Genomic DNA, 57,965 nt, shown 5'->3' with positions numbered 1-57,965 from the left:
CTTCACCTCAGGAAAGGAATAGTGGACTTCTGTTCATCTCCTTCACTTCATGATTTGTTAAGGGATTTAAAGGGGATGGGTGAGACCGTAACATATTCAGGTTGGCTGGAAGTGTGACACAAGGATGAGGCCCATCTCAATTCAGTTCACTCACCATAATAAATCACTATTTCTAAATCAGCGAATTGCCTATGGTATTGTGACATGTACAGTACACTTCGTATGTGTAGAAGGGTGGCTGTCTCAAACTCAAATAATATTAAGTCACACCTAGTGCTCAGAACAAACACTAAGTACCGATACATGTATGTTTACATTTGTCAGCAAGTACTTTGAGAGGGAAACAAAGAGGGTCAAAGACAAACAATATGTGTTTGTGGATCAGTCTCTGGAGAACATAATGGACAAACAGGAATGCTGCAGGGCCAGGTGCTGTTTCCTCCTTCAGGTTTCATCCCATCACAACCTTTAGGTAATGTCGTCCATCAATACAGTGCCTTGCACAGTTGTAACATTTTGCTGCCTTAAAATGAAATCCTAAAAGGGATTACATTAGATTTCTTTTTTATTAATATAAAATTAAAAAACGAAGGTGATTGCTTATGTCTTCACACCCCACATCTGATTAAATGACAGCAATTTCAAATGTAAATGTTTTACATGCAGATGTCATATTACTGTAATGAAATCAAATTTTATTTGTCACATGTGCCAAATACAACAGGTGTAGACCTTACAGTGAAATGCTTACAAGCCCTTAGCCAACAATGCAGTTTTAAGAAAAATACCTAAAAAACAAGAAATGAAAGTAACAAATAATTAAAGAGTAGCAGTAAAACAACAATAGCGAGGCTATATAGAGTGGGTCAATGTGCGGGGGCACCGGTTAGTTGAGATAATATGTACACATAGGTAGTTATTAAAGTGACTATGCATAGATAATAACAGAGAGTAGCAGCAGTGTGGGGGGGGTTGAAGGGTTGACGGGCATAAAAAGGGATGGGTGAGAACACAACATATTCAGGTTGGCTGGATTTGTGACACAAGGATGAGGCCCATCTCAAATCAGTTCACTCACCATATTAAATCACTATTCCGAAATCAGTGAATTGCCTATTATTTCCAATGATAATATTGTCAATTCGTCAATTGAATTTCCAATTAATTCCCTGAATAAAACATCCCCAATGCTGGTATTGTGACATGTACAGTACACTTCATATGTGTAGAATGGTGGCTGTCTCAAACTCAAATAATACCAACACGCCTAGTTCTCGGAACAAAAGCTAGTTCTACTGGTAGGGGAATCTTTAAATACATTTGTCAGCAAGTAATTTGAGAAGGAAACAAAGAGGGTCAAATAAAAACAATGTGTTTATATGGCTCAGTCACAAGACAGACAGGAATGCTGCAGGGCCAGGTGCTTTTTCCTCCTTCAGGTTTCATCCTATCACAAGTCTTCTGTCAATAGAGTGCTTTGCACAGCTGTCACATTTTGCTGCTGTCACAGTGGTCATAGGAAGGAGCGGACCAAAGTGCAGCGTGTGTGTCATTCCACATTTTATTTTCACTGTGAAACTATGCAATACATACACATAAACTAAAGAACAAAAAACAACAAACCGTGACGCAGAGGTGAAACATACACTAACTCAAAAACAATCTCCCACAAACCCAGGTGGGAAAAACACCTACTTAAGTATGATCTCCAATTAGAGACAACAATGACCAACTGCCTCTAATTGGAGATCATCCCAAACAAAACCCAACATAGAAATACAAAACTAGAACATGACAACATAGAAAAACTAAACTAGAAAACACCCCTGTCACACCCTGACCTACTCTACCATAGGAAATAACAGCTTTCTATGGTCAGGACGTGACAGCTGCTTTAAAATTAAATCTAAAAAGGGATGACATTAGCTTTTTTTCCTAACAGATCTACACAGCCTGCTCCACATTTTTAAAGTGAAAGAAAAAGTTGAAATGTTGTAAAAACAAAGATAATTGCATATGTCTTCACATCCCAGAGTTGTATACTTGGTGGAAGCACCTTTGGCAGAAATTACAACTGAAATTATTTTTTACTAATATTCTGCCAACTCTTTGGGCAACATACTTTTGGTCGTGCAGTGTATGTGGACTCCTGCTCGTCAAACATCTAATTCCAAAATCATGGGCATTAATATGGAGTTGGTCCCCCTTTGCTGCTCTGACAGACAGGCTTTCCACTAGATGTTGGAACATTTCTGCGGGGACTTGCTTCCATTCAGCCACAAGAGCATTAGTGGGGTCGGGCACTGATGTTTGGCGATTAGGCCTGGCTCGCAGTCGGCGTTCCAATTCATCCCAAGGGAGTTCGATGGGGTTGAGGTCAGGGCTCTGTGCAGGCCAGTTGTTCTTCCACACCAATCTTGACAAACCATTTTTGTATGGACCTCGCTTTGTGCACGGGGGAATTGTCATGCTAAAACGGGAAAGCCATCCTTAAACAAAGTTGGAAGCACAGAATCATCTAGAATGTCATTGCATGCTGTAGCGTTAAGATTTCTCTCCACTGGAACTAATGGGCACAGCCCGAAACATGAAAAACGTCCCCAGACCATTTTTCCTCCTCCACCAAACTTTACAGTTGGCACTATGCATTGGGGCAGGTAGCGTTCTCCTGACATCCGCCAAACCCAGATAGTGAAGCGTGACTCCTCACTCCAGAGAACACGTTTCCACTGCTCCAGAGTCCATTGGCTGTGAACAGTTCTTGTGTTGATGTTGCTTCTAGAGGCAGTTTGCAACTCGGTAGTGAGTTTTGCAACCAAGGCCAGGTGATTTTTACGCACTATGTGCTTCAGGGAAGAGAGAAAGAGGAGAGTGGGAGGAGAGAGAACAGGTGTTTCCGGGTATATGTATGTCTCAGGTTTCAGTGTGGGAGAGGAAGATAGATAAAGGGGAGGAGTGAAGGCAGGGTGGAGTATAAAAGTATGAACACTCAACAGGACAGGCTGTAGTGGCGGGCATTGAAACGATGGAAGTCTCCAAAGTGCTCTGTTTGGTGACTCTACTAGTTGCTCTCTTTTCAAAAGGTAAGAGACGAGATTCCTGTTATTCCACTGCTTTCCTTCTATTGACTGGTGAATGGAGTCAATGAGTTGGTCAGGTTTAGAATTTTATTGGTGGTGGGCTATATGGGCCGTATTGACTATTTATAGAATACAGGCATAGCCGATTACACTGTTTTGGGCCTTGAGGGAGGTCCTGTGCCTAATTTAAGGCAGAAGGTTCACATTTGTCAAATATTTGTCTAAGACGTGAATGTATGTTGTGTGAGCGAGGTATAACGTGTGTCCTTAAAGACATTTATCAGTCTAAAGTGGAGCCTCATGGCAACATAACGTAATTACACTGCAAAAGGGTCAGTGTGTTTTAGGGTTTGTGGACCAGTTGAACTTATACATCTAATTTCTAAGCCATAAGGAAGTGAAGGGGGTGTTAGCCCAAGTTGTCACAGCCGGCCGTGACCGGGAGCTCCCAAGGGCGGTGCACAATTGGCCCAGCGTCATCCGGGCTAGGGGAGGGTATAGGCCAGCTGGGGTTTTTCTTTGACCGTGTTTGCCTCCGACACATTGGTTCCCACAATTGTCTATCGGTATTAATTTAAGGTTAATTTAGGCTTTAAGTTAGCAGTGTGATTAAGGTTAGGTTTGAAATTGTAGAAATAGGCAGGGTTTATGACTTTGGCTGTGTAAACTAGTGTTAACCAGACATATTGGAGCGGGTGACTTCTGGGTTAGCGAGCAGTGTGGATATGAAGCATCCTGACGAGAAAATGGGGGACAACATAATACAAACTAGGCAGCCAGACGAATCCCCTTCAGGACTATATTTTGCATGAGAATTTGCATCTGTGAACAGCCTGAGAGAAAAATCTAAAGCACTGTCAAGAAGAGACGTCTCTATTCTAAAGACCTATTTGTAAATTGAAACATGAACCACATCTGCGGCCTGTGTGACTGTGGTTTGTTCTTAGATCTAATACAGCTGTAAATCCAGTATCAACGCGCCTGTAAAATGATTGACACTTGGTGCCCCTGATTGTGCCACTGGACCTGACGTGAAAAAGATGCACCTTAATTAGGCCTATCAGTCTTTCACTGGTGTGTGTGTGTGTGGGCGTGTGCGTGTGTGTGATTGCCTTCTGAAGTGTTTGGAGAGTTGCGCAAGACCATTGAATGGCTTTTTAACACTAGTTCAATTAGCATGTAAAGGAAATGTTGTGCCATCAGCTGATAATGACATATTCCATCTTAATGGAAACTTGAGTCACCAATGCAATGCTCGTCTGTACTTGTCTTAAGGGCAGAGTACAGGGAAGAAATTGATGTTCTAAAGTGTATGAACATTGGTCGTGTTTGTCGTCACAAAAAACAGTTGGATGGAATAGAATATTTTATATGTTCATTATGTAATGCAATGAACTTGTAGAAACAAAAATCAGTTTGTAGATAAGTCTGATTTGTTTGTTTACCTCTATGTTGTATACATTCATTAAAAAACATTACCTGATTTTAAGTTAGTGGGTGGGGACTGAATGTGAAGCCAGCCAGTCAACCTGACAGTCACGCCCATAGAGCACCCAGAGGTAGGGTGCTCCTTTAGCTTCACTGGTCTGAAAAGACAGGAGGTGAAAGTGTTATGACAGACGTTTAGCAGTGGGCTTAATTTCTCCTGTCCAGTTCTTTTAGATTAGCTCAAATAAAGGAACGTAGATGAGGAGAGGAAGCCTCTTTACACCATTGATTTGTCACATACAGAGAAGATTCAAAACAACAGTAGTGGCAAGAGAATGGTGATTGGGTGAACTATCCTGTTTAGACAAGTCTTAGAATGAATTATAAAACATGACCAAGTATTCTTTCATGGGAAATCCCCATACAGTCATACAGCAATGATGACTGTTTGTTGTGACCACATTGCTTTCTTTGAATGATTGTGCATTTTATTTTGTTCTTTGTTTCCTGATGAGCCTGTTTTTCTTTAGCTCTCCTCTAAAGATGCAGTATATATTTCCTCATCCTCTATCTTATTCATAAGGCTTTGGTCCCCAAAATATATTTATCTAGTATTAGTACATTAGTATTAGTATAACAATATCTTAGTAATTCTGAGAGTAATCTATTCTCCTAGGTTGTTTCAATAGGTAATGTGCTAATTAGTGTTAACTACATTCTGGACAATGTTAAGTGGACAGCAGTATTAGGTAACATACACAGTGATGAAAGACATTTTGATTGATGGCGTTTGGTTTAACAATCCAGACTCATAATAAGAAAACAGATGAAATAGTTTGTTCAGAGGAAAAGTCTGTATGGACACCAGAAACAGACAGACAGACAGACAGACAGACAGACAGACAGACAGACAGACAGACAGACAGACAGACAGACAGACAGACAGACAGACAGACAGACAGACAGACAGACAGACAGACAGACAGACAGACAGACAGACAGACAGACAGACAGACAGACAGTATGTTTCTACTATAAAACCAATGGGGTGAAAAGAGTTATGAATTACATGTTTGCCCACAGTGTGCCAAAACCAAACTGTTCAACTGTTTTCTGCTTCTCCTGTTTTTCAGTGTCTCACTCTCAGTTGGATGGTAAGTCCCCTCCTTTTTCAATCAAATGTCTGTTATTTTCCTAATTGAATGACTTAACCATGCTCCTATTCACTGACTAACTAGTGAGCTTTAATCTATTCACTTCCTGTGTGTTATATTTTGTAATCCCTCGCCCATCTGTGTCTTTGTTAGTGTGTGGAATCTCTCCTCTCAACACTAGGATCGTGGGGGGTCAGGATGCTCGTCCAGGGAGTTGGCCATGGCAGGCCAGTCTGCAGAAATCTGGCAGACATTTTTGTGGGGGATCCCTTATTAACAAAGAGTGGGTGCTGACTGCTGCTCACTGCTTTCCCAGGTGAGGACCCATAAATTAAACGACTTAATTCAATCAAATCTGTATTGTAGTATTTCTACAAACTGTCATAATAATAATAGATTTAGATTTTCATGTGATCACATAAAACCACAATGTTTTTTTGGGACAGTAAACAGACTTTCCTCCCCATCATGTTTTCAAAATGAGATGTGGGAAGTTAAGGGAAGCAGTTTGTAAATAATGATAATATTCAAATATTGCTGAAGTGGGTGCTACAGGCCCTTCAAACATTTAATACAATTCTAACTTGAAACTCTCATTTTCTCAGCACCAGTACATCAAATTTGCTGGTCTACCTGGGTCGTCAGAACCAGCAGGGCTCCAACCCTAATGAAGTGAGCCTTACGGTCACTCAGATCATCTGCCACCCCAACTACATCCGTAGTACCAGTGACAACGACATGTGTCTGTTGAAGCTCTCCTCCTCCGTGACTTTTACCAACTACATCCGGCCAGTCTGCCTAGCTGCACAAGGCAGCTCCTTCTATGCTGGCACTACTAGCTGGGTCACAGGCTGGGGCACCCTCAGCAGTGAAGGATGTGAGTCCACAGATATAGCTTGTTTTAACTACTACTGATAATGGATCAGAATTATGAGAGGTCTTGTGTATGTTGAGGAAGCCCTTTTTCTTATGGGGTTGAAAGTCTCCTCAGTGTCCCTGCCCTCACCACAGACTAGAGCTGGGCGATATGGACAAAAATGTATACCGCAATAAATTACCTGAATTGATGCGATAACGATAAATGGAACGATAAGTTTAACATTCATGTGCCCCAGTTTTTTTGATTAGCCTTTAAACTAATACTAGTTTTATTGTTGTAGCTATCAATTGTCCCATTAACAATCACCCATATTAGCAAACTGATTTCATTTCAAACTTCACATTGTCTAGTATGAGCTACTTATCGTAGTGAAGAATATCAGCAATGCCTGTGATAAGTGGATGGTGACTACATTTTCGGTTTATCATCCCAGCTGTACCACAGATCCTACAGGAGGTGGATGTGCCTGTAGTGGGAAACAGGCAGTGTAACTGTAATTATGGAGTTGGCACCATCACTGACAACATGATCTGTGCTGGTCTATCAGCAGGAGGAAAGGATTCCTGTCAGGTAAAATCTCTTGGGTGTCCTTTTTGTTTATTACAGTGTCAGTCAATTACACATTGAGCCAATTCTCCGAAAACAGGTTATACCTAATCCTAGACTAAAAATAATTTTCAATAGAGATTCCCCATTTGAAAATAATTATTTGTCTGAGACTAGGCTTCATCTGGGAAACCAACCCATTATATTTCATAATCCTGTGACAATTCAATCCCAGTGACACTGTAAATCTGTCTATGCATAGGGGGACTCAGGAGGTCCGCTTGTGAGCAAACAGGGTACTCGCTGGATCCAGTCTGGCGTTGTAAGTTTTGGCAACAGCTGTGCTCTGGCAAATTTCCCTGGTGTGTACGGCAGAGTTTCCCAGTACCAGACCTGGATCAACAGCCAGATTACCAGTGCCCAACCAGGCTTCATCACCTTCTCATCCAATGGGACTGACTCTGACCTCAGTGTCACCTGCACTGCTCTGCCATTAGTCAGAATCACCACCCCCCCCCCTACAACCACACCCGCACGTACGTACCTATAGTCTATCTTGTGCATATGACTAAACATTGATGTGAATCTCTACCTCTGTGATAAATCTGACTACTGGATTACTCCCTTTTATTTGTCTCTCAAACTTGTATCTGTCTCTCCCTCTGCAGCTGTGGTGTGTGGCAGCGCTAGCCCCTCTTTGAACTCCCGTATTGGTGGGGGAAGCTCGTTGGCGACAGCAGGCTTGTGGCCCTGGATAGCCAGCCTACAGAAAAACGGAGCACACGTCTGCGGGGGCACGTTAGTGGCGGTGGACTCTGTCATGAGCGACGCTAGCTGCTTCTCCAGGTAAGTTAACTCTACCTGTATTTCAAAGGGGAGAGCAAGTAGTTAAGTGCCGGATTAAAATGTCAGTCATGACATATTCTAAGGAAATCTAGTCATATAACCTACATTTAGATTTTTGAAGGTGCCATTACATTAACATTTAGTGACACTTTCCTTTTCAACCCTCATGCAAAAGGTTAACCAAGGTTAATTAGTCCGATGTAGGAAATCCATACAGTCCTTGTGCTAGTGAAAATCATTTTAGGGACATGGGAACAACACTTTACATGTTGGGTTTATATTTTTGTTCAGTATACATAACCCATACATGTCACATTCATAAGCAGTACATATGAATTTAATTCATACTTATGTTAAGTAAGAAAATGTCAACTTGCTACAATCATAATTGCATTCAAAATGATGACAACATTCATACTAAAGAGTTAGATGCACTATGCCGAAATCGCACCACCATTTGTCTAACTTCAGTTTATGTGATAAAACAAGCAGTCATTGTGTAGAGAATCATTGTACATTCTAAACCACTGTGAAATATATTTTCCATAACCAAAAATATTGTATATTCAGCTGTTTGAAGCTGGTGTAAAAAACTGAAAGTAAAAGATGCAAAACTTCAGAACAGGAACCATAGAAATAGCATACATACAACGTATCTACCACTTCTTAGACTTGCTTTCGACGGGAATGAAATTTCTATGCGAATTTGGTCGGTCGCCCAAAAAGTAGTATATTGTATGACAGGTGTCTACCTAGGGAATAACACATTCTTCATAACACATACATAACCCCTACATATCACATTTATAGGCAGTACATAAGCATTTCTAAACACTAAACACAACTCATTCCATCTCTCCAGCCAGCCCAATGCCTCTCAATGGACCGTGATCCTGGGTCGTCTGAAGCAAAACGGCTCCAACCCTAACGAGGTAACCCTGAATGTCATCAACATCACCATGAGCAACTTGACGGGCAACAACGTGGCCATCCTCCGACTGGCCAGCAAACCCAAGTTGTCAAACTACATCCAGCCTATCTGTTTGGACCAGGGAACCAGCACCTTCAGCACAGGGACTAAGTGCTGGGTGGCTGGCTGGGGCACTGGCCAGGGTGGGGGTGAGTGGATGGACAACTGTCTTTGTGTGTTTCTTAGAAATGTGCCTGTTCAGTAACAAGCTCTATAGATCTGAAAGAATTGGAAAAGCAATGGAAGTACTGTTGGTCCACCTTTCCTTTGATAGGATAGGTGGGAATTTCAACATATTGCTTACACCCTATCCAGGCCTCTCAGATGTACACACATGCCTAGGGTAGGGGCTGGCTAGGGATTGTTTCCGGAAAGATACGACCTTAGGAGTGTGGGTGGGTGTGTGTGTATTGGTATGATAAGTAATAAACTCTCTCTTTGTCCTCAGCTGAGCAAGTCCTGCAGGAGTTCCAGACCTCTGTGGTGGAATGCGTGAATGTTTCGTCTACGGAAAACATTTGCACCGAACCTGTGACACTACTGCAGGTACGGCACAGTTGATCTATAAATCTGTCTTACTATTTTGCACATAACAGTATGACCATATTAACCCATGTTTTTCTCTGCTTCTCTCCCCATAGGGTGATGTGGGTGGTCCTCTGATGTGTAAGCAGGGCAACTCATGGTTTCAGACTGCTGTGTTGACTGTCGATAGCAGCAACACCACAAGCAGCAACACCACCAGCACTAACAGCACTAGCAAAGCACGATTGAGCCGGAGTCCTCGCGCCTCCCCCAACCAAGTCTTCACCAAAACCTCCCACTTTAAGGACTTCCTGACTTCCACATTGGGAACCTTACTATTCCCCGCCACAACCATTACTCCCACGACCCCCTCAGCTTCCCTGGCCCACTCCTCCTTCTCTCTCTTCCTTGTCCTCCTCTTCTCACTCTCCTCTGTCCTCCTGTTGGGCTGGGATTGACGCTAAGCAACTCCATGGCAACCATTGACAAGCCCTTTCTGTAACTTCCAACCAATCAAAAGTCTATTTTTCTAGCAATTAATCAATTTCTGGCAGTGACTGGCAGTGTCAAAGCCAGGATTGCAACGTTGAATTCAGGGAGCCTTCATCTCCAGTCACTTGAATTATGAATGTTTACAATTTCCCCTTTGTTTTTCTTTACTATGTCAAATCCAATCAGTAATATATATTTTTGCTTTTTTTGTATCAGTAACATTTTCTGGACAATATTTGTTGACTCAAGCACAGCACTGTTTAAGTTGCAATATGCAAAATGTTCTGTTCAAAGCTGTCTGGGCATGTGTAACAGTGTTACATATTAATATCCAGATGAATATGACTGTAGTAGCACACTTGACTTTCTCCAAAGATTATAGTAGTCTATTCTACAGTATCTGTGAGCCAAAATGGCAAGTAGCCAACATGCACTGAACTATAAGATAGTCATACTGCACTTTACTGGACATGTGTCATGGATTATTATATACTTAACAAATCACAATGTTATGATCGTTTTAACAAAACTTGTTCTAAATGAATTGAAGAATGGAATCCAAAATGCTGCCTGTCGGAAGGTATATTTTGTGTTTCATCATGTTTCTAACTAAGCTTTGAATATAATTGTGTGTTTTAACAATTATCTCTACCCTATGTAAGCAGGGTAATACTTTATTTTGTGTACAGAAATGTAAATGATAAATTACAATTTTTTTATGTTCATGTTCTGAAAGCATTTAGCTAAGATATTTTGCTTTACTTCAAGAACCTGCTCTATGCAGGAAGTAGTCCTAAATGTCAGTGGTGAATTAACACAATTCCATAAAAAAAAAAGTTTCTGTAAAACAGTCAAATGAGTAAATAAATGTATATTTGCTTTGTGTGCCTTTGTCTAGTCAACTGTTTATATTTTTTTCTACAATCAAAATTGATAATGTATCATATTTTCCTATAATACTATTCTCATATCATTTCTTGTAGGGTTGCAAAATTCCACAAACTTTCCCAAAATTCCTACCCTGGCTGATGTAATTCAGACAGACTACAAAATGGTTTTCCAGAAATCCTGGTTGTAATTCCAGGAATATTTTTGTGTGGGGGATCACAAAATTGGGAGTCCTCCAACCAGAGTCCTATAAATCTACCATAATTATCCACACTAATCATGGAATTGTAATGACAACTGTCCAATTGTCATGAACTGTGCACCAAGTTTAAACTGCGACGTACAGTATGGTCTGCATTCCATAATGATTCAAATAGGCTACATGTCCCAAAGTATTACCCAACCTGTAATACGTCGGCTTAATATGATCCACTATTTCTAGTGATCCTCAGGAATAAACACACGGATGTGACAGATGAAAGGTGAACTAACAATGGAATGATGCAAAATATAAGGAAACAAACTAAAGTGACAGTTATAAATGTGGGTATAATTGACGGTGGCTACCAATTAGTGGGTAATAGTTAACACAATACAAATTGTAAAACATACAGTAAAAAGTTGAGGCATATAAATAAAACATTCTAGAAATCATATGAATTCGGTAGGTTTGGCGCAATACTGTCATTTGTGCATGGCTACAGAAGATTGGGATCTACAAATGTAATTCTTGCAAGTTAGTATAATGCCAGCATTTCATAAACGTCACTGTGGAAAAGGTGATATGTTTAGTTGAGTTTATCCCCCTTAGCTACAACACATGCAGCAGCTACTATTCCTGGGGTCTACATAAAACATACAAACACATGACAAAGTATAGAACAGTAATAGACAAGAACAACAAGATATTGCATTACATTCTAATAAAAAAAGAACAGTTATATATAGGAAAGACACCAAGAGACAACAATACCCCTTGACTTTTTACACATTTTGTTGTGTTACAGCCTGAATTTAAAATGTATTACATTTAGATGTGTCACTGGCCTACACACAATACCCCAAAGTGAAATTGTTTTTCGAAATGTTTACAAATTAATAAAAAGTGATGACCTGGCCTCCGCAATCACCTCAACCCAATTGAGATGGTTTGGGATGAGTTGGACCCCAGAGTAAAGGAAAAGCAGCTAACAAGTGGGAACTCCTTCAATACTGTTGGAAAGGCATTCCAGCTGACTACCTCATGAAGCTGGTTGAGAGAATGCAAAGCTGTCATCAAGGCAAAGGGTTGCTACTTTTAAGTATCTAAAATATATTTTGATTTGTTTAACACTTTTTTGGTTACTACATGATTCCATATGCGTTATTTCATAGTTTTGATGTCTTCACTATTATTCTACAATGTAGAAAATAGTAAAAATAAAGAAAAACCCTGGAATGAGTAGGTGTGTCCAAACTTTTGACTGGTACTGTAGGTATTCCTCTTGTCCAGATGGGATAGGGCAGTGCACTGGCGATGGCATCGTCTGTGGATCTATTGGGGCGGTAAGCAAATTGAAGTGGGTCTAGGGTGTCATGTATGGTGGAAATTACAAGATTATGTTATAATACTTGTATTGCATCAAATGGTTGTTTTATGCAACACAATGGAGGGCTCTTATAACTCTATTGTGTCTGTGTGAACTGAAAGTGGGCCTCTGGGAGATTTAACACTGACAGAAGATTTACGATGTCTTTGTGGTGATAATACCCCAAAAGATTTAGTTTAAAAATAACTTGTCTCCCCTCATTTGATAGTAAATAAATTAACCACCACACATGTAAGGTAGAGTGGTATGATCCTTAACTAGCCTCTCAAAGCACTTCATGATGACAGAAGTGAGTGCTACGGGGCGATAGTAATTTAGTTAAGTTTGCTTTCTTGAGTGGAGAAACAATGGTGTACTTCTTGAAGCAATTGGGGACAGCAGACTGGGATAGGGAGAGATTGAATATGTCCGTAAACACTCCAGCCAGCTGGTCTGCGCATGCTCTGAGGGCACGGCTAGGGATGCCGTCTGGGCCGGCAGCCTTGCGATGGTTAACACGTCTTACTCACATCAGCAACGGAGAACGACAGCCCACAGTCCTTGGGAGCGGGCAGCGTCGGTGGCACATATGGGGGATGATAAAGGTCATAATTAATACTCGTGAAGCTACTGATACCAATCACAAAGTCACTTAAGGTCTTCGTATGGCGTTATAAATCACCGCAGAGAATTATAATTCACATATTTTTTTATAAGGCGTCAAACTGCTGATGCGTACACATCACGTGACACGTACACGCCATGTAGACGTAGTGTTCACGTCGCGTCACCTGTCAGTTTGCTTGTAAGTTTATTATAAATGATCTTACCATGAACGCCTTAAAAACATCTACATGTGATACGCGTCACGTGTTAGTTTAAGTGTCTGTTTAGTTTATTATTAAAGATCTCACCATGATCTTACCTTACAAATGTCAACATGTACATGATTTAAAAATATATTTTTCATTGCAGAGTAATCTAATCAATTTAATTTGTCGATTTAGCTAAAATAGGCCTATCACCTCAATACAAAAATGAGTAGGCTAGTTGATATCGCAGCCAGCCACCATTACCGTGTAGATATACCTATTTCTCAATTTTTTTCTTTATTTCACCTTTAACCAGGTAGGCAAGTTGAGAACAAGTTCTCATTTACAATTGCGACCTGGCCAAGATATAGCAAAGCAGTTTGACACATACAACAACACAGAGTTACACATGGAGTAAAACAAACCTACAGTCAATAATATAGTAGAAAAATAAGTCTATATACAAAGTGAGCAAATGAGGTGACATAAGGGAGGTAAAGGCAAAAAAGGCCATGGTGGCGAAGTAAATACAATATAGCAAGTAAAACACTGGAATGGTAGATTTGCAGTGGAAGAAAGTGCAAAGTAGAAATAGAAATAATGGGGTGCAAAGGAGCTAAATAAATAAATAAATACAGTAGGGGAAGAGGTAGTTGTTTGGGCTAAATTATAGATGGGCTATGTACAGGTGCAGTAATCTGTGAGCTGCTCTGACAGCTGGTGCTTAAAGCTAGTGAGGTAGATAAGTGTTTCCAGTTTTAGAGATTTTTGTAGTTCGTTCCAGTCATTGGCAGCACATCAATACAGACACAAGGACTTCTTTGTTGCAGGTAGCCTAGGTCTCTAGTGGCGCATTCAAAACAACTCGGATGTCGTCAATCTCTGACTTCCGATTTAGTGCGTTCAAGCCAACTGGGAACCTCTGAAAAAAACGAGCTCAGACTGGGATTTTTTGTTGTTGTTTTGAGCGGTCATCCAACTCGGAATTCTAATTCAGAAACTCTGGCATCTTTCTCTGACCTGAAAATCACCGATGTCATGATTTGACCTCATTTTTTCCCCACTTCCCAGTTTAACGGACACAATCACTGTCACTATGCAATCCTTAGGCTATACATTTCTGTGGAGATGTCTTTTGGTTAAAAGCAGGGTTTGAATTGAGGGGGTATGTGAGGATATAGGTCTAAGCATTGTTATAGAGACAGGCAAAAAGCATATGCTACCACTTGTTTGCTTAGCCATAGGAAAATCAATGGTCCAGATTATATAAAGCGATCTAGGCTATAACAATAATTAACTCCACGATTATTTCCGCATATTCTACTAGCCTACCGAAAGTCTTGCTCAGCCTCAACATCACAGGAAAAAGCTCTGGAATTAAATGCTTTGCAATCTAGAGCTATGCCTACTGGAAAATATCAAAACGTTAGAATCGGTATGGGTCTATGCATAGACCAAACATTTATTATTCAGGAGAATCCCATTGAATCAGGCTGTTCATTTCAGTGCAGTTGCGTTCTTACGCATATCCTTAGACTAATCGGTACCGAAAACACCCCAGCCTGTTTTGATCACAGATCATGATGAAGCCTGAACATTTCAGCTGTTTGTCATTGATTTAGCCCACAATTGCCTTCAGATTTAATACACATGAAGACCTATAATTAATCTGGATTTGACAAACAAAAGCCTGACTAGGATCCTGACTTTCCCCGAGGTCATATTTGTTACCAATTAGGCTAAATGTATTCCTATCAATTTGCATAGGCTAACCATTGCGATTAATGTTTTTTACCATCTTCTGCTTTTTATGAATAAACAGGCATCAGGGTAAAACACAGCTTAATTAATTTGATTAATATTATGGTGTTTATATTCCAAGAAAAACGAAACCCTCATGGTGCTGTACAACATGACGGTCTGGAGTAGGCTACAGTACTAAGAGCATAACATTTCCACACCCTAATTGTAGTCTAACCCAGGGATTCTCAACTGGGGGGTTGATCGTGGGAGGACTTTAAGGAGTCGTGGGACTTGTGCAAGAATATAAAAAATGAAATAAAAAAATATTTTGAAAGGTAATCGCCACACCAAAACTTTTATTTCCTCACCGCATATTGTTGCTGATTTTCACAACGTTACTGCTACACATAGGCGTGTGTGCACTGCACCGCTTATTGTTGCTGACCACTTATAGTTGCTGACTTTACACGTGCAGCCTGAGCTCCACGCCACTCTCCAGAATGTGATCAAGTGTGTCAACTATATCAAAAAGAGTTTCACGAAAAGCAGGAGTTTCACGAAAAGCAGGAGTTTCCAGGCCTTCTGCAGGGAAATGGGAAGCGAGCACCAGCAGGTGCTTTATCATGATCCGCTGGCTTTCCAGGGGTAAAGTGTTGGGTCGCTTTTATGAGCTTCGAGCGTGGAGATTGCTGCGTTTCTTTCGGAAAACAAGTCAGCTCTGGCCGAACATTTTGATTGTGAGGAATGGCTCGCATAGGTTGCCTACCTGGCAGATATTTTTGATAATCTGAATTCGCTCAATGTGTCAATGCAAGAGAGGGGGGCACAATCGATTTGAACAGAGGGACAAAGTGGATGCCTTCAAGATGAAGCTTACCGTTTGGGCAAATCATGTTTCTAACGGGAGTATTGACATGTTTCCCAATGCTGATTTTGAGATTCAGAATCTGATCAACAAAGCGCAAGGCCACACACTGAAATAAAAACGTTAAACAGCATCTTGTCAAGCTGCAGGGAAAGTTTTGCGACTACTTCCTGAAGGAGAACAGGAGACAAGACGACTGGATATGAGATGTTCATTAATATTATTGGACTGGTTTTGATGTCATGCTCTGAGATAATGTATTACACCCCACTCCTGAACTGGTCTCCTAATGAAAATGTCTTATTCTCTGGAATTTATAATAAATGTTTTCTCAGTTAATATGGCTGTGTAATGACTTTCTTTAATACCATTGGACTAGACCGTGAGATAGAGTCATGGGCCTCCCGGTCGTATCTAGCCAGCATCTGTAGCAATGCAGTTTGCACTGCGATGCAGTGTCTTAGACCACTGCGCCACTCGGGAGGTCCCATCCACAAAGTTTTTAATGCTGATCAATTGCCTTGTGTCATGTGTGCTCCCTCTCCAGCCTCTAGGTCTCCAGGCTGCTCATTATGGCGCACACCTGTCACCATCGTTACGCGCACCTGCGTGTCGTCAGACTCACCTGGACTCCATCACTTCCCTAAATACCTCCCTACATATGTCACTCCCTTTGGTTCCTTCCCTAGGCGTCATTGTTTCTGTTTCATGTCTGTGTGAGGTTAGTGTTCCTTGTTTTGTATTATGTTCCGTATATTTTATTAACACTCACTCCCTGAACTTTCTTCCCGACTCCCAGCGCACATTGTTACGCCTTGCACAAAGTATCAGGGTTAATAATACTTTTCCCCCCTTCCACATGTCAAAGGTTCCAATTGATTTTTATGTATTTATTCATTAGTATATTTGAGTTTAACCACAATATTTGTTGAATTATAACATTTCCACAACCCCTAATTGTAGTCTAACCAATACCCAAACGAAGATTCAGTGAAAATACATTTTTTGTTGATTTATCAAGACCAGTCCCCATGCTTGTCTCAGAGCAGCGCGAAACGGTGTTAAAATAGTTGACCATACGCATGTAGGCTATTGCTTCAAATCCTATTGCTTCTAACTTCAATATGCTTTTTAAATAAGACCTACACCAATTTTAACAGCACATTACACAACACTAGTGAGACTCATGTCGCCTATGGTAGGCCTACAGCATATCTAAAAATATGTTTTCAATGATGTGACTCTCCGCCAATAACTAGATTTAGAGGATTGGAGGATTCTAAATGAATATCTAAGGCACATTTTTTGGTAGGGCAAATCTGATCTGTGAGAATATCTAAGTGGCTTTTATATAATTCTAAATTAATTAATAATAATAGTGCGCCGACTTATGGGACTCCGAATCACAGTCAGATGTGATACAGCCTGGATTCGAACCAGGGACTGTAGTGATGCCTCTTGCACTGAGATGCAGTGCCTTAGACCACTGTGCCACTCGGGAGCTGTGATCAATATATATTGTCCTGCTAATAGCCCATCCTAGAAACCTTGTTTACACAGTTCAGTAGAATTCACAGGCTGCTACACTTGTGAAAAACAGGGTTAATAATAATACTTTTCCCCCTTTCCACATGTTAAAGATTCCAAATGATAATGTTTTTTTTATTAATTTAGTATATTTGAGTTTAACCACAATTTGTTATTTGTTCTGTCTTTTCTGGTGGATTAAACTGAAATTGCAACCAATCACAGCCGGTTGTGATACAGCCAACCTAACTAAGAAATACATTTGACGATACAATTCTCCCCCTACCCTCCTTCTTGGCAAGAGTCTATTGTCCTGATAATAGCCCATAATGGCGCTGTACAACGTGACCGGTCGGGAGTAGGCTACAGTACTACAGTAAGAGCAAAATAATCCTAACATTTCCACACCCTAATTGTAGTCCAACCAATACCCAAACGGAGATTCGGTGAAAATAAAATCTTGTTGATTTATCAAGACAAGCCCCCATGCTTGTCTCAGAGCAGCACTGTCTTGACCTCTGAATGCTGTCTCTTCCATTAATTTTGAAAGAGTATTTTTCATTAAGCAATAATTTGTTTACCTTCATTAGCCTACATTATTCCAATATTTCTGTCCTTCAGTTATATTTATTCCCATAGTAATTCATTATGGATCCATAACCAATTAAACATCCGCATTTTGAAAGAGTATTTTTTTCATTCTTTTATTAATGAAAGCATAAAGATGCTGATTAAGAAATACAGTACTGTACAGTATATGCTTTATCCTCCATTTGGTGGTTGCATGAGGTCGCACACGCACACTTTAAACATTTGGATAATAAAGCATTTAAAGAATTTTGAAGATAGAAGCCGTCTGCATTTGTTTATTAGGCTACTGTGCAGTCTGACAAGTAAACATAGCCTACAGTACATACTGTAGTAAACATGGTAAAGTGCCTAATTCCTTACAGAAGGGAGAGCAGGCCATGTCCAGACTTTTTCTGTGACCTCAAGTATTCCTTAACTCTGTCTTTAATGCTTTTTCGGGTTGCATCAGTCATTGACAGAAACTTCTGAGACAGTTTTAATGATGAACACCCGGAGGTTCACTGGTAAGCCACATTTGCCCCAGGATCCATCCCAGTTGGTATTCTGTGTCCACTCGTGGTATCTCTCTTCGGTTACACATCCTTGGAATAGCAGAACAGCATAACGGTCTGGACGGCCTTTGCTGTGCCTTGTGAGCAGTTGGTCAAGTTATGTTGTCAGAAGAGGAATGGAAATGTAGGTTGACTCTGCCTGTCGGAGGTGGAGTTCCAGAGCTCACCGGTGTGCCTGTGATGGGTTGTGACTCCATCCTGTTCCTCGCCCTCGTCAACGCGTCATTCACCGCCTGACTCTCTGCCAATGCCGCCTGACTCTCTGCCAATGCCGCCTGACTCTCTGCCAATGACGAGTGACTCTCTGCCAATGACGAGTGACTCTGGACCAATGCATCAGCTGTCGCCCGTATCTCTGCCCTCAGATAATGTTTCTCTTTCTGCTGGTCTGCCTTCAATGACTCGATCTCGGTCTTCAAAGTTTGAATCTGATCCATGTGCACCTTCATCAGATGAGCAGAATGGTAACGCCCTGAGCCCCCATCGATTACAGTGGCCTATGATCAGTGGCGGATTTTAGTATAGGCGACATGGGCAGCCGCCCAGGGTGGCATCTTGCCGGGGGTGGCACGGGGCTCCCGCACAAAATAATTTGGAATGGTGACATTTGCGCGATCGGTTTTCTATCGCTCATTTGCACATCACGTCAATGATATCATGTCACCGTGTGGGACTGTGGGTCAATTAACCTTGTCGGAATGGGCGCCCTGATTCTAGTTTGTGAGCTAGGCAGGCTACTGCCTGGGAAGGTCTCCCACTCAGAAGTACGAGACAGGGAGGGGGACGGGGGTAGGTTGACCTCAGGTCTCCCCACTGGAAGCCCGAGGTAGGGGGAGCAGGGGAATCTATGAAATAGCACACCTTTAACTTTGTACAGTACTAATGTAATTTGTAAAATCAGTGACACTACGAAATGCTACCAAATAAACCACAATTCATTCATAATACTGTAAATATATAGTTTCACAGACATATTGTTGCATTTTTTCTGGTTTATGTAAAATCGTTAAGAATAATATAAAACCAGTCTGCACACCAAGGTGAACTGGTTTAGTCTTGACTCTTGGTTGACAGTGTTGGGGGATGGGTAATATATTGATGCTCGAGTGCCAAATCAACACATTTGTTTCTATTTGTCTTTGTTACTTCTTTTTGATATTTAAGAGTCTTATTTTTGTATATATTTTTGTATTTATATAGTTTTAAATGTTATGATTATTTATTTGTGTTCCAAATGTCTGAATAAAAATGACAGTTAGTGCAGAACGGTGATGGGTGGGTGGGGCTGAAGGAGGGGGGGGGGGGGGGGGGGGGGGGGTTCGCCCAGGGAGCCATACAAGCTAGAACCTCCACTGCCTATGATAGAAATGGTAGATCAATTAAGAATGGAAAGTGACTCCAAAACATAAATGCTGCGTACACATTCTAAGAATCTAGCAAAACTAACCACTTTCTTGGCAACCATTCGTTTTTTCGGTGTGGCCCGTTGTCCAGCCTTTTGTCCACTGATCTCTACGGATGGTTGTCGACATGGTTGTATGCTCTACAAAAACACATTCACGTTTTTAGTACACAATTATTATTATAATTTTTTATTTGACCTTTATTTAATTATCGAATATATTACACAGTATGCCTACACATTAATAGGCTATATAAATTTCAGTGCATTTTTTAAAGAAAATGCACTGAAACCAAAATACCTTTAGTTTTGGTGATCCTCTATGCTCCGGCTCATTTTGAAGTCCTCTGGAACGCCATAGAAAGAAGCTGGCTTGATGAAAACGATGTCCATTTCGTCTTTTCTCTTTGGTCGCAATGCCATTTTTTTAGATAAACAGCTCGTTTTTGAATGGTAACTGTGTTAAGGGTGGAGTTTGGGGCGGGGTGAGGAGTACTGGAAAGGTTTCACCTCATTCCACTTCTGACTGTTAAATGAAGTTACACGAGAAATAAAGAGTTGAGTGTCCTAGGGTAGCTTACAGATGCATAGTGTCCTAGGGTAGCTTACAGATGCATAGTGTCCTAGGGTAGCTTACAGATGCATAGTGTCCTAGGGTAGCTTACAGATGCATAGTGTCCTAGGGTAGCTTACAGATGCATAGTGTCCTAGGGTAGCTTACAGATGCATAGTGTCCTAGGGTAGCTTACAGATGCCTATCAAACCCATGTTTCAACCATATCATACTTAGCCTATGTTATGTTGTTTTATGCAATATATCTCAAGTGACATAATAGGATTTCAGGACAGTGTTTTTGAGTGTTTCCACTATTCCACTATTGTTACTCACTCTGCCCATAGACGTGATCATATCTATAGCATGGTGTTAACTCAAGTGACAGAACAGGATATGGGGACACAAGTGTTTTTGACTGACTGACTGCTGGTGTGGGCTAGTGGTGGTTCTCTCCTCTCCTCTCCTCTCCTCTCCTCTCCTCTCCTCTCCTCCTCTCCTCTCCTCTCTCTGTTCACCATGCAGGAGGTTAGGAGGAGCAGATGTCTGTCTGCCCTGTGAGCTGCCAAGTAGGTCTGAAGCAGGGGAGCCACAGACACAAGGCCCCAAATGGTGTGACAAAGGATGTGCAGGAAGCCTGTCTCCGCCTGGGTGAGCCACACTCACTGAGGGCCTCCCCTCTCCCAGAAAGCCAGCAGGGACACAGAGGTTGTGTGTTCCAAATAGCACCGTATTCCCTATATAGTGCACTACTTTTGACCGGAGCCCTGTAGGGAAAAGGGTGCAATTTGGAATGCATCCAGAGGGACAGAGCCAGGGACACAGAGAGCCAGAGACACAGAGAGCCAGAGACACAGAGAGCCAGAGACACAGAGAGCCAGGGACACAAAGAGCCAGGGACACAGAGAGCCAGGGACACAGAGAGCCAGGGACACGGAGAGCCAGGGACACAGAGAGCCAGGGACACAGAGAGCCAGGGACACAGAGAGCCAGGGACACAGAGAGCCAGGGACACAGAGAGCCAGGGACACAGAGAGACAGGGACACAGAGAGACAGGGACACAGAGAGACAGGAACAGGGACAGAGTCGGGGCAGCAAACAAACCCATGTGTTACACAGTATACTGTTGTGGTCAGAGATGCATGCACACATTTACACATATAAACACATACACACATGCACAGAGAGACTCACATGCATGTATAGATGGTTGCACTCAACCACTCAAGTATCTCTCACACACACACACACACACACACACACACACACACACACACACACACACACACACACACACACACACACACACACACACCAATGGGTGACCAAGATGACCATATTTTGATTGAGAGTAAATATACTTTCTAATCACAGTGTCATGCAACAATGCAACATACAGTGTAATTTAGCTTATTTCAGTGGCTTTCACATCACATCCAACTCTGTATCAGTAAATTACTGTCAGTGGGTGGTGCTCCACTCAGAAGAGATTTAAAGTCTCCTACATCTCTTATCACAGTGAGTTGGCTAGATTTACCTTCGTATAGCCATTACACACATCAGACAACTTGAAGACATTGTTAAGAAATTACATTGAAACTGTAGCTAGCATTCTCAAAAACCAAGCAAAGCTATCATAATGATTCTATTTTTAAAAGCTCTCAAAGATATGCAAAATGTTTGTTTTCATGTGAACAAACTCTGAACAAGACACTGTGTGCTGAAACTGGTGTTTATCCGTCACAGTATTGGGAGCTTTTATAGAGCGTGCAACTCTCTATATTTGTTTTTTACACGTTTTGAAGTAATCTACTTTATCTGGGATGTCACTTCAGTCAGAGAGGGAGTGGTGTGGCAGGCAGGTTTTCTGGACCAGGCCAGGAGGTCATCAACACTGGGAAAATAGTGTTCCCTCATAGTGTTCCAGGCACAGGTGTGCAGCATGGCCTGTACTGAAGAGAAGCACTGGACCATAAACACTGATATAAATGTCTGGCAGATCAAATGGCTAGTTAACAATCTTTTGACTGCCTTAACCTCTGATCTTTTGTGGCATATCGATCAGCCAGCTGCTGGCGGTATTGTCTAGCAGGACCTCTTTGGTTCAGGGATGAATGGACTGGGGCTGGGGCCTCCAAAAGCTTTTTATCCTCGTATATCTTAGCTTTTTTTTGGGGGGGGGGGGGGGGGGGGAATAGTGTAATAAAATGTTTTAGGTTTAATTTAAAAAAAAAAGCTTTTCTATGGCAATGGAATAGCTGGGTAATGGAATATAGTTGATAGTTAATAAATGCTTTACTTCCTTGCGGACCATGTCCTAGTTAGCTCCACTGTTCTATTTTAGAGTTTTAACAACCCACAACAGAAGCGTATTCTCTGTTTCCTGCACAGGTGTTGCTGACGCAACGCAGTACGTTTCTAAGTTTACAGGGAAAAGATTCAACACCAAGAGAGCTACTATGGTAATTTACATGGACATAATTGGTCCTATGTATAATATCAAGCTAATTGTACGCTAAACAACACATGTCCCCAGAGGCTGAAGTGAAGCCTGGTGGAGGCTGTAAGACCATGATGGCAGTGATGGTGTGCTAATGATCACTCTTAACACCTGTCTGTCACTGGGACTATGTACATCAGCCTAGATGCACGTCTCCAGCTGCTTGGGCTGTTAGGCATGTAGGCTCAGATCCAACTGTAGGAACCAAGGGAAACGGAACAGAAGGAACAAAAGAGACATTATGGAAGTTTAGTTGCTACTTTTAGGTCGTATTTAGGCTTTAATGTTGGCTGTATGGTCCATACATACAGTATATGATATAATAATAATACAATTCTTATCAACGCACTGTTGTTCCCCAAGCTGCCTGTGTGTTTGACTCACTTTGGGATCAATACGTATCATTGTTGGGAGACACTCAGACATCTTCTCCAGTAGTGTGTTGTGTGTTCAGTGTGAAGTTATTGTTTTCTTCTGATTTGACATATGCTTCACAGTTCACGCAAATGACTGGCCATCTACGACAGATACAAAGTGGTTGCATTATCCCTATAGCGAGTCCTGATTAACTGTTGGCCTAGCTGATAACGCCTCGCTCACTCTTTTCTATGTCTAGTAGCTGTGTGTTTGGTACATGATTGGAGCGATAGATTGCTGCGTCTGAGGCGCGTCCAGGAATAAGGCAGTTAACAGTATATTGTGCTGCCATTTGGTTTGACTAGTGCATCTGCAGGCCACGAGGTCGTCTTATTGGCATTCAGCGAGCCGAAGCGTTACACTTTGTCTGTGTGAGCGGCAGAGACAGGCGGGCTGGCGGAGAGGGAGGCAGGCAGGCATACAGAGTCAAGTACCTAGGATTAGCCCTGGCTCTTCAAGTTTCTCTAATTATCCGCCTGCAGGCATTCTGGCCGTGTGGGATAATAATGGAAGTCTGTGTGTTCGCCCATCACCTCTCAAGTGTGGGTGGAGAAGGCGAGCGAGAGGAGAGAAATGTTTGCTTTCCTTGTTACGTCACCCGGTGGCAACCGGCACGGGTTTTGAACCAGCATCTGTAGCAACGCAGTTTGCATTGCGATGCGCCACTCGGGAGCTGTACAACGTGACTGGACGGGAGGAGACTACAGTACTACAGTAAGAGCAAAATAATCAATTTCCACACCCTAGTTGTAGTCTGTTTCTTAGCAAGTAATACTGATGAGAAGTAACTAAAAAAAGTGTATTTTTCCGGGTCTGCAGGACAGAGGAATAGCAATTCTTACACTATTGTTCTAAATTCAATCACCTTCTTCATCCTCATCATTCAGTTCATTGAAATTCAATTTTGAAGTTGTGCACAATTATCCGTTTCTATTTGGGACCCAAAAGCATAATCAGTGCTCCAACTCCCCCTTGCGCTAATCTGGAGCAATGAAGTAGTGATGCAGGGTACCGTACTAAACCACAAATTATCTCTAAATCCAGCAGCATAATCGTAAAACTTTTAGTTGAGCAACCACTGTACCTTCAGATTGTCCTTCCACCATTCCTGGTACACGTCAAGGGATGCCCTGTTGGTCCGTTCATCCAAACTTGGAGTCACCATGCATCTACACATATACATTATACATAACTCAGTGTCAATTTTGTCAATTTTGAAGAAAAAAAACCTCTAAATTACTGGACACATATGTGAAAAAATGCTACAACAATTATATTATTAACCACTAACATTTAAGCTGACATTGACTAAAACCAACTAACCTAGAGCTAACTAGCGCTTAGCCAAGCTAAATTTGGTTAGCATCAAACTAGCGAACTGAAATGCTATTTTCATACAAATATTAACACTAAATACATTTTATCGTGACATCACATTTTTACATATTACCTAAAGTAAACTGAGCCTTTGGTCATAGAAAACAAAAATTGGATCTAAAAAGTTTTTGCAAAAAGAACTGAAAGTTCGGACGCCATCTTAATCCCTTCTCTAACATGTAAACCATTAACAACCTAGCCTAACTCCATTACTTACAATGGGGAAAATACCAACCAGTTTTTCACTCGGTTAAAACTCTCTTCAATTGCCTTCAAACATCATCAAACTTTTGAACTATGTAATTAACCATGTTACCTCAATATTTTTTATCATATTGCACTTTTCCACATTACATACCTGGATTAATAGGGTAAAATGATGAGACGGAGAAACATTAAGTTTCAGAACTAGTCATTTTCCAAGAATGAAGAAGAAATCTCGAAGACCTCACGATCTCACTAACACAGACCATTGACGTTATATAAATACACTACCGGTCAAAAGTTTTAGAACACCTACTCATTCAAGGGTTTTTCTTAATTTTGACTATTTTCTACATCGTAGAATAATAGTGAAGACATCAAAACTATGAAATAACACATATGGAATCATGTAGTAACCAAAAAAGTGTTAAACAAATCGGTCCTCATGAGAGTCAGTTTCATCATAGCGCTTGATGGTTTTTGCAACTGCATTTGAAGAAAGTTTAAAAGTTATTGACATTTTCTGGATTGACTGACCTTCATGTCTTAAAGTAATGATGGACTTTGCTTATTTGAGCTTTTCTTGCCATAATATGGACTTGGTCTTTTACCAAATAGAGCTGTACTCTGTATACCCCCTACCTTGTCACAACACAAGTGCTTGGCTCAAACGCATTAAGAAGGAAAGAAATTCCACAAATTCACTTTTAAGAAGGCACAGCTGTAAATTAAAATACATTCCAGGTGACTACCTCATGAAGCTGGTTGAGAGAATGCCAAGCGTGTGCAAAGCTGTCATCAAGGCAAAGGGTGGCTATTTGAAGAATCACAATTATAAATTATATTTTGATTTGTTTAACACTTTTTTGGTTACTACATGATTCCATATGTGTTTTTTCATAGTTTTGATGTCTTCACTATTATTCTACAATGTATAAAATAGTAAAAAGGAAAAAAAAGAACTTGAATGAGTAGGTGTTCTAAATTGTTGACCGGTACTGTACATTAAATGTAAATACCTGGGAGGCCTAGAAAATGGCTCCATAAAAGGATGGCTCCAGAAAATAACAAACAAAAAAAACAAATATATGCCAATACATATTTGTTTATGTCACATATACACATGGCATATTCTTGGGTACCACCTTGACATCTCCTTGCCTCAATAAATTAATGCTAGAACATTGGTAGCCAGGATTAGCTATTTGTATCTAGTCTCCTAATAATTGCATAACGGTGCAAGTTAGACACATCTTATCTTTTGTTTGGATGTGAGCATGTCTTCTTTGTTGGTCCTGTCAACGTTGAGTGATCACACATGCCTCAGCACACATAGAATGTTAATTTGCCTGCTTGCAAATGTTTGCTAGAAGTGGGGATGTTTCATAGTATTTCTGATTATCTTAACTCATCACCACCAATGTATTTATTTTTTTACAGAAAACCACAGAATCACCACTGCAATATATGCCTACTCAGATAAAAGGGTGCTATCTACAAACTAACAGGATTCTTCTACTGTCCCCATAGGAGAACCCTTTTTGGTTCCAGGTAGAACCCCTTCTGTGTCTAGGTAGAACCCTTTTGGGCTACATTCCACAGAGGGTTCTAAAGTGTTCTCCTCCTCCTTATTGTTAATCTGTAGTCTAGGACCCTATAAATGTAAGGAGGAAGGGTCCCATAGCCCCTCCCCTTCTATTAATACCACATATTATAATAAATTATTATAATACATCAAACATTTGGTGCAGCCCCTATCATGACCCCAATTTGACCCCATCATTATTATGAGATGCAAGATGGCGCTGACAGAGATGGTCGCCTCGCTTCAAGCCCTTGGGAAACTATGCAGTATTTAGTTTTTTTAATGTATTATTTCTTACATTGTTAGCTCAGAAAATCTTAAGAGTTATTACATACAGCCGGGAAGAGCTATTGGATATAAAAGCGACGTCAACTTACCAACATTACGACCAGGAATACGACTTTCCCAAAGCGGATCCTTTGTCTGGACCACAACCCATGATGTTGGATCTAATCCCAGAGGTCGACCCAAAACAACATCGCCGCAGAAGGGGTAGACGGAGCGGCCTCCTGGTCAGACCTTGGAGGCGTGCACACCACCCACCGCTTCCGAGTATATTACTCGCCAAGGTCCAGTCTCTAGACAACAAGGTGGACGAAATTAGGGCAAGGGTTGCCTTCCAGAGACATCACAGATTTTAACATTCTCTGTTTCACGGAAACATGGCTTTCTCGGGATATGTTGTCGGAGTCGGTACAGCCAACGGGTTTCTTCATGCGTCGCGCAGACAGAAACAAACATCTCTCTGGGAAGAAGAAGGGGGTGTAATGACTCATGGTGTAATCATAACAACATACAGGAACTCAAGTCCTTTTGTTCACCTGACCTAGAATTCGTTACAATCCAATGCCGACCACATTATCTCCCAAGAGAATTCTCTTCGATTAGAGTCACAGACGTGTATGCCCCCACCCCCCAAGCTGATACCACGACGACCCTCAAGGTACTTCACTGGATCTATGTAAACTGGAAACCATATATCCTAAGGCTGCATTTATTGTAGCTGGAGATTTTAACAAAGCTATTTCGAGAACAAGGCTACCTAAATTATATCAGTACATTGACTGCAGCGTGCACGGGCAATACACTGGACCACTGCGACTCTAACTTCCGCGATGCATACAAGGCCCTCCCCCGCCCTCCCTTCGGCAAATCCGACCATGACTCCATTCTGCTCCTACAGTCCTTAACTCTAGAACCATTCAACGCTGGTCTGACCAATCGGAATCCAATCTTCAAGATTGTTTTGATCACGCGGACTGGGAAATGTTCTGGGAAGCCTCAGAGAAGAACATTGATTTATACGCTGACTCTGTGAGTGAGTTTATACGGAAGTGCATTGGAGATGTACCCACTGTGACTACTAAAACCTACCCTGACCAGAAACCGTGGATAGACGGTGGCATTCGCGCAAAACTGAAAGCGTGAACCACCGCATTCAACCATGGAAAGATGACGAGGAATATAGACGAATATAAACAGTGTAGTTATTCCCTCCGCAAGGCAATCAAACAAGCAAAATGTCAGTATAGGGACAAAGTGGTGTCGCAATTCAACAGAATGTATGTGACAGGGTCTACAGGCAATTACGGACTACAAAAAGAAAACCATTCAAGTCACGGACACGTCCAGCTGGCTGGTGTGTTTACGGACATATTCAATCACTCCCTATCCCAGTTTGCTGTCCGCACATGCTTCAAGATGGACACCATTGTTCCCATACCCAAGAAGGCAAAGATAACTGAACTAAACGACTATCACCCCGTAGCACTAAATTCTGTCATCATGAAGTGCTTTGAGAGACTAGTCAAGGATCATATCACCTCCACCTTACCTACGACTCCAGACCCACTTCAGTTTACATACCGCCCCAACAGGTCCACGGACGATGCAATCACCATCACACTGCACACTGCCTTATCCCATCTGGACAAGAGGAATACCTATGTAAGAATGCTGTTCATTGACTACAGCCCAGCATTCAACACCATAGTACCCTCCAAGCTCATCATTAAGCTTGAGGCCCTGGGGGTGCTTTGCTGCAGGAGGGACTGGTGCACTTCACAAAATAGATGGCATCATGAGGACTGAAAATTATGTGGATATACTGGACAATGACCCCAAGCATACTTCCAAAGTTGTTGCAAAGGGCTTAAGGACAACAAAGTCAAGGTATTGGAGTGGCCATCACAAAGCCCTGACCTCAAACCTAAATAAATTTTGTGGGCAGAACTGAAAAAGCGTGTGCGAGCAAGGAGGCCGAAAAACCTGGCTCAGTTACACCAGATCTGTCAGGAGGAATGGGACAAAATTCACCCAACTTATTATGGGAAGCTTGTGGAAGGCTACCCGAAACGTTTGACCAAAGGTAAACAATTTAAAGGCAATGCTAATAAATACTAATTGAGTGTATGTAAACTTCTGACCCACTGGGAATGTGATGAAAGAAATAAAAGCTGAAATAAATCATTCTCTCTACTATTATTCTGACATTTCACATTCTTAAAATAAAGTGATCTTAACTGACCTAAGACTGGGACTTTTTACTAGGATTAAATGTCAAGAATTGTGAAAAACTGAGTTTAAATGTATTTGGTTAAAGTGTATGTAAACTTCCGACTTAAACTGTATTTTATACCATCTATTGCATCTTGCCTATTGCCGCTCAGCCATCTATTTATATGTACATGTTGTTATTCCATCCCTTTCCATTTGTGTGTATTAGGTAGTTGTGAAATTGTTAGATATTACTGCACTGTCGGAACTAGAAGCAAGCATTTCGCTACACTCGCAATAACATCTGCTAACCATGTGTATGTGACCAATACAATATGGATTTGACTATGACTAGGTATATGTATGTGTTTCGTGGGTAGCTACCAAGTCTTAGTGGCTAGTTATCTAGCCCTATTGACTATGGATTTATCCATTCACTGAACCATCTTCCCGCCAGGACAATTGCGATAGAGACGAAACAAGATATACACAAGCAACATTTTATTCCGAAAACGGAGAGTATTTTCCATCGATTCAAGCAGAAATAATGGCCGCCATTGATTTCAATACATTTTTATCATATTTTTTTGAGTACTTATGTGAAAACGGAGTACGCATTTGATAAATGCCCTCCGTTTCGCATACTTTGATTTGGAATCCTAATATGACCCTCCCAGGTAGCCGTCTGTTTCTATGGCAACTTCAACAGCAACGTTTGTACCGTGTAAAGCTAGCTAGTTGTCTATGAAACGCTAACGTAATGTATCAAACGAATAATGGTTTTTAGAATATGTTTTAAGAAAGCAAACAGGCAAAATTTTAAGAAATGTAATTCTGCATTTAACATACCGGTAGAAGTTATGTATTAATATCTTGTGGGATGAGGGTAAGTTGTCTAGCTAACGCGAACGTTAGTAACGCGTCGCTAGCAAGGCACGTCCGTTTACAAACGTGTATAGCCAGCTGTTCGACTTTGATAGCTAGCTAGTTACTAAAATGATACGATGTGTGAAATCGCTGAAGTTACGTTACTAGCTTGGGTTCCTTTCTTTGCTAGCTAGCTAAAGTTAACAAGATTGTATGCCAGCCATGGCCAATCCTGACTTAACTAACGCGTTAGCTACTGTAGCTAGTTAGATATTTAGCTTGGTACCGTTAACGTTACTTCTTCTCTGCTGGTTTCATCCACCAAACAGCCGACAGAAATGGGAGCCCCTTAAACGCGCCAGGAGCAAGAAGGAGATAGAGTGGAAATTATAATGGTATGTATGTTTTACAGACTACTCTCGTTTTAGCTAAATACCATATTATGGAACGCCGTTTGGGTCGTTGCTTTACGTGGTAGAACTAGATACCTCACATAACACTATTTGACGCATAAAATAACCCTATTCGACACGTCAAATAAGCTTGTTGACCAATCGGGACCTGAATATGTCTGCACATAATAATTCAACACGTTCGTAAAATGTTTACGTAGTTATTACACATTGATCACACTCACTAGTATATCCTATGTTGGGCTCCCGAGTGGCGCAGTGGTCTAAGGCACTGCATCTCAGTGCAAGAGGCGTTACTACATTCCCTGATTCGAATCCAGGCTGAATCACATCAGGCCGTGATTGGGAGTCCCGTAGGGCGGCACACAATTGGCCCAGCTTTGGCCAGGGTAGGCCGTCATTGTAAATAAGAATGTGTTAATCTCGGGTATGTGGGACGAAGTCGTCCCACCTAGTCAACAGCCAGTGGAATCGAGTGGCGCGATATTCAAAAACCTTAAAGATGCTATTACTTCAATTTCTCAAACATGTGACTATTTTACACCATTTTAAAGACAAGGCTCTCGTTAATCTAACCACATTGTCCGATTTCAAAAAGGCTTTACAACGAAAACAAAACATTAGATTATGTCAGCAGAGTACCCAGCCAGAAATAATCACACACCCATTTTTCAAGCTAGCATATAATGTCACAAAAACCCAAACCACAGCTAAATGCAGCACTAACCTTTGATGATCTTCATCAGATGACACTCCTAGGACATTATGTTATACAATACATGCATGTTTTGTTCAATCAAGTTCATATTTATATCAAAAACCAGCTTTTTACATTAGCATGTGACGTTCAGAACTAGCAAACATACCGAAAACTTCCGGTGAATTTACTAAATTACCGACGATAAACGTTCACAAACAACATAACAATTATTTTAAGTATTATAGATACAGAACTCCTTTATGCAATCGCGGTGTCAGATTTTAAAATAGCTTTTCGGCAAAAGCACATTTTGCAATATTCTGAGTAGATAGCTCCGCCATCACGGGCTAGCTAATTTGACACCCACCAAGTTTGCCGTTCACTAAACTCAGAATTACTATAAGAAAAATTGGATTACCTTTGCTGTTCTTCGTCAGAATGCACTCCCAGGACTTCTACTTCATCCACAAATGTTGTTTTGGTTCAAAATAATCCATAGTTATGTTCAAATATCCTCTGTTTTGTTCTTGCGTTCAAGACACTATCCGAACGGTGACGCGCGGACGCATGTCGTGACAAAAAAATGCAAAATATTCCATTACCGTACTTCGAAGCATGTCAAACGCTGTTTAAAATCAATTTTTATGCCATTTTTCTCGTAAAATAGCGATAATATTCTGACCGGGAGACGTCGTTTTCGTTCAAAGACTCAAAGAAGAAAATGGACTCTTCACGTGCACGCGCGCACCCGTTTCATTGTTCTCAGATCGACCACTATCCAAATGCGCTACTGTTTTTCAGCCAGGGACAGCAGAGTCATCATTCAACGTTCTGGCGCCTTCTGAGAGCCTATGGGAGTCTTAGAAAATTTCACGTTACAGCAGAGATCCTCTGTTTTCGATAAAGAGGCTATAGAAGGCCAAGAAATGGTCAGAGAGGGCACTTCCTGTACAGAATCTACTCAGGTTTTGGCCTGCCATATGAGTTCTGTTACACTCACAGAAACCATTCAAACAGTTTTAGAAACTTTGGGGTGTTTTCTATCCAAATCAAACAATTATATGCATATTCTAGTTTCTGGGCAGGAGTAATAACCAGATTAAATTGGGTACGTTTTTTATCCGGATGTGAAAATACTGTCCCCTACCCTAGAGAGGTTAACTTATTTGCCAAGTTCAATAAAAATGAAATAAAATGTCAAAGCAATTCACCTATACGTAATATGATGCTGGTAAAGTTGTCTCGCGCACCTGCGGCATGAGGCAGACACACTTCCCCAAGCTCTGGGACAGTGCGGGTCAGAAAAAAGCTAGCTAAGTTAGCTGTTGGATGCAAACAATTTGTATCCCTCAAAAACAGCAAAACGACAATCTGTTTCAGTAGCTATAGCTAGATAGGTTTCATCATCTAAAATACGCCTAATTTATAAGAGTTTAATATTTGGTTGATGATGGTCTGACCCGGTCCGGTTAAGCCACACTAGCCACGCTTATAACGTTAGTTTGGGGCAACAGGGCTGGGTAACAGTAGCAGGCTTGCTTGTTTAGTTCGTTATCTAGCTAACGTTAGCTAGTTATTTTTCATGAACTGAAGGTCGATTTCAATAGGAGAACAACAAGTGGCTGCCTAGCTAATACTTAGTCAGATGGATTCCCAAATCATTGCTAAGAATATTGAAAATGATTGCAGGTACTGGTAATTGTTTTCAGGCTGGTTGCATTGGTGCTAGCTAGGTACCAAGCTAAAGCTAGCTACCCCAGAAGTACCAGTCAAAAGTTTGGACACACCTAGTGTTTTGCTTTATTTTTACTATTTTCTACATTGTAGAATAATAGCGAAGACTCCAAAACTATGAAATAACACATGTAGTGACCAAAAAAGTGTTAAGCAAATCAAAATATATTTTATATTTTATATTCTTCAAAGTAGCCACCCTTTGCCTTGATGACAGCTTTGCACATGCTTGGCATTTTCTCTACCAGCTTCACTTGGAACACATTTCCAACAGTCTTGAAGGAGTTCCCACATATCCTGAGTACTTGTTGGCTGCTTTTCCTTCACTCTGCGGTCCTTCACAAGCATTTCGCTACACCCACAGTAACATCTGCTAAACACGTGTATGTGACCAATAAAATGTGTTTTGTGTTTTGGGTCAATGTCCTGTTGAAAAACAAATGATAGTCCCACTAAGTGCAAACCAGATGGGATGGCGTATTGCTGCAGAATGCTGTGGTAGCCATGCTTGAGAACGGTGAAATCATTTTATAACATTTTTCACATGCGTTTTAATGGATTTTTTTGTTGTTATTCTGTCTCTCACTGTTCAAATAAACCTACCATTAAAATTATAGACTGATCATTTCTTTGTCAGTGGGCAAATACTTTTTTCCCTCACTGTATATCCATAGTATGACCAATAAGCATACTACATAATCAATTAACGTCACAAATAGTATGGTTAGTGCAATTAGTATGAGTATTCGAACACAGCTATGGTATCAATAACAAGCTGAAAGGAGCCACACGATTCCCAACGTGGCAGCTTCTTTCATTCTTGCTAGCAATCTGGCCATCCAGAAACACAACAACAGGCTGACTTCTGCCCTATGGATGTGCGCACATAATTTTTGTGACGTTGTCAGCCAACCCATCGTTTACGCAGCATTGTAAACACATCGTGGCCGGTGTTTTGTGCTTGATTGCAGACGTAATATATATTTTTACATTATTTGCTAGGCATAGCTGTCTAGCTAACGTTACAACAAACTAATGTGTGCATGGTATTCATATTAATATAATCTTGAACATGCCATCTCCTGCACACAGTAAACTTGTTTCTATTCTTCCTCAGGTGTTGCCTGTGTGGGGCCTCACACTCCCTCTTCCGGCTGTACTGATGATTGTTGTTGGTCTTTACATGATTTTCCTTGCAATGGCGCTATGGTTCCGCCAGTGCCTCAAGGTACAGCATTTACTTCCCTATACCTATCCCTTCCCTATATGCTGTTGTCCAGATGAGAGACAGTCTGCTGTTGTGCACAGATACCTTGCAAATGTAGCTACAAAAGAGTGCAGTTCAACAAAGCCAGGAAGATGAACCTTGAATCAAATATATTTTTTAAATACTTGCACTGATGCTGCAGATAGGGTCGGCTGACGTTGCCTTTTTTAATGTAGGCCTCAAACTGTACTTGACCATAGCAAACTGTCTTCACCATAAGCTTCAGCAGCAAATACAGATATGGTTTGACTGGTGAGAGTGATGTTAATTCATTCATGGCCTCTTGCCCTACAGGAACAGTGTTCTCCTGGGTGTGGTGACTGCTGTCCAAATATCGCCCCATTCGATTACTGTTTAGCATGTGCAGAGTCGTGCAACTGTCGTATGCCATCACTGCGCTCGTGCCTTGACCAGACCTGCCCCTCAACCTGCCCCTCTCTTCCTAATGTGAGTGAAACCTCTGAGTGTGCGACCGATCAGGGTTTGAACCACTTGTTCTTACCCCATGCTTTGTTTCCCCACAGTGTAACATGTGGGACTGTGCTTGCACCTGCCAACCCCCAGAATGTGAGTCCTTCAACTGCCTCTGCTTCGAGATCAAGTTCAGATAGAGGGAGAAATGGAGGAGTGGTAGGATGAATGATGAATCCTAACTCAAGACGCACAGCATGTTTGCATATTCACACATTGATGTTAATGGACAATTTGTGCAAGAGGAAGGAGTTATCCATTCATCCCTAGAGAAATGGAAAGGGAAGACGGGGGGTGGATTGCTGTGTTTATGTACCAATATGAAAATACAATCTGAATCCTTCTAACACACAGCCTTAAAGTGAAAGGCTACAACCAGTTTATGGATAGTTGTGCCATATGTGTCCAAGGGAGAGCGACATTATCATAGTGCTATTATAATATAGGGCATCTACTTTCATTACAGCACAAGTACAATTCTGTGCCTCTGCAGCAATCCAATACATTCATTGTACAAAACATTAAGCTCACCTGCCTAATATCGAGTTGCACCCCCCTCCTCCCCTTTTGCCCTCAGAAAAACCTAAATTCGTCAGGGCATGGTCTCTATATGGTGTCAAAATCGTTCCACAGGGATGCTGGCCCATGTTGACTCCAATGCTTCCCACAGATTGTGTCAAGTTGGCTGGATGTCCTTTGGGTGGTGGACCATTCTTGATACACACGGAAAACTGTTGAGCGTGAAAACCCCAGCAGCGTTAGACTTCTTGACACAAACTGGTGCGCCTAGCATCTACTACCATACCCCGTTCAAAGGTACTTCAATCTTTCGTCTTGCCCATTTACCCTCTGAATGGCACACACAATTAACGTCTCAAGGCTTAAAAATCCTTCTTCAACCTGTCTCCTCCCCTTGATCTACACTGATTGAAGTGGATTTAACAAGTGACATCAATAAGTGATCATAGCTTTCACCTGGATTCACCTGGTCAGTTTATGTCATGGAAAGAGCAGGTGTCCTTAATGTTTTGTACACTTGTAGCTGATGTAATACTTCCATGATGGTTTTAACTATTCCTTAATCAGTTATTTTTATCACATTTACACTCAAGTTTTTACACATTACATATGTATATACTGTAGCTTTGACGCTGTGGACTTGTACTTTTTAAGCTATTGACCCATGTCAATTAAAGATGACTATTTTTAAACTTATCAATGGCCTGTATATCTTATGTTTGGAGATTTGACAAATGTGTGCTTTAGAAAAGTAAATCCACGGAAAGGAATAAACCTTTTTTTCCTGATGAAATATATTGTGCGGTTCTCAAAACATGCGCAATATTGTGACATTTCCTCAGTATGCTCCTCTCCCAGCCTCAAGCAACATAAGACTGTCAGTCCCATAATTATTTCTCTAATAACAACTGTCACATGAGCCCTGTCACTTGACAATGTCCACTGTCCCAAATCAACGGTCAATACATTCCAAAGTTCCAACACAGGAAAGAAAATATGTTGCAGTCAGCTGACTTGCCTGAGAACCTACACACTAGATTGTATCTTTTGGCTCAGTTACAGCAGGAAGTTCATTTGAGGCAAGAATTACTACAATAGGTTTACCACCAGTCCCATTTATGTTGCCTGTAAGTCAAGTGCCTGTAAGTCAAGTGACATAGCTTTGGTTTGTGGAGAAGGGCAACCAAATGCCATTGACTGGGTTGTTCCAGGTGACATGAGTGTGGCAGGTGGAGGATAGTACAGGGGAACAGATAGTGAATTCTTCTTTCAGCAGTAGAGCTGGGTTTACCCATCCTCTAAGGTCACCAGGTTTAGGTTTAGTTCATCGAAGGGTAGAGTGACTGGACTGAGACTTCTTTCTAGGGCATTTTATTGTCATTCCCTTTGCATAACTTTTCTGTGTAGTCTAAGTGATGTGCGTTTATAACACACCATCTCTCTTTCTGTTTCTCTCGGACTCTGTATCTATAACCTTTCCCTCCTTTTCAACGCCGCCTCTCATGCATTCCCTTTGTTCTGTGTTTGTGAAGGTCGCTATGCCCTTCTCTAGTTGCTGTGTGCGTCTCCATCGCCTACTAAGATTAGCTATGCTGGCCAAATGTCAAAGGTCATGAACAGAGGATAAATACTAGCCATGTGGGCCTAGAGGGGAATCACAGATGTTCTCCAGATCGTCTGCTTTCCCTCTCTCACAACAGTCTTCTTATACCTCCACCTCAGAAAGTGTAGGACGCATTGACCATAACCCTCTCTGTGTATTCTGTGTCAGTCTGCAGACTGTACAGAATGGGAATGGTATTGTAGCCTCGTCCCATGCATACTACTCTTCTATAGCCAATCATGTAATCTTTTGATGTATAGTTCGCTGACGTTACAGCACATGCAGTGGGACAGGGCTAGAAGCTGTATTGTGTTACTGAGGTTATGCCATCTTTTGAGCTCATGTATGCCATGTTTAATGCTGCCATGTTTATAAACAACAGTGATTTATATATGTGTTGAAAAGTTGAGAGCCTGCCAACCAAATGACAACATGATCCAACACTGTCAAATGTATTTTGGACAGTGCATGCAATCCATGCAAGCTAGGACATGTTTGTTATCCGGATATTGTTTTCCAATATTTAGCAACACTTTGCATTTAATTGTGCCAAAGAAACATGTACTTTGGTAGCATTAAGGAACTAACTTTGAATTGTTACATGTAATTAAGATATTTCTCCCAAAGGGGTTAAAATCCCATGTTCTATGCAGTATTTGGTGCAACTTCAAGTAATTTGGGACAACTCCATTTAATAGATATGAGATTAAGTTCCTGCTTTTACTGAGTCAACCTGATGTGGGACAGGAAAACTGTTTAGGCTTATGGTGTCCATATTCAATAGACCAAGCGGATGTTTGACAAACCACCTGACCTTCCATTGGAACAGTAGTGTGCATTATGGGTTTTACTAGTACATTCTATGAGGAATAGTGATACTTCAAGGGTTCCCATTATGCTACTACTAAATCTGCTATATTCTGGCCTCTGGTGTTTGACACGGTGTCCGAAGGATGCGAGAAAAGGGGCAGCCTTGTAAACTGGATGCAGTGACCATTGTAGACAGACATGCGGTGAATCCAACTCATCCTGAAGAGGTGAAGGTTAGCAATGAATAACAGTACTATTCACACAGACTTATCACTGCAGTGCCAACTCCCCACAATTACACACACACACAGGATTGATACACACTCCACCTTTCGGCCTCTGTGGAAACAGGAAACACTCTTCACAGCACTTCGATTTCAAAGTTACTTTTTTGTATCAGGTTAGGAGAACTTACACAGCAGGTTAGGAGAATTAACAGAAGGTTAGGAGACAGGTTAAAATAAGGAAAGGGGTCAGGTTTATCGAAAATGCTCTCCTAACCTACTACTAAAATAACTTTGTATCGAAATGCCTTGAAAAGAGTGTCCCCCTGTGGACAGAGCATTGGTCAGTCTGTGGTCCCCTGGGTAGCACAGCGAGCCAGGGTGTATTATGTAATATGGTGGTCTGACTGCGCCAGAGGAAGGTCACATCACACAAAGACTGAAATCAATACTACCAAGGCAGAGTTTCTGAAATGTTTAGGAAACGTTGTTACAATGTGTGATGATGGTGCTGAATGTGGTTTCCAAGTCGTCGTACCAATGGAGGCTACGGCTGAACATCAACATGGCCAAACTAAACCAGCACATCATGTTTCACACCAGTAACATGGAGGGAGGGATGGGTGACGTGGATAGAGGTATGGGTAAAGGAAGCAAAGGAGAGCAGAATTAGAAACCTAATTTGAAAGAGGGAGACAATGAAGTAATGAATGGTGATGGTGAATGGTGATGATTCAAAGGTAGTTTAGCGCTGGCTACAGTGTCTATAATATAATGTATTTTGAATAGCTTTGCTGCCAGTAGTGTTCTGTACATGTTGACATCATCATATTGTATTTATAATATATAGTAGGTCTAGTAATTGAATTGATTATTATGACCAAGGTGTATTCTTATTCCATGTAAACTATCATTATGAATAGTCTCAAGCCAAATCTGCAGCAACATAACATCCCTGAGGTTTCAATTGAAAAGGCTTATTCATTCATGGTAGGTCAAGCTTGAGGATAATGCCGCTTCTGTGGTGCAGTCTGGCTTCAGTGCGGCACCACAAAGTAGTGTGCCTTTCTGCTGTGGCTGTATATCACGGGCACGTATAGGGCATGCATTATGCACGTGAGATCTGTCACGTACATGATCACAAATCTTTCCACCCCTTTATTCCTAAAACACGCCTTCTTTCTCTTCCGTCATTCAAAAGAACGGCACTTGGATGCAAGTGAGCCAACCACTGTCACAGGAAAAAACGTTTTCTCCAAACAATGGATGGAATGATATGTCAATCTTCAATCGTGAGTTTTGATTGGACAGTCTCCGTACGTGGTCTGGGGCAAGGCCCTCTTTCGTCACTGGCCTTCCCTAGTCACTTGACATTTAACAGTACTAGACATCCTTCATTGCCGATATTGCAACAGAACGCATCGCTTCCCTCTTTAAACCGTAAAGTTACAGCTTTTGCTCTATTATCTTGTGCAGATAAACTGGTAAGTTTTTTTCATCAACTAATCCTTTGTTATGTGAAATGACGTCGTTTCCATCAGACATTACTGTATTGATGTATGTATAAGCCTCAAGCTAAATATGTAATATATATATATGATGTCGTATTTTATGTCTGTAGTTGAAATATGACTCTTACGTGTGACTTCCTATCCGGCAACTCCCAATGTATTACAAGGTCATACGGATGCAATGGCAAGGACAGACGCGGAAGTATTTTATTTGATTTATTTAACTAGGCAAGTCAGTTAAGAACAAATTCATATTTACAATGACGGCCAAAGAACAGTGGGTTAACTGTCTTGTTCAGAGGCAGAACGACAGAGTTTTACCTTATCAGCTCGGGGATTCGATCTAGCAACCTTTCAGTTATTGGCCCAATGCTCTAACAGGCTACCTGCCTGTAACGCTTGCCAGGACCTCGCATGTAATAACGCGCATATTATGTAACCTGTTCATAGCGCGCAAAAAAATCCAGAAATATCACACAAGCGCTCCCCAAAAGACAACCAGAACATCGTGTACACGCCTACATCAACGGATGACAAAAGCGAATCCCTCACGTACGCACGGTATGTGAAAACTCCACGCACCGGCTATAAGGGAAGATTTGGATGTATAATGCGATTTCAAGCTAGCGTCATGTTGTATTTCACGGTTGAAATGCTCACCAGAATTTGTGAGATGCTTTTGTTTGAGAAATCGGACGGACTCCTCTGATGGCGCACATAGGCAGACCAAGGTTATATTGGGAGACTCAGCATGATTACTAGCCTGTGCAGCTGCTAGTGGCTTATATCTACTGTATCGTCTGGGCTTGATGTACACATACGGTAGGTAATACACTCGTGTCCCCCGGCAACAGGTTCGTAGTACGTATAGTTCGCCTTTTTTGCCTTCTCGCCATTAAATCTAGTTAAGGAGGAATTTGAAGTCTTTGCAGCTTGAATGGAGAATGTTTAATGTATGAACCCGGTCGCCAGGGGAGTGAATTACAGCCTTATGATGCTGCTATGACAGTTGATTGCATCAGTGGGGATTAACCATCCTTGCTGCAAATACTGAATCTATAATCCTTTCAACATAAAGATTTATAACAATGATTTCTCTCCATGTCTCCCTCATTCATCTCCCTCACCCCTTCCCTCTCCCTCACCCCGTCACTCCTTCACTCCCACCTTAGCTCTCGCTCTTGCTTTTGCTCTCTCTATCTCTCTCTCTCTCAGAGACACGATGCCTCACTCATTCCCATTCCTCTCTACGGAGCAGAAGAAGGAGCTCAGTGATATTGCTCAGAAGATCGTTGCTCCCGGCAAGGGAATCCTTGCTGCCGATGAGTCTACTGGTAGGGGACTGCTGATGAGTCCACACACACGGATCAGATCACTCACTAAACACACTTATTCATGGCATATCAAAGATGGTGTACGGTGGCCAATAATGGGGCTATAACTGACACTGCCAGACTGGCAGAGCAAAAGAGCAAGAGAGAGACAGAGAGATTGCACTATTACATAACACAACCTACCCTACATAACAAGGCCTACATGTAAAAACAGTTTATTATCAGAGAGAGAAGGGTATAAGAATGTATTAAACACAATTTGAACGCTTACCATCACATTTCACAATGTCTGCAAGCAAAACCACATCTTCAGCTGTAACCTACCACTGAGAAAGTCTTGCCCAAGTGGCACTGTATGCTACTTACATAACACATAGAAAAATGTGCCAATCCCTGAAAGGGAGAATGGCAACATCCAAGTTCACACTGCTGTTACTATGGTGATGTTCCAGCCTCGGGAAATATAAGGCTTGGCAAACTGTCCTGCATGTTGGCACTGAACCTCCCATTTAAATTACAATACAGATGTCTTGGAGAATTTGGTGCCATCAAGGCCAGTTTTCCAAATGTAGTATTTATTAAGTGGTGATTTTGTGGGGTTTGTCTGTGTATTGCACTTCAAACGAGAACCTTCTTGTCCCAAGGACAGCCTGCTAACGAAAGTAGAGATTTGGAATTGTCATAACACTAGTATATACTGTATATGTATGAATGTATTAAAATGGAACTAATAGCATTTTACCAAGATGAAATCTTATTTAAAATCTGTTCTTATACACCCAAGGAAGAATATGCCACTTTTATTTTTTTACATTTTCTGACAAGTGAGCACTTAGATATGGTAATTTTCATAAATTCTTAGAATGTTTGGGAATTACATATAGTAAGGCTCCCGAGTGGCACAGAGATCTAAGGCACTGCATCTCAGTGGTAGAGGTGTCACTACAGACCCTGGTTGGATTCCAGGCTGTATCGCAACCGGCCATGATTGGGAGTCCCATAGGGCGGCGCACAATTGTCCCAGCGTCGACCGGGTTAGGGTTTGGCCGGGGTAGGCCGTCATTGTAAATAAGAATTTGTTCTTAACTGACTTGCCTAGTTAAATAAAGGTTAAATAAAAATAAAAGGCATTTGTGAAAATTCTATAGCAATATAGAGAGGGAAAGCGGCTGTGCATTTGGACAATTAATATTCACTGCAGGAAATAAAACCTAATTTAAAACATCTGTCTCGTCCAGGACCAGGGTCTACACAGACCGGTGTGCCATACCAATCACATCTACGGTAGGCCTTTATGCAAACAAGCCATTTGTCACACGAGCCTGCCATCATTCACTTTGAACTGGACTGTGTGTTTACAGGCAGTTGCAAAAGCGTGACTTTAGATCATTAGAACGCATTCGGCAAAAGCCACAAAATACACCTCAATGGATTTCTGCAAATACAGTGCCTTCGGAAAGTATTCAGACCCCTTCACTTTTCCCACATTTTGTTACGTTACAGCCTTATTCTAAAATTGATTAAATTACATTTTTCCTCATCAATCTCCACACATAATGACAAAGCGAAAACAGGTTTGTAGAAATTTTAGCAAATGTATTAAAAATAAAAAACAGATACCTTATTTACATAAGTATTCAGAACCTTTGCTATGAGACTCGAAATGGAGTGCATCCTGTTTCCATTGATCATCCTTGAGATCTTTCTACAACTTGATTGGAGTCCACCTGTGGTAAATTCAATTGATAGGACATGATTTGGAAAGGCACACACCTGTCTATATAATGGTCCCACAGCTGACAGTGAATGAGAGCAAAAACCAAGCCATGAGGTTGAAGGAATTGTCCGTAGAGCTCCGAGACAGGATTGTGTCAAGGCACAGATCTGGGGAAGGGTACCAAAAAATGTCTGCAGTATTGAAGGTCCCTAAGAACACAGCTGCCTTTCCTTTCCGAGTAATGTCCAATCAATTGAATTTATCACCGGTGGACTCCAATCAAGTTGTAAAAACATCTCAAGAATGTTCAATGGAAACAAGATGCACCTGAGCTCAATTTCGAGTCTCATAGCATAGGGTCTAAATACTTATGTAAATAAGGTATTTCTAAAAACCTGTTTTCGCTTTGTCATTATGGTGTATTGTGTGTAGATTGATGGGTATTTTTTATTTTATTTAATACTTTTTAGAAGAAGGCAGTAACGTAACAAAATGTTGAAAAAGGAAAGGTGTCTGAATACCTTCTGAATGCACTGTATATATTTTACATTCCAACAGGCAGCGTCGCCAAGCGTTTCCAAAGCATCAACGCTGAGAACACTGAGGAGAACCGCCGTCTTTACCGCCAGCTCCTCTTCACGGCCGACCGCGTAGAGCCATGCATCGGTGGAGTCATCTTCTTCCATGAGACCCTGTACCAGAAAACAGACGACGGCAAGCTGTTCCCCCAGCTCATCAAGGAGAGGGACATGGTGGTGGGCATCAAGGTGGACAAAGGTGTTGTCCCCCTGGCCGGGACCAACGGAGAGACCACCACTCAGGGTGAGAGACAACGGCAGGCCGGGTCTAGGTGATCTTTCACCTCTAGTATTGAGCTCAACTTTGCTTCATATGCAGATTGTATTCAGGGGATGGTTTGGAACAAAGTGTCGAGTCATGTTTATTTCCTAATGTTACACATATCCATCCTCTCTCTCTCTCTCTGTCTGTCTGTCTGTCTGTCTGTCTGTCTGTCTGTCTGTCTGTCTGTCTGTCTGTCTGTCTGTCTGTCTGTCTGTCTGTCTGTCTGTCTGTCTGTCTGTCTGTCTGTCTGTCTGTCTGTCTGTCTGTCTGCCTGCCTGCCTGCCTGTCTGTCTGTCTGTCGCTCTCTCTGTCTGTCTGTCGCTCTCTCTGTCTGTCTGTCGCTCTCTCTGTCTGTCTGTCGCTCTCTCTGTCTGTCTGTCGCTCTCTCTGTCTGTCTGTCGCTCTGTCTGTCTGTCTGTCGCTCTGTCTGTCTGTCTGTCTGTCTGTCTGTCTGTCTGTCTGTCTGTCTGTCTGTCTGTCTGTCTGTCTGTCGCTCTCTCTGTCTGTCTGTCGCTCTCTCTGTGTCTCTGTCTCTCTCCCTCAGGTCTGGATGGGCTGTACGAGCGGTGCGCCCAGTACAAAAAGGACGGAGCTGACTTTGCTAAGTGGCGTTGTGTGCTGAAGATCACTGACACCACCCCCTCAGAGCTGGCCATCAAGGAGAACGCCAACGTCCTGGCCCGCTACGCCAGCATCTGCCAGATGGTGAGACACACAGACACACACACACAGAAACACGCATTGAACATGTGTGAACATATTGGCACACATATAATGAGTTGGCACACACTTGGCCCCTACAGTTCACGCTTACATTACATCATTACCCACTCTTCATCAATCTCCACAAAACAATATCTATTTATTGTAAATGTTTCACATCTGGGCTTTCGAAAAACAATATGACCACTATAATTACTTATCAAGGAGTTGTAGTTATTTTAGCCTGCTCTGTAGCTGTAGAGTTAACCACCAAGTGAATCAAATTAGCTCGAACTCCAGTGCCATCGAAAAGTTGTTTTGTCTGTTCTGTAGTCATGACGCTGGTTGCCATGCTCCTGTGCCCTTCCCTAGCATGGCATCGTGCCCATTGTGGAGCCTGAGATCCTGCCAGACGGAGACCATGACCTGAAGCGCTGCCAGTATGTCACAGAGAAGGTGTGGGATCGCTCCGACTAACAGAAAAACAGTGGCTACCTTCCAATAGCCATTCTAGCATGCCACTTAAAATGCATGTCTGCTTCATTCTAATTGGCTGCATTTAGACAGGCAGCCCAATTCTGACCAAGTTGGTCTTTTGACCAATTACATCAGATTTTTTTCACACTGGATCTTGTTCAGATCTGATCTGAACTAGTGAAAAAAAGATCAGAAATGGGCTGATATGTAAATGCAACCTTAGTGTGGGTATTGGAATAGAGCGTGCTAAGTCTGGGTAAGATAGGAACACTCATTAGATCAGTCAGTCATTCAATCAATTTCAATTTCAACACCTCTAACTATTTCTGTCTGTCTCATCCCTATTTCTTCTGTTTCCTTTCTTTGTCTCTCACTCTCTGTCCCCTTGTCTTTCTCTCTCTCGCTCTCTGTCCCCTGTCTTTTTCCGGTCGCTCTCTCTCCCCCTCCTCCCCCCAGGTTCTGGCTGCAGTGTATAAGGCTCTGTCTGACCACCACGTGTACCTGGAGGGCACCCTGCTGAAGCCCAATATGGTCACCCCTGGACACTCCTGCTCCCAAAAGTATAGCAACCAGGAGATAGCCATGGCAACTGTCACCGCCCTGCGCCGTACCGTGCCCCCAGCTGTGCCTGGTGAGAAGGAGAGACATATATATATATATAGGAACAGTCAAAACGTTTGGACACACCTACTCGCTTGGACACACCTACCTCAATATTTTCAGTCATATTGCACTTTTGCACATTACATACCTGGATTAATAGGGTAAAATGATGAGACGGAGAAACGTTAGGTTTCAGAACTAGTCATTTTCCAAGAATGAAGAAGAAATCTCGAAGACCTCACGATCTCACTAACACAGACCATTGACGTTATATAAATACACTACCGGTCAAAGTTTTAGAACACCTACTCATTCAAGGGTTTTTCTTAATTTTGACTATTCTCTACATTGTAGAATAATAGTGAAGACATCAAAACTATGAAATAACACATATGGAGTCATGTATTAACCGAAACAAATTGTTAAATCAAAGTATATTTTAGATTTGAGATTCTTCAAAGTAGCCACCCTTTGCCTTGATGACAGCTTTGCACACTCTTGGTATTCTCTCAACCAGCTTCACCTGGAATGTTTTTACAACAGTCTTGAAGGAGTTCCCACACATGCTGAGCACTTGTTGGCTGCTTTTCCTTCACTCTGCGGTCCAACACATCCCAAACCATTTCAATTGGGTTGAGGTCGGGTGATCTGATGCAGCACTCCATCACTCTCCTTCTTGGTCAAATAGCCCTTACACAGCCTGGAGGTGTGTTGGGTCATTGTCCTGTTGTAAAACAAATAATAGTCCCACTAAGCACAAACCAGATTGGATGGCGTATCGCTGCAAAATGCTGTGGATGCCATGCTGGTTAAGTGTGCCTTGAATTCTAAATAAATCACTGACAGTGTCACCGGCAAAGCACCATCACACCTCCTCCTCCACGCTTCACAGTGGGAACCACACATGCAGAGATCATCCATTCACCTACTCTGCATCTCACAAAGACACGGCGGTTGGAACCAGAAATCTCAAATTTGGACTCATCAGACCAAAGGACAGATTTCCACCGGTCTAATGTCCATTGCTCGTGTTTCTTGGCCCAACCAAGTCTCTTCTTCTTATTGGTGCCCTTTAGTAGTGTTTTCTTCGCAGCAATTCGACCATGGCCTGATTCACAGTCTCCTCTGAACAGTTGATGTTGTGATGTGTCTGTTACTTGAACTCTGTGAAGCATTTATTTGGGCTGCAATTTCTGAGGCTGGTAACTCTAATGAACTTATCCTCTGCAGCAGAGGTAACTCTGGGTCTTCCTGTGGCAGTCCTCATGAGAGCCATGTTCATCATAGCGCTTGATGGTTTTTGTGACTGTACTTGAAGAAAGTTTAAAAGATTTTGACATTTTCCGGATTGACTGACCTTCATGTCTTAAAGTAATGATGGACTGTCGTTTCTCTTTGCTTATTTGAGCTGTTCTTGCCATAATATGGACTTGGTCTTTTACCAAATAGGGCTATCTTCTGTATACCGCCCCTACCTTATAACAACACAACTGATTGGCTCAAATGCATTAAGAAGGAAAGAAATTCCACAAATTAACTTTTAAGAAGGCACACCTGTTAGTTGAAATGTTCTACCTCATGAAGCTGGTTGAGAGAATACCACGAGTGTGCAAAGCTGTCGTCAAGGCAAAGGGTGGCTACTTTGAAGAATCTCAAATATAAAATGTTTTTTTAATACTTTTTTGGTTACTACCTGATTCCATATGTGTTATTTCACAGTTTTGATGTCTTCACTATTCTACAATGTAGAAAATAGTAAAAATAAAGAAAAACCCTGGAAGGAGTAGGTGTGTCCAATCTTTTGACTGGTACTATACATATGTAAATATGGAGATATGCACGCACGTGTAGCACATGGAGATGTGTGAAACTTACTCCTCAGCCTTAAGTGTCGCCGCTTTCGCCGCTCAAGAGCTAGCTTTTGAGTGGCGCAACCCGCAGAGATGCTTGAGGGAGGACGGTCATGTGTGTTTGTGAAGCAGAGGTCCCGGTTTCGAGCCAGGTATGTTCCAAATCGGGAGCAAGTGGTACTCACTAAGCAAGCAGCATGACGTCCTTTACACGCACACACACACACTCACTCTACTTTACATGCACACACACACACACACACACACACACACAACCCTCCTCCCCCACACACATCCCCTCCTCCTCTTATCTTACCCTTCCTCTCCCTGTCTTCCTCCCTCCGTCCTTCCCCAGGCATCACCTTCCTGTCTGGAGGCCAGTCTGAGGAGGAAGCCTCCATCAACCTGAATGCCATGAACCAGTGTCCCCTTCACCGGCCCTGGGCCATCACGTTCTCCTACGGCCGCGCCTTGCAGGCCTCCGCCCTCAAGGCCTGGGGAGGCAAGCCAGAGAATGGCAAGGCCTGCCAGGAGGAGTTCATCAAGAGAGCCCTGGTATGACCCACACAGAGAGAAGAACATGAGGGAGGGAGGGAGATACGAGGGGTGGCATTCAAATAGTAGTATTTATTTTCTTTCTAATACTTTGATTGAGCGTTTCATTCAGCCTGCCTGCCTTGAGTGTTAGATGGGCGGGGTTTGCACTTTCGGAATTATTCAATTTGTTCCATTGCACCGGGCAAGCAAAGTATTTCTAGATTCACTTTTAACTATAATAACTTCCCAAAGATATTACTGATTTATCAAGTGACCCTAATGCAGCACATCTGTCAATGTTCTCAGAGTCAGGTTAAGGCATTTATATAGTAAGCGTGATGGTACTTTGTGCATAGTTCAACAGTAGCAGTGGGCATTACATCACAAGGTTTTTATAATTATTGTGACCCTCTGTGATAACAAACTACAGCAGGGCTATTCAACTAGCTGCCAGTTTATACATTTATAATGTGCCTTTGATAAAAAAAATTAAAATGTTTTTTTTTTGTGGGGTTAGAGACAGTGAGAGAAAGACTGGAAAGATTGGAGAGAAGCTTGTGCCAGAAGGGCGTGGGCTGGATTTGGATCCACGCCAACACAGTATATATGCGGCCCTAACCGCTAGACCATCTCAGTCCCCCCTTTTGATCAATTCTGAACATTAATTTTTAAAAATCTGACAAAAATATATGTTTTGTGCCAAAATGAGCCCTCTGTCAATATTCTCCAGTAGGAGAATCTGTTTTCCTGTAGTCCTGCCCATTAAGTGCCGTCAATTAATATCCTTCAACATACTGCCAATCAGAGCTGCTAATATCATCCAACTGCAGCTGCAAATATCTGGCGGCGCCACCGCATGAACATCGCTTGTTTCATAGTCATCATGATCTACTTTTACATAATGATGTTAGGTGGCTAAGCAAGGGTAATGCTCTCAAGTGAGTATAGCTTATTTTTTCTGCAATTACCGCCACAAGAAAGCCAACAAAAATCAAGCAAAAATGCTTGATAGGGAGTTCGTAGCAGAGGTTTGTTTTTTGAGTGATCTGCAATCACTTCAATTGACTTCATTTGGTATTATAGGGGAGGGATGAAACAGTTAATGACATAATTAAAAAAATTACTGCTTTTCAAAATACATTTGTTATTTCCTCCTGATTTTAGCCCAAACAAAATGCTCAATTCCCCTACACTCAGGGCTCGAATTGAACAGAATGTCATTTGTCGGGCAGCAAGAGCATGCAGCTCAAATAACTGGTTGTCCAATGGAGCAGCTTACAGATGAACGACAGCGGTAGAGTAGTTAAATTAAACACGTTTTTCATAATTCATAAAAAGAATGCATCGCTGATTCGTATTTCCTGCAACTTTCTGAAGAAGTAACGCCTGTTTGTGTGCGCCCATGTGTTGTGTAGCCAGTTAGAATGCCAAAACAGTCTTTTCCCAAAAACCTTCCCAATTAAATATTGACTCCAAAGTAGGCCTACTTGACAGAATGATATCATGATGGTTTGTAGCCTATAAATGTGTTGGCCATTTGTTTTTTCAAAATCTGCCATCACATGTACACTACTGTATATTGTACAGAAAGCTAGTTGGATAGCCCTGGACTACAGTCTCTAGAATAAGGTGAAAGGTCCTAGACAGTACTACAGACACCGTATAAACCTAATAAAGGAAGGCCATGGGGTGTGTTCCTAATGTTTCTATAACAATGAGATAGCAAGAGGAAGTGGAGCTAAGGCTCCATATGTCCTTGTGTGGGAAGACAGAGGGTCTGTACTAATCCGTTGTCTTATCTTTCTTCCACTTTCTCTCTCACACCATCTCTTTCTCCGTCTTACATTCCTCTCTCTTTCCCATGCCCTCTCTCACTCTTTCCTGCTCTCTCTCCTTCTCTATCTCTCTCATTTACAGAACAACAGCAAGGCCTGTCAGGGCAAGTATGTTTCCTCTGGAGACAAGGGTGCTGCCGGCGGAGAATCCCTCTATGTGGCCAACCATGCCTATTAAGTATGGACCCACCCCTTTCAATATCAAACCACACCCACATTTCCCCACACTATCCACTCAGCTGTTTTTTGCTTTCGGCCTGTGATGTCACTGTTACGTTATTGTCTAGTGCAGGAAAGTTAAGTGTGTTTCGTCAGTTATTTTAACATTTTAGCACTCAAACCCCTCCTCCGCCGAGAGAAAAGTCTGTGATCCTTTGCCCCTAGTCACTCCCCGTTCGCTGCTGAGCTTGAGAGCTCCAGCTCTTTGTCCCCAACCCCCCTCTGCTTACAATATCCTCCCCCGTGACTATCCCTCGTGATTCAGTGTTGTCATCTTGATGATTCCTAAGTACATGTGCCTTCTTCTCTTGACTGAAAAAAACACTGGAGGAAGACCTTGTAGAGTATATTATTAATGTATGATATTCTATACACTGGAAATAGAAAATAAAGAATCATATTCACTAAATGCACTTTTGTGCTATCCTGTTTTGGGTTTGGGCAGACTGCCTGCTCTAAAGAGACTGCTAGGTGGGGGTGTAACTACCATTATCAGTGACAGCAGGGTCAGAAAATGCTTGGGGATTCACAGCATGTCATGCTGTAGCCATAAAAACATGAAAAAGGACGATACACATTCATCTAAGGAGTAAGTAAGGAGTACAGTATTGTAGATGCCAACCGACCGGCAATGAATAACACATTTGAACAGTCACAATATCAATCTCTGACAGCAGTTAAAACAACAGACTCACACACAGGTTGACTAAGTAATTATTTCAGTATGAATAGTCACAGTCAAGAATCAACGAGTAGATCACTCACAATCAATACCAATATGCGGCCTTAAAAGGACGTCAATGCATTATTTAAAGGGGTAGTTCACCTAAAACACAAAATGACATATTGGTTTCCTTACCCTGTATTCAGTCTATGGACACGGTATGACAGCGATCATGCTTTGGTTTTGTTTACCTGGCCACTGTTTCCACATTTCTGGCACAAATTCAATCCAAGTCAATAGTCCTGATATTATTCATCAGTAACTTCTTTGAGCTACACAAGGTAAACAAAAACAAAGCATGGCTTGCTGTAATACCTTGTCCATAGCCTGCGTACTATCCCTTTAAACAAAAGTCACAAGTCAGAGATTTTGGTTCATCTGAGATAAAGAAGAATATAAAAAGAGGGATGGACTACTGTCTCATAAACAGTCAGGATGACCTAGGCCTCAGCAGAAGCCTGGTATCGGAGTTAATAATCTCCTGGATGAAAACCACATAGCGGGACACCCGGGTGTAGACTCCAGGCATGCCTTCTCTACCGCAGCCTTTCCCGAAACTCGTGATTCCCACCTGGACAAACTGACCAGTAGAGAGACATACCAACGGCCCACCGTTGTGTCACAGGTGTCCTTTCCACCCTCCCAGAACCCAGCACACATGTCGAAGGTGAGAACAGGATATGCTTCCAGGCAAGCACACTACTTAATGAGTTAATGAGGGGCACTCTCAGCTGCTGCAGGATCTTACAGGCAGACAACAGTCCTGGAGAACATGAGAGAGTGACAGAGAGAGAGCAAGAAAGGAGGACAGAGGGTAAACATTGGGTTAAAATATAAAGTAAGGGATCTAGAATTAAAAAAATAAAGAAGGAAAGTGGGAGGAGAACACGAATAGGGGGATGAAGAAAAGCTAAAAGAACCTGGGCATAACATCTACTGGTTATCCAGTAGATTAGTAAGAATGCCTCACCCCTTGCCTTTTTTCCTTTATCCAGATTACAACCTTTCACTTTCGGTTAATTGCAAATGGAACCATTTTCATTTGAGGAACAAAATGTTGACAGCGGTGCCATACAGGTTATAAAATAGTATTTTCGATGTGCCGATTCCATGGCACATGGTTTATGAACTGATACCCAAAACAATGCTTGATTCAAACTTGGTGTTTCAATTTAAAGATTATACAAAATTGCCACCAACAGAATGTTACAGTGCCTTGCAAAGTATTCGTCGCTTTTGGCGTTTTTCCTATTTTGTTGCATTACAACTTGTAATTTAAATGGATTTTTATTTGGATTTCATGTAATGGACATACAAAAAATAGTCTAAATTGGTGAAGTGAAATGAAAAAAATAACTTGTTACAAAAATGTAAAAAAAAATAATGTAACGGAAAAGTGGTGTGTGCATATGTATTCACCCCCTTTGCTATGAAGCCCCTAAATAAGATCTGGTGCAACCAATTACCTTCAGAAGTCACATAATTAGTTAAATAAAGTCCACCTGTGTGCAATCTAAGTGTCACATGATCTGTTACAAGATCTCAGTATATATACACCTGTTCTGAAAGGTACCAGAGTCTGCAACACCACCAAGCAAGGGGCACCACCAAGCAAGCGGCACCATGAAGACCAAGGAGCTCTCCAAAAAAAATGAAAGAATATGGCAGCACAACAAACCTGCCGAGAGGGCCGCCCACCAAAATCCATGGACCAGGCAAGGAGGGCATTAATCAGAGAGGCGACAAAGAGACCAAAGATAACCCTGAAGGAGCTGCAAAGCTGAGATTGGAGTATCTGTCCATAGGACCACTTTAAGCCGTACAACCCACAGAGCTGGGCTTTACGGAAGAGTGGCCAGAAAAAAAGCCATTGCTTAAAGAAAAAAATAAGCAAAAACGTTTGGTGTTCGCCAAAAGGCATGTGGGAGACTCCCCAAACATATGGAAGAAGGTACTCTGGTCAGATGAGACTAAAATGTAGCTTTTTGGCCATCAAGGAAAACACTATGTCTGGAGCAAACCCAACACCTCTCATCACCCAGAGAAAACCATCCCCACAGTGAAGGATGGTGGTGGCAGCATCATGCTGTGGGGATGTTTTTCATCGGCAGGGACTGGGAAACTGGTCAGAATTGAAGGAATGATGGATGGCACTAAATACAGGGAAATGCTTGAGGGAAACCTGTTTCAGTCTTCCAGAGATTTGAGACTGGGATTCAGGTTCACCAACCCTAAGCATACTGCTAAAGCAACACTCGAGTGGTTTAAGGGGAAACATTTAAATGTCTTGGAATGGCCTAGTCAAAGCCCAGACCTCAATCGAATTGAGAATCTGTGGTATGACTTAAAGATTGCTTTACACCAGTGGAACCCAACCAACTTGAAGGAGCTGGAGCAGTTTTGCCTTGAAGAACGGGCAAAATTCCCAGTGGCTAGATGTGCCACTACCCCAAGAGACTTACTACCCCAAGAGACTTGCAGCTGTAATTGCTGCAAAAGGTGGCTCTACAAAGTATTGACTTTGGGGGGGGGGGTTGTCTTATTTCTTGTTTCTTTTCACAATAAAACATATTTTGCATCTTCGAAGTGGTTGGCATGTTATGTAAATCAAATGATACAAACCCCCAAAACTTCCATTTTAATTCCAGGTTGTAAGGCAACGAAATAGGAAAAATGCCAAGGTGGGTGAATACTTTCGCATATTGGGCATACAACCAACCATCTCAGCTCTGCAGATTTTGCTGCGAAGATACAGAATCATTAGATCACTTTTTCTGGTATTGCCACTATGTACACCTTATGGAAAAACGGGGACTGTGAAGAGACACACGCAAAGGTACAGACACATGCATACGCACACATTGTGACATTGTTGTATGGTGGTATTGAACCTTTTGTGTTGTGGATATGTGGTAGTGTAGGGATGTGGTGTATGGATGTTATATGATGTACTGTTTTGTCTTTAGCTCATTCAGTACAAACAGTTCACTGTTTTATATTTTGTTTTTGTATGTAATGTGGGTGCTTTGGTGTGTTTGGACCCCAAGAAGAGTAGCTTCTGCCTTGGAACACATCACATATGACATTTTACATGTAAAACCATGTGAAAATGTGTTTTTGGAACACTTCACATTTGACATTTCACATGTCAAAATGTGTTTTTGGAACACTTCACATGACATGTTTTCACATGTGCTTACATGTTATCACATGTGTAGTTTCATATTTGCATCCCTATGTGTCACATTAAATGTACATTTATTTCACATGAGATCATGTTTTCACATATGCTCACATGTAACTTGTAGTTTCATGTTACCTGTTGTCACATTTTATCACATTAACTCGGGGTGGCAGCGTAGCCTAGTGGTTAGAGTGTTGGACTAGTAATTGAAAGGTTACAAGATCAAATCCCCGAGCTGACATGGTACAAATCTGTCGTTCTGCCCCTGAACAAGGCAATTAACCCACTGTTCCTAGGCCATCATTGAAAATAAGAATTTGTTCTTAACTGACTTTCCTAGTTAAAAAACTTTAACTGTTTTTTCTGTAAGGGTGAGGACCATGTTAGAAGACATTTCTTTTACCAGTCGTCAGGATGGTCCCAGAATGTCCCAAATCATTATAAGTAAAGTAATTAAATGGTATGATGGTTTTAAGGTAAATGGTAGGCTGTACAGCTAAAATATGACTTCACCAGGGATTAGAACTAAACCTCTGGATTGGAGGTGCACTGATCTTTCTGCTGCGCCGCAAAGTCTGTAGCATTCCACTGCACGTTCATTACCTATAATATATCTCTGCACTTAGCAAAATAGTACCATCTGCACTGCTATTTTACTTATCAGTTAATCTGACTATTCTCTCATCATTGATTCCATTGACTTATTTCAGTAATTTGAGGGTTTTCTGTATAGTTGTCTAATGTTGGTGAGGCATATTATTCAGTTATAATGTTACTCCTGAATAACTAGGATAAATATAATAGTTTTTCTTAAATGTATTTTTAACAAAACTGAGATTTACTTTGAAGTCCAAAGCGTAGGAATACAAGGGAAAACAGTTATTGACACAGACAAAATGGCATAGCAGAAAGATCAGAATGCTGTGAAGTATGAAGTTGTGAGTTCAAATCCCTGGTGAAGACACATTGAATAATAATTACTGTATCAATAAACATACAGAATGTTGTCATGTATATGTGTCAACTATGTAAATTGAAAACACTATGTTAAAAGCACTGTATGTGTATCATAATGACTCATTTTGGTTTTCACATGTGAAGTGTTCCAAAAACACGTTTTCACATGATTTCACATTTGCAATTTCACATGTGAAATCATGTGATTTTCCACATGTGAAATGTGGTTATTCCTTAAGGGTAGTTTCCAACCATAGTTAATGTGTTTATCCAGTATACAGACGAGCCAGGCAAGGCTGTCCATTGTCTCCTCTTATTTCTTTCTCTCATAAGGACCATAAACCTGCCTTATCAGAGCAGAGGAAAATATCCAAGGAATTCAAGTGAAGAATTATATGAGTATGTCAACCTTCTATCCTTATGATATATTATTGACAGTTGAAAATCCAGAAACCTATTTGAAGGCTGTGATAAACAGAGTTTCAGGGTGACCTAGGCCTCAGCAGGAGCCTGGGTGTTGGAGTGAATCGTCTGCTGGATGAAGTCCATGTAACGGGGTCTGCAAGTGTAGACTCCAGGGAAGCCTTCCAAAGCACAAGCATTGCAATGCCTTAAAACTCACAAAGTTTAGTTTAGTTAGTTCATTTATTTAGCACATAAAGAAACCATCATACATAAAAAGGTCAAACATTACAGTGCAGGGAGATGGGAACAAACTCAAGATCAAACTAAATAATGAATACAGAAAATTGATTAACAAGACATTACATGAAAAAGAAACAAAGGTAAGACACGAAGTGAGTAAAGAGTAAAATGCTAAAAATAGGGATGGGTACTGCTGTGAGAGGTAGTTGGGATGACTGGGCTTGAGCCTAAAGGTACTGTTTTAATAGTTGTGTTTTTAAACTGTTAATGGACGTGTGATTCGTCGGATGTCCTGGTTAAGTTATTTCAAAACAGTGGACCTCGTGTGTTAGTGAGAATTGTCCTTGGGTTGTCCTGTAAAAAGCAGTATGCAGATGATTAGCAGATCTGGTCACACGGCAGCTGCCGCCATAAACAACATGCCAGGAAATGAATCACTTGTCAAGTGCATAAACAGGATGAGACTGAGTGTAAGGGCGCCAGTAAACGAAGTTTGAAATTGGCCGTCAGCCCATGGTATGTGAGACGTAAGACACGCTCTCGGTTCAACATTCAACAAAAAGTTATCCGAAGCTCTGCTTATATATTATATAACGAAACTGAGATTTGCATAGTACAAGCCTCTTTGTTCTCTTAACAGCTATTTGTCTTTAAGGTCCAAAAACAAAGCAATCGGGTGGCAAAAGCATAAACTGCAGGTGTCTGTCACCTCTGGCTGCATAGCAAATGGCCCAAGACAATGCCCAACACAGGCAGTTGGTGGCACCTTAATTGGGGAGGACAGGCTTGTGGTAATGGCTGGAGCGGAATAAGGGGAATGGTATCAAATACATTGAACACGTGGTTTCCATTTGTTTGATGCCATTCCATTTGCTCCGTTCCAGCCATTATTATGAGCCGTCCTCCCATCAGCAGCCTCCTGTGATGCCCAAGGACCAGTCAGCCATTCCCCCGCCAAGGGGTAAAAATGTATCTCTCTCTACAGTATCCAGAGGACTGACTATTGAATGTGTGATAGAATAATGCTCTAGTATCCATTGTATTTATGTTTTCAATAAACATTTGGCGACAAAATATAGTTAACATTTTGTCAACCTCATCTGTTTTGCTCCATAGTTGCACATGCATCGGTCTTGTTGCTAAACAACTAACCCGTCTACACCAGACCCTAATTGTGACTGTGGGGACACAAAACAATTACAAATAATATACGCTAGATGGAGACAAAGTTTGATATATTGTCCACAATTGTCCATAATGGTGCAAAAAATTTGGCAAAAAAATATGTATGTGTGAGGGGGGATGCTGGCTTATTCTGAGGCCCCCAGCAGTTAGCTGCTAGCTAGGAGTCCAATTAATGTTCAACATAGTCGTTCAGCAACCAAGACTCTGGGCTACTGAAAACAATTTGTCAACGTCCATGGAGGCTGCAAGTTAGTGATCCCAAGCTTTGCATTCTCTCGGATCTGGTCTTCCATGAGGGTGACCAACGGCGAGAAACTAGGTTATCGATATGTATAATTTTCTTGACTACTAGCGGAGCTAGCTGGTAAATCAAGCTCTTGCCAACCAAGTCGGAAGAAGAGCGAAAACATCTTCTCTCCCAAGAAAAGCCTTGAATGAAGTTATGCCTTCCAGTTGATATAACTGCTGCTATAGCAGAACCAACACCAACCTCCTCGAGCAATCATTGTTATTAGGATTTTCGACTTTTCCCCCAGTACAGGCGCTTCTTGTTGTCGTAATCAACTAAACCACCCTCACAGATTATCAGAGGACGCTGATTGGTCCAGCCGTACGGTGGAGGGAAGGGAAGGACTAGAACTCAGAGGCTCTCAATTGTGCATCTGTAAAAGTTTCTGAGGATCTTAGGGGCCAAGCCAAATTTCTTCAGCCTCCTGAGGTTGAAGAGGTGAAGTTGCGCCTTCTTCACCACACTGTGTGGGTGGACCATTTCAGATTGTAAGTGTTGTGTACACTGAGGAACTTGAAGCTTTCCATTCTTCACTGCGGTCCCATCAATGTGGATAGGGACTTGATCCTTCTGCTGTTTCCTGAAGTCCACGATCAGTTCCTTCGTTTTGTTGATGTTGAAGAAGAGGTTACTTTCCTGGTACCACTCCACCAGGCCTCTTGCCTCCCTGTAGGCTGTCTCGTCATTGATGGTAATCAGGCCTTCTACTATTGTGTCGTCTGCAAACTTGATGATTGAGTTGAAGCCGTGCGTGGCCACGCAGTCATGTGTGAACAGGGAATACAGGAGGGGGCTGAGCACACACTGATTCTACTGTTCTGACTTGGTGGTGCACCTGTTTAACCTGTTATGGATAGGGGGCAGTATTTTCACGGCCGGATAAAAAACGTACCCGATTTAATCTGATTATTACTCCTGCCCAGAAACTAGAATATGCATATAATTATTAGCTTTGGATAGAAAACACTCCAAAGTTTCTAAAACTGTTTGAATGGTGTCTGTGAGTATAACAGAACTCATTTGGCAGGCCAAAACCTGAGAAGATTCCAAACAGGAAGCGCCCTCTCTGACCATTTCTTGGCCTTCTTGATCATCTCTAACCAAAACAGGGGATCTCTGCTGTAACGTGACATTTCCTACGGCTCCCATGGGCTCTCAGAAGGCGGCAAAAAGCTGAATGGTGGCTTTGCAGGCCATGGCTGAAAAACATTAGCGCATTTTGATAGTGGTCGATCAGAGACTGGAGGCGCGTGCACAAGGCGACCCCATGTTTTTATTCTTTCGTCTTTGAACGTAAACAACGACTCCCGGTCGGAATATTATCGCTTTTTTACGAGAAAAATAGCATAAAAATTGATTTTAAACAGCGGTTGACATGCTTCGAAGTACGGTAATGGAATATTTAGAAATTGTTTGTCACGAAACGCGTCGGGCGCGTAACCCTTCGTCACCCTTGGATAGTGTCTTGAACGCACGAACAAAACGCCGCTATTTGGATATAACTATGGATTATTTTGAACCAAACCAACATTTGTTATTGAAGTAGCAGTCCTGGGAGTGCATTCTGACGAAGAACAGCAAAGGTAATCAAACTTTTCTAATAATAAATCGGAGTTTGGTGAGGGTCAAACTTGGTGGGTGTCAAAATAGCTAGCAGTGATGGCTGGGCTATCTACAAAGAATATTGCAAAATGTGCTTTCACCGAAAAGCTATTTTAAAATCGGACATAGCGAGTGCATAAAG

At 41.7% G+C, this 57,965-nt stretch overlaps 2 protein-coding genes and 1 long non-coding RNA gene across 4 annotated transcripts; all 3 read left to right on the top strand.

Annotated features, from left to right (window-relative positions):
- The first annotated feature begins 2,968 nt into the window (after positions 1 to 2,968).
- LOC106600702 (transmembrane protease serine 9) lies at positions 2,969 to 10,806 on the top strand. The gene is made up of 10 exons (XM_014192267.3): positions 2,969 to 3,083; positions 5,642 to 5,662; positions 5,816 to 5,978; positions 6,268 to 6,539; positions 6,976 to 7,112; positions 7,351 to 7,624; positions 7,757 to 7,934; positions 8,797 to 9,053; positions 9,353 to 9,450; positions 9,546 to 10,806. The coding sequence occupies exons 1-10, from the start codon at positions 3,026 to 3,028 to the stop codon at positions 9,885 to 9,887; spliced, it is 1,800 nt and encodes a 599-aa protein (XP_014047742.2). The 5' UTR covers positions 2,969 to 3,025; the 3' UTR covers positions 9,888 to 10,806.
- Positions 10,807 to 29,677: 18,871 nt separating this feature from the next.
- On the top strand, positions 29,678 to 34,303 carry LOC123741880 (uncharacterized). Its single transcript, XR_006769391.2, has 3 exons — positions 29,678 to 30,263; positions 33,833 to 33,943; positions 34,277 to 34,303. It is a non-coding gene; the product is annotated as an uncharacterized LOC123741880 (long non-coding RNA).
- A 4,597-nt stretch (positions 34,304 to 38,900) lies between these two features.
- Positions 38,901 to 51,473, top strand: aldoaa (aldolase, fructose-bisphosphate A a). 2 transcript variants are annotated; one of them, XM_014192174.3, is made up of 8 exons: positions 38,901 to 39,093; positions 40,336 to 40,454; positions 42,730 to 42,993; positions 43,559 to 43,719; positions 44,089 to 44,172; positions 44,650 to 44,824; positions 47,002 to 47,201; positions 49,101 to 49,646. In XM_014192174.3, the coding sequence occupies exons 2-8, from the start codon at positions 40,343 to 40,345 to the stop codon at positions 49,194 to 49,196; spliced, it is 1,092 nt and encodes a 363-aa protein (XP_014047649.1). In that variant the 5' UTR covers positions 38,901 to 39,093; positions 40,336 to 40,342; the 3' UTR covers positions 49,197 to 49,646.
- Positions 51,474 to 57,965: the final 6,492 nt, after the last annotated feature.

This window comes from Salmo salar, chromosome 03 (assembly GCF_965601325.2).
Source record: "Salmo salar chromosome 03, fSalSal1, whole genome shotgun sequence".
Taxonomy (NCBI): Eukaryota; Metazoa; Chordata; class Actinopteri; order Salmoniformes; family Salmonidae; genus Salmo; species Salmo salar.
The sequence above is the reverse complement of the archived record's forward strand: the minus strand, read 5'-3'. Positions and strand labels throughout refer to the sequence as shown.

Bases quoted from the DNA above. Each gene is read 5' to 3' on its own strand.
- LOC106600702 (XM_014192267.3), top strand. From the start codon at position 3,026: ATGGAAGTCTCCAAAGTGCTCTGTTTGGTGACTCTACTAGTTGCTCTC. The intron at 3,084-5,641 runs GTAAGAGACGAG...CCTGTTTTTCAG, and splicing joins AGTTGCTCTCTTTTCAAAAG to TGTCTCACTCTCAGTTGGAT. The intron at 7,625-7,756 runs GTACGTACCTAT...CTCCCTCTGCAG, and splicing joins CCCTACAACCACACCCGCAC to CTGTGGTGTGTGGCAGCGCT.
- aldoaa (XM_014192174.3), top strand. From the start codon at position 40,343: ATGCCTCACTCATTCCCATTCCTCTCTACGGAGCAGAAGAAGGAGCTC. The intron at 42,994-43,558 runs GTGAGAGACAAC...TCTCTCCCTCAG, and splicing joins CGGAGAGACCACCACTCAGG to GTCTGGATGGGCTGTACGAG. The intron at 44,825-47,001 runs GTGAGAAGGAGA...GTCCTTCCCCAG, and splicing joins CGTGCCCCCAGCTGTGCCTG to GCATCACCTTCCTGTCTGGA.